Source organism: Triticum urartu, chromosome 7 (genome assembly GCF_003073215.2).
Source record: "Triticum urartu cultivar G1812 chromosome 7, Tu2.1, whole genome shotgun sequence".
Taxonomy (NCBI): Eukaryota; Viridiplantae; Streptophyta; class Magnoliopsida; order Poales; family Poaceae; genus Triticum; species Triticum urartu.
The window spans coordinates 121,920,429-121,992,517 of NC_053028.1; the positions used below are offsets into that span (position 1 = coordinate 121,920,429).

At 47.5% G+C, this 72,089-nt stretch overlaps 4 protein-coding genes and 2 non-coding genes across 6 annotated transcripts in view; 4 read left to right on the top strand and 2 right to left on the bottom strand.

Annotated features, from left to right (window-relative positions):
• Nucleotides 1-25,635: 25,635 nt before the first annotated feature.
• TRNAS-GCU lies at nt 25,636-25,717 on the bottom strand. Its single transcript has one exon. It is a non-coding gene; the product is annotated as a tRNA-Ser (tRNA).
• Nucleotides 25,718-26,611: 894 nt separating this feature from the next.
• On the top strand, nt 26,612-27,223 carry LOC125523006. Its single transcript, XM_048688039.1, has one exon. It carries the CDS (start codon nt 26,734-26,736, stop codon nt 27,028-27,030), a length of 297 nt encoding a protein of 98 aa, XP_048543996.1. The 5' UTR covers nt 26,612-26,733; the 3' UTR covers nt 27,031-27,223.
• A 213-nt stretch (nt 27,224-27,436) lies between these two features.
• Nucleotides 27,437-27,518, top strand: TRNAS-GCU. Its single transcript has one exon. It is a non-coding gene; the product is annotated as a tRNA-Ser (tRNA).
• A 27,860-nt stretch (nt 27,519-55,378) lies between these two features.
• On the bottom strand, nt 55,379-56,325 carry LOC125525692. Its single transcript, XM_048690692.1, has 2 exons — nt 55,963-56,325; nt 55,379-55,846 (listed from the first exon to the last, which is right to left on the bottom strand). The coding sequence occupies exons 1-2, from the start codon at nt 56,210-56,212 to the stop codon at nt 55,722-55,724; spliced, it is 375 nt and encodes a 124-aa protein (XP_048546649.1). The 5' UTR covers nt 56,213-56,325; the 3' UTR covers nt 55,379-55,721.
• Nucleotides 56,326-56,870: 545 nt separating this feature from the next.
• LOC125525955 lies at nt 56,871-58,097 on the top strand. The gene has a single exon (XM_048690954.1). The coding sequence runs from the start codon at nt 57,113-57,115 to the stop codon at nt 57,764-57,766; it is 654 nt and encodes a 217-aa protein (XP_048546911.1). The 5' UTR covers nt 56,871-57,112; the 3' UTR covers nt 57,767-58,097.
• Nucleotides 58,098-69,856: 11,759 nt separating this feature from the next.
• Nucleotides 69,857-72,089, top strand: part of LOC125520895 (protein trichome birefringence-like 1) — a 3,477-nt gene continuing 1,244 nt past the window's right edge. Inside the window, exons 1-3 of the mRNA XM_048685935.1 lie at nt 69,857-71,699; nt 71,796-71,988; nt 72,088-72,089. The exon at nt 72,088-72,089 is cut by the window's right edge and continues 192 nt beyond it. Of these exons, the coding sequence (XP_048541892.1) occupies nt 70,039-71,699; nt 71,796-71,988; nt 72,088-72,089 (1,856 nt within the window). The 5' untranslated portion in view covers nt 69,857-70,038. The remainder of the gene's footprint in view (nt 71,700-71,795; nt 71,989-72,087) is intronic.

Here is a 72,089-nt window from a genome sequence, read left to right on the forward strand (position 1 = left end):
GGCCGGCCCATTATGGCCCGCGAAATCTTGTGGGCCTTTAGCTGGGCCAGCCCATTATGGTCCGCAAAATCTCGTGGGCCTTTAGCTGGGCCAGCCCATTATGGTCCGCAAAATCTTGTGGGCCTTTAGTTGGGCCGGCCCATTTAAACTTGTTGGGTCGTGCCACATGTCGACGTATCATAGGCGCCTTCTGTCCAGTGAGTGGATGACACCTGTCCCGACGATGAGCCGACACGTGTTTCCTCTAGCCAATGATGATTTTACACGTGGAAAATCCCCATTGGTCGGGGCTGTTAACGGGTTATCGGATTCAAAACCCGACCCGATAGCTTAACGGCGTTTCGTTACGGTGGATGCCACGTGTCATTCACCCTTGACGTAAGCACTTCTGTGACGCGCGATTTATCGTCATGGAAGTGGACACTTCCGTGATGATAATTTTGGTAATGTCATGGAACACTTCTACGATAGCACAGGTATGACTATCTTGATTCTGTCATAAATTTGTCATGGATGTACATGCATGACAAAAAAGCGACCTACTATGACAAACACGTATCATCACGGAAGTGTATTTTTTTATAGTGACAATATGTGTCATTTCCCCTACTGTCACTGGGATCGAGCACCGTAAGATTGAACCCAAAGCTAAGCACTTCTCCCATTGCAAGAAAGATCAATTTAGTAGGCCAAACCAAACTGATAATTCGAAGAGACTTGCAAAGATAAACCAATCATACATAAAAGAATTCAGAGAAGAATCAAATGTTCATAGATAATCTAGATCATAAACACACAATTCATCGGATCTCGACAAACACACCGCAAAAGAAGATTACATCGAATAGATCTCCAAGAGAATCGAGGAGAACTTTGTATTGAGATCCAAAGAGAGAGAAGAAGCCATCTAGCTACTAGCTATGGACCCGAAGGTCTGAAGTAAACTACTCACACATCACCAGTGAGGCCATGGAGTTGATGTAGAGGCCCTCCGTGATCAATGCCCCCTCCGGCGGAGCTCCGGAAAAGGCCCCAAGATGGGATCTCTCGGGTACAGAAGGTTGCGGCGGTGGAATTAGGTTTTCGTGGTGCTCCTGGATGTTTGGGGGTACGTGGATATATATAGGAGGAAGAAGTAGGTCGGCGGAGCAATGAGGGGCCCACGAGGCTGGAGGGCGTGCCCAAGGGGGTAGGCGCGCCCCCTGCCTCGTGGCCTCCTTGATTATTTCTTGACGCCCACTCCAAGTCTCCTGGATCACATTCGTTGAGAAAATCACGTTCCCGAAGGTTTCATTCCGTTTGGACTCCATTTGATATTCCTTTTCGGTAAAACTCTAAAATAGGCAAAAAAACAACAATTTGGGCTGGGCCTCCGGTTAGTAGGTTAGTCCCAAAAATGATATAAAAGTGTAAAATAAATCCCATTAACATCCAAAATAGATAATATAATATCATGGAGCAATCAAAAATTATAGATACGTTGGAGACGTATCATACGGCTGGTCTCCTCAGTCAACTCACGGCTCATCCTCGCGCTGAGTTCGCCATCAAGGACTTGGGTCCGTTGCACTACTTCCTCGGTGTTGAGGTGGTGCGCCGTCCGGATGGCTTCTTCCTTCATCAGGAAAGTACGCTCACGAGCTCCTGGAGCGCGCCGGCATGCTTAACTGCAAGCCCGCCGCTACGCCTGTTGATACGAAGGCCAAGCTTTTTGCCACGGATGGTTCTCCTGCTTCGGATGCAGCTTTCTATCGATCTATCATTGGTGCTCTCCAGTACCTCACTCTGACTTGACCGGAGATCCAGTATGCCGTGCAGCAGGTGTGTCTTCATATGCATACTCCTCGAGACGTTCACTGGGCTGCCGTCAAGCGGATTCTTCGCTATATCTGTGGCACTATGGATCTTGGCGCCACGCTTCACGCCTCCGCCGACACCGCCCTCACCGCCTACTCCGATGCCGACTGGGCGGGCTGCCCTGACACTCGTCGCTCCACTTCAGGCTATTGTGTCTACCTTGGACCCTCACTTATCTCGTGGTCGTCCAAGCGGCATCCTACGGTCTCTCGTTCCAGTGTTGAGGCTGAGTATCGTGCGGTGGCCAACACCGTCGCCAAGTGTTCGTGGCTTCACCAACTGCTTTAGGAGCTCTCTTGTCCTGTTGACCGTGCCACGGTGGTCTACTGCGACAACGTCTCGGCGGTCTACCTCTCTGCTAACCCGGTGCATCATCGACAGACCAAGCATATTAAGTTGGATATTCATTTTGTTCGGGAACAGGTGGCCCGCTAGTAGAAAAAGGGTCTTCTGTCCCGGTTGGTAAGGGTCTTTTGTCCCGGTTTTTGAACCGGGACTAAAGGGTCATTACTAATGCCCTGGCCCTTTAGTCCCGGTTCAAACAGGAACCGGGATAGATGGGCCTCCACGTCGCCAGTGCGCCGAGCCCAGGCAGGAGGGCCTTTGGTCCCGGTTGGTGGCACCAACCGGGTGTTGGAAATATGCCCTAGAGGCAATAATAAATTAGTTATTATTATATTTCCTTGTTCATGATAATCGTCTATTATCCATGCTAGAATTGTATTGATAGGAAACTCAGATACATGTGTGGATACATAGACAACACCATGTCCCTAGTAAGCCTCTAGTTGACTGGCTCGTTGATCAATAGATGGTTACGGTTTCCTGACCATGGACATTGGATGTCGTTGATAACAGGATCACATCATTAGGAGAATGATGTGATGGACAAGACCCAATCCTAAGCCTAGCACAAGATCGTGTAGTTCGTATGCTAAAAGCTTTTCTAAATGTCAAGTATAATTTCCTTAGACCATGAGATTGTGCAACTCCCGGATACCGTAGGAATGCTTTGGGTGTACCAAATGTCACAACATAACTGGGTGGCTATAAAGGTGCACTGCAGGTATCTCCGAAAGTGTCTATTGGGTTGGCACGAATCGAGACTGGGATTTGTCACTCCGTGTAACAGAGAGGTATCTCTAGGCCCACTCGGTAGGACATCGTCATAATGTGCACAATGTGACCAAGGAGTTGATCACGGGATGATGTGTTACGGAACGAGTAAAGAGACTTGCCGGTAACGAGATTGATCGAGGTATCGGGATACCGACGATCGAATCTCGGGCAACTATCGTAACGATAGACAAAGGGAATTGAATACGGGATTGATTGAATCCTCGACATTGTGGTTCATCCGATGAGATCATCGTGGAGCATGTGGGAGCCAACATGGGTATCCAGATCCCGCTGTTGGTTATTGACCGGAGAGTTGTCTCGGTCATGTCTACATGTCTCCCGAACCGGTAGGGTCTACACACTTAAGGTTCGGTGACGCTAGAGTTGTAGAGATATTAGTATGCGGTTAACCAAAAGTTGTTCGGAGTCCCGGATGAGATCCCGGACGTCACGAGGAGTTCCGGAATGGTCTGGAGGTAAAGATTTATATATAGAAAGTCCAGTTTCGGCCACCGGGAGAGTTTCGGGAGTCATCGGTATTGTACCGGGACCACCGAAAGGGTCCCGGGGGTCCATCGGATGGGGCCACCTATCCCGGAGGGCCCCATGGGCTGAAGGGGCGTGGGAACCAGCCCCTGGTGGGCTGGTGCGCCCCCCTTGGGCCTCCCATGCGCCTAGGATTGAAAACCCTAAGGGGTGGGGGCGCCTCCACTTGGCTTGGAGGCCAAGCCACCCCTAGGGCTGCCGCCCCCTCCCTATATGGGATCTACAAGGGGCCGGCACCCCCCCTAGGACCCTATATATAGTGGAGGGGAGGGAGGGCAGCCGCACCTGAAGCCCTGGCGCCTCCCTCCCTCCCGTGACACCTCTTCCTCCCCGCTTGCGCTGGGCGAAGCCCTGTCGGGATCCCGCTACTTCCACCACCACGCCGTCGTGCTGCTGGATCTCCTTCAACTTCTCCTCCCCCTTGCTGGATCAAGAAGGAGGAGACATCTCTGCTCCATACGTGTGTTGAACGCGGAGGTGCCGTCCGTTCGGCGCTAGGATCATCGGTGATTTGGATCACGACGAGTACGACTCCATCAACCCCGTTCTCTTGAACGCTTCCGCTTAGCGATCTACAAGGGTAGGTAGATGCACTCCTCTCTCTCGTTGCTAGTCTCTCCATAGATTAATCTTGGTGACACATAGGAAAATTTTGAATTTCTGCTAAGTTCCCCAACAGTGGCATCATGAGCCAGGTCTATGCGTAGATTCTATGCATGAATAGAACACAAAGCAGTTGTGGGCGATGATTTGTTTAATTTGCTTACCGTTACTAGTCTTGTCTTGATCCGGCGGCATTGTGGGATGAAGCGGCCTGGACCGACCTTACACGTACGCTTACGTGAGACTGGTTCCACCGACTGACATGCACTTGATGCATAAGGTGGCTGGCGGGTGTCTGTCTCTCCCACTTTAGTCGGATCGGATTCGATGAAAAGGGTCCTTATGAAGGGTAAATAGCAATTGGCATATCACCGTTGTGGTTTTGCGTAGGTAAGAAACGTTCTTGCTAGAAACCCATAGCAGCCACGTAAAACATGCAACCACAATTAGAGGACGTCTAACTTGTTTTTGCAGGGTATGCTATGTGATGTGATATGGCCAAAAGGATGTGATGAATGATATATGTGATGTATGAGATTGATCATGTTCTTGTAATAGGAATCATGACTTGCATGTCGATGATTATGACAACCGGCAGGAGCCATAGGAGTTGTCTTAATTTATTTATGACCTACGTGTCAACTTATACGTCATGTAATTACTTTAATTTATCGCTAACCGTTAGCCATAGTACTAGAAGTAATAGTTGATGAGACAACTTCATGAAGACACGATGATGGAGATCATGGTGTCATGCCGGTGACGACGATGATCATGGCGCCCCAAAGATGGAGATCAAAAGGAGCAAAATGATATTGGCCATATCATGTCACTATTTGATTGGATGTGATGTTTGTCATGTTTTTACATCTTATGTGCTTAGAACGACGGTAGCATAAATAAGATGATCCCTCGCTGAAATTTCAAGAAAAGTGTTCCCCCTAACTGTGCACCGTTGCGAAGGTTCGTTGTTTCGAAGCACCACGTGATGATCGGGTGTGATAGATTATAACGTTCGCATACAACGGGTGTAAGCCAGATTTACACATGCGAAACACTTATGTTGACTTGACGAGCCTAGCATGTACAGACATGGCCTCGGAACACGGAAGACCGAAAGGTCGAACATGAGTCGTATAGTGGATACGATCAACATGGAGATGTTCACCGTTGATTACTAGTCCGTCTCACGTGATGATCGGACACGGCCTAGTTGACTCGGATCATGTATCACTTAGATGACTAGAGGCATGTCTATCTAAGTGGGAGTTCATTGAATAATTTGATTAGATGAACTTAATTATCATGAACATAGTCAAAAGGTCTTTGCAAATTATGTCGTAGTTCATGCTTTGGTTCTACTGTTTTAGATATGTTCCTAGAGAAAATTTAGTTGAAAGTTGATAATAGCAATTATGCGGACTGGGTCCGTAAACTGAGGATTGTCCTCATTGTTGCGCAGAAGGATTATGTCCTTAATGCACCGCTAAGTGAGCTGAACCTCGAGTGTCGGTTGTGGATGTTGCGAACATCTGACATACACGTTTTGATGACTACATGATAGTTCTGTGCGTAATGCTAAATGGTTTAAAATTGAGGCACCAAAGACGTTTTTTGAAAACATCGCAGAACATATGATATGTTCCAAGGACTGAAATTGGGATTTCAGGCTAGTGCCCACGTCAAGAGGTATGAGAACTCTGACAAGTTTCCTAAGCCTGCAAACTAAGGAGAAAAGCTCAATCGTTGAGCATGTGCTCAGATTGTATGAGTACTACAATCGCTTGAATCGAGTGGGAGTTGATCTTCTAGATGAGATAGTGATGGTTCTCCAAAGTCACTGCCACCAAGCTACTAGAGCTTCATGATGAACTATAACATATCAGGGATAGATATGATGATCCTTGAGCTATTCGCGACACCGCGAAAGTAGAAATCAAATAGGAGCATCAATTGTTGATGGTTAGTAAAACCACTAGTTTCAAGAAGGGCAAGGGCAAGAAAGGGATACTTCATGAAACGACAAATCAGTTGCTGCTCTAGTGAAGAAACCCAAAGTTGAACCCAAGCCCGAGACTAAGTGCTTCTGTAATAAGGGGAACGGTCACTGAAGCAGAACCACCCTAGATATTTGGTAGATGAGAAGGCTGGCAAGGTTGACAGAAGTATGTATTGGACATACATTATATTAAATGTGTACTTTACTAGTACTCCTAGTAGCACCAGCGTATTAAAATACCGGTTCAGTTGCTAAGTGTTAGTAACTCGAAATAAAAGGCTACGGAATAAACGGAGACTAGCTGAAGGTGAGATGACGATATGTGTTGGAAGTGTTTCCAAGGTTGATGTGATCAAGCATCGCATGCTCCCTCTACCATCGAGATTGGTGCTAAACCTAAATAATTGTTATTTGGTGTTAGCGTTGAGCATAGACATGATTGGATTATGTTTATCGCAATACGGTTATTCATTTAAGGAGAATAATGGTTACTCTGTTTATTTGAATAATACCTTCAACTTCAATGGTCTTGCACCTAAAATGAATGGTTTATTGAATCTCGATCGTAGTGATACACATGTTCATGCCAAAAGATATAAGATAGTAATGATAGTACCACATACTTGTGGCACTGCCATTTTGAGTCATGTTGGTATAAAACGCATGAAGAAGCTCCATGTTAATGGATCTTTGGACTCACTCGTTTTTTGAAAAGATTGAGACATGCAAACCATGTCTATTGGTAGATATGCATGAAGAAACTCCATGCAGATGGATCGTTTGGACTCACTTGATTTTGAATCACTTGAGACATGCAAATCATACCACATGGGCAAGATGACTGAAAGGCCACGTTTTCAGTAAGACGGAACAAGAAAGCGACTTGTTGGAAGTATTACATTTTGATGTGTGCAGTCCAATGAGTGCTGAGGCACGCAGTGGATATCGTTATGTTCTTACTTCACAGATGATTTGAGTAGATGCTGAGTATATTTACTTGATGAAACACAAGTCTGAATTATTGAAAGGTTCAAGTAATTGTAGAGTGAAGTTTAAGATCGACGTGACAAGATGATAAAATGTCTATGATATGATCATAGAGATGAATATCTGAGTTATGAGTTTGGCACACAATTAAGACATTGTGGAAATTGTTTCACAACTAATACCGCCTGGACCACCATAGTGTGATGGTGTGTCCGAACATTACAACTGCACCCTATTGGATATGGTGCATACCATGATGTCTCTTATCGAATTACCACTATCATTTATGGGTTAGGCATTAGAGACAACCGCACTCACTTTAAATAGGGCACCACACAATTCCGTTGAGACGACATCGTATGAACTATGGTTTAGAGAGACCTAAGCTGTCGTTTCTTAAAAGTTTGGGGCTGCGATGCTTATGTGAAAAAGTTTCAGGCTGATAAGCTCGAACCCAAAGCGGAAAAATGCATCTTCATAGAATACCCAAAAATAGTTGGGTATACCTCCTATTTCAGATCCGGAAGCAAAAGTGATTGTTTCTAGAAACGGGTCCTTTCTCGAGGAAAAGTTTCTCTCGAAAGAATTGAGTGGGAGGATGGTGGAGACTTGATGAGGTTATTGAACCGTCACTTCAACTAGTGTGTAGCAGGGCACAGGAAGTTGTTCCTGTGGCACCTACACCAGTTGAAGTGGAAGCTTATGATAGTGATCATGAAACTTCGGATCAAGTCACTACCAAACCTCATAGGTCGACAAGGATGTGTACTACTTCAGAGTGGTATGTAATCCTGTCTTGGAAGTCATGTTGCTAGACAACAATGAACCTACGAGCTATGGAGAAGCGATGGTGGGCCCGGATACCGATGAATGGCTCGAGGCCATAAAATCCGTGAGAGGATCCATGTATAAAACAAAGTATAGACTTTGAAAGAACTACTTGATGGTCATAAGGCTGTTAGGTGCAGATGGATTTTAAGGAAGACAGACAATGATGGTAAGTGTCACCATTAAGATAGCTCGACTTGTCGTTAAGATGCTTCCCGACAAATTCAAGGAGTTGACTACGATGAGACTTTCTCACTCGTAGCGATGCTAAGAGTCTGTTAGAATTATGTTAGCAGTTACTGCATTATTTATGAAATCTTGCAGATAGGATGTCAAAACATTGTTTCCTCGGCATTTTTCTTGAGGAAAGGTTGTATGTGATACAACCAGAAGGTTTTGTCAATCCTGAAAGATGCTGACAAGTATGCAAAGCTCCAGCAATCCTTCTAAGGACTAGAGTAAGCATCTCGGAGTTGGAATGTATGCTTTGATGAGATGATCAAAGATTTTGGGTTTATACAAAGTTTATGAGAAACTTGTATTTCCAAAGAAGTGAGTGGGAGCACTATAAAATTTTTGATGAGTATATGTTGTTAACATATTGTTGATCAAAAATGATGTAGAATTTTTGGAAAGCATGCAGGGTTATTTGAAAAGTGTTTTTCGATGGAAAACCTGGATTAAACTACTTGAATATTGAGCATCGGGATCTATAAGGATAGATCAAAAATGCTTAATAGTACTTTCAAATGAATACATACAGTGACAAGATTTTGAAGGAGTTCAAAATAGATCAGCAAAGAAGGAGTTCTTGGCTGTGTTACAAGGTGTGAGTATTGAGTAAGACTCAAGACCTGACCATGAAAGAAGAGAGAGAAAGGATGAAGGTCGTCCCCTATGCTTTAGACGTAGGCTCGACAGTATGTTGTGTTGTGTACCGCACCTGAAGTGTGCCAAGCCATGAGTCAGTCAAGGGGTACAAGTGTGATCTAGGAATGGATCACAGGACAACGGTCAAGGCTATCCTTAGTAACTAGTGGACTAAGGAATTTTCTCGATTATGGATGTGGTAAAAGAGTTCGTCGTAAAGGGTTACGCCGATGCAATTTTTGACACTAATCTGGATGATACTGAGTAGTAAACCGGATTCGTATAGTAGAAAAGTTATTTGGAATAGCTCCAAATATAGTGTGATAGCTGCATCCACAAAATGATCTAGAGATTTGTAAAGCACACACGGATCTGAAAGGTTTAGACCCGCTGACTATAACATCTCTCACAAGCATAACATGATCAAACCCAGAACTCATTGAGTGTTAATCACATGGTAATGTGAACTAGATTATTGACTCTAGTAAACTCTTTGGGTGTTAGTCACATGGGGATGTGACCCTGAGTGTTAATCACATAGTGATGTGAACTGGATTATTGACTCTAGTGCAAGTGGGAGACTGTTGGAAATATGCCCTAGAGGCAATAATAAATTAGTTATTATTATATTTCCTTGTTCATGATAATCGTTTATTATCCATGCTAGAATTGTATTGATAGGAAACTCAGATACATGTGTGGATACATAGACAACACCATGTCCCTAGTAAGCCTCTAGTTAACTAGCTCGTTGATCAATAGATGGTTACAGTTTCCTGACCATGGACATTGGATGTCGTTGATAACGGGATCACATCATTAGGAGAATGATGTGATGGACAAGACCCAATCCTAAGCCTAGCACAAGATCGTGTAGTTCGTATGCTAAAAGCTTTTCTAAATGTCAAGTAACATTTCCTTAGACCATGAGATTGTTCAACTCCCGGATACCGTAGGAATGCTTTGGGTGTACCAAACGTCACAATGTAACTGGGTGGCTATAAAGGTGCACTGCGGGTATCTCCGAAAGTGTCTGTTGGGTTGGCACGAATCGAGACTGGGATTTGTCACTCCGTGTAACAGAGAGGTATCTCTAGGCCCACTCGATAGGACATCGTCATAATGTGCACAATGTGACCATGGAGTTGATCACGGGATGATGTGTTACCGAACGAGTAAAGAGACTTGCCGGTAACGAGATTGAACGAGGTATCGGGATACCGACGATCGAATCTCGGGCAAGTATCGTACCGATAGACAAAGGGAATTGAATACGAGATTGATTGAATCCTCGACATCGTGGTTCATCCGATGAGATCATCGTGGAGCATGTGGGAGCCAACATGGGTATCCAGATCCCGCTGTTGGTTATTGACCGGAGAGTTGTGTCGGTCATGTCTACATGTCTCCCGAACCCGTAGGGTCTACACACTTAAGGTTCGGTGACGCTAGAGTTGTAGAGATATTAGTATGCGGTTAACCGAAAGTTGTTCGGAGTCCCAGATGAGATCCCGGACGTCACGAGGAGTTCTGGAATGGTCCGGAGGTAAAGATTTATATATAGGAAGTCCAGTTTCGGCCACCGGGAGAGTTTCGGGAGTCATCGGTATTGTACCGGGACCACCGGAAGGGTCCTGGGGGTCCACCGGATGGGGCCACCTATCCCGGAGGGCCCCATGGGCTGAAGGGGCGTGGGAACCAGCCCCTGGTGGGCTGGTGCGCCCCCCTTGGGCCTCCCATGCGCCTAGGGTTGAAAACCCTAAGGGGTGGGGGCGCCTCCACTTGGCTTGGAGGCCAAGCCACCCCTAGGGCTGCCGCCCCCTCCCTAAATGGGATCTACAAGGGGCCGGCGCCCCCCCCCCTAGGCCCCTATATATAGCTGAGGGGAAGGAGGGCAGCCGCACCTGAAGCCCTGGCGCCTCCCTCCCTCCCGTGACACCTCTTCCTCCCCGCTTGCGCTTGGCGAAGCCCTGTCGGGATCCCGCTACTTCCACCACCACGCCGTCGTGCTGTTGGATCTCCTTCAACTTCTCCCCCCCACTTGCTGGATCAAGAAGGAGGAGACATCTCCGCTCCGTACGTGTGTTGAACGCGGAGGTGCCGTCCGTTTGGTGCTAGGATCATCGGTGATTTGGATCACGACGAGTACGACTCCATCAACCCCGTTCTCTTGAACGCTTCCGCTTAGCGATCTACAAGGGTATGTAGATGCACTCCTCTCTCTCGTTGCTTGTCTCTCCATAGATTAATCTTGGTGACACGTAGGAAAATTTTGAATTTCTGCTACGTTCCCCAACACCGGGACCAATAGGCATCCACATGTTAGCATTTCAGGGGCTGAGGTTTTTGTTTTTTTAGGGGGGGGTTGGGGGTTTGGGGAGGTTAATTAAGTGTTTCATATATTGTGTTAGCTAGCTAATTAATAGAGAGAAGTGTCCTCTCTTATGTCCGTGCTTGGTCGATGCTACGTACTATATATGTATAGAGAGGACTAGACACCCTAGCTAGCTAGTAAGCAAACGAAGGAAACAGAAGATCGTCATGAACATATATGCATACAGAGATAACTGATATTAACCACCTCTCCTTCTCCGAGATATTGGTCGAACAACAAGTTCTAGTATATCTATCCGACACTACCGGCTACATATATACAATAATTATCTCTTACAATATAATCTCCTAATTATATATGAACACAGGATCCACATAGTATTCTCTGTCTTCAGCGATCACATGGTCAAGGAAGAATGCCGCCAATTCCTCTTGAATTGCTCGCATACGATCTGGTGCTAGGAGTTCATCCTGCATCCGAAATATCTAATTTGAAGAAGGGGGTCAATACATATATATATATATGAATAAATGAAACTCAACACAAATGATGGTAATAAAATAAAATTGTGAATATTGTTACTTACGCACTTCATATTGTTCGTCAGAGTACCCCCATTCACAGGTCGTGTGACGGATGGACTCGCAAACGTAGTATCCACAGAAATCATTCCCTTGTTCCTGCCACAACCACTTTAAAAGAAATAGAGGTCAATCAAACTGATAAGCAAGCATGCCAAATGGTATTGATGAAACTAGTGCTTGAATCACTAGGAGATGCGCAGAACATGTTACTATAGTACTTACTTTCGGGTGTCTAAATTGCAGCTTCTTCGGCAGTCCCGGAGCTTTTTTGGTGAATTTTCTCCAAACCCTGTCAGACAAAGAAAACAATTACTTGATATCAGGAAATGAACAAAGTTGCTGATATGGTGGATAATGATCGATTTAACTTACTTCTCGAGCATTTGAGTCATGTCCGCATAGTCCTGGGGATCTTTTCGTCTCGAGTCTAAGACGGTTACTAGTCCCTGCTCAAGCTTAATCTCTAGGAGAATATAGTGGAACATGTGCACGCATGCATAACTCATCAATTACATTACTATAACCTGGACTAATAAGGGAAACCGAATATGCACAAGACAGTAACACTCACTTGAAGTTGTAAGGAAAGAGTATTATATCTTTGTTTTCATTTATTACCAACGATCGTAGCTAGTTGGCCTCGGTATCTTTGGCACGATATTTAACCTCAGTTGCATCTATGAGATTTGTGTTAATGAACCCAATATCACCGATTTGTCTTCTCTTCAATTCGGCGATCTTCAATCTGCATAATATAGTGAGGATAATTATAAATACATGCAATGAAAGAGCTGACCTATATAGAGAGACTTAATGACAGAAGTAGTACTGCTTACAGACAGTAGCAAGTGACCGTTGCTTTATCGAGGGCCTTTTGAATGAAAAACTGGAAGAACTCCTCAAATGGAACATTCAACAATTCAATTCCAACGAGGTCATGCTCCTCTCTAACTCTCAACGTCAAAGTATTCCTCCCCCCAGACTCTCTGCAGGTTTTCATGTACCAATCATGGAATCTTCGCATCATCGTTGTTCGAGATCTTTCATCTTTGACGAGAGGCTTCCCGTACTTGTATTTGTGTTCCTCCACCTCCAAGAACTCATAATGTACATCGTCGGGCAGGTAATCTCCAAGATTTCTATAACCGGGCACCATCCTCGGATCATTAGTAAGCACCTTGAGCGGGGGGCACGATTGGTTTGCTTGTTCGCTGAGCTGGGCAATTTTTTTCCCAGCTCGTCGTTCTTTTAACCTTTGATCACTGATAGTACTTCCCGACCGCTCCACTTCAACAAATGACTTTTCAATAATGCACTCATAGTTTCCTTTCGGCGGAGACTTTGCTGGTTTTTTCAGGGCAGCCAGAGTGCGCTTCACTTTCACCGGATCTACCTTCTCCTCCGGAGGTGGATGTTTCTTTGCTTTCACCCCTTTAAAGAAGTTCCTCACTTTGGCTCGCGCGATCTCGGCGTTCTCCTCCGGGGTCCTCTCGTATGGTAACTTCTCTGGAGTCTTCAGAGAAGGACCGAATCTGTATTGCCTCCCGCCTCTGGCTGTACTGCTAGACGCCAGCAGAGCAGACGGAGCGACTGTGGCTGTCTTCTTTCCTTGCTTACGAGGCAAAGGAGAAGGACTACGACGCGCAGGAGTAGCCGAAGCGGCGGTGGGTCTCTTTCGCCCTTGCTGACGAGGCGGAGAAGGAGGAGGCTGGCTGCTCGGGCGCGCCGGCATGGGCGGAGGAGGCGGAGTGCCGCCACGCGCCGGAGAAGGAGGCCGAGTGCCCTGATCGTCACTCGTCGGAGGAGGAGGCGGAGTGCCCTGACTCGCCGGAGGAGGAGGAGGAGGCGTAGGCGTCCAGTTCGGAAGGTTGATGAGCTCCTTCCGCCATAGGCATGGAGTCTTCAGAGCAGAACCCAGCCGAGTCTCCCCTTCACCGGTAGGGTGGTCAAGCTAGAGGTCCTCAAATCCCTCCGTTATTTCATCCACCATCACCCTAGCATATCCTTCTGGAATCGGCCGGCAGTGAAAAGTTGCGCCGGGTTCAGTAGGAAAAACAGAGCCAACAGCCGCCTTGACCTTCAAATTCATCCATTGCATTATAAGGTGGCAATTTTGAGACTCCGTGATAGCATCCACGGGATAGCTGGCAGGAGCCGTCAAGACATGCTCCGGCTGAAGCAGCTCGGTGGAAGCCACGCTGCTTCTCCGCTGAGATGGCGGGGTAGCTTCGGGGGAAGCTTCGGCAGTTCGTTTGCTGCGATTTGCTTCTCGTTCCTCTATCGCTTGTACCCTTGCGTGCAGCGCCTGCAGTTGGGTCTGCTGCACTTTTTCCCTCCTCTCCTGGCATTTGTAACCGCCTGCGTCCGGAAAACCAGCCTTCCACGGAACGGAGCCTGTCGTGTCTCTTGTCCGTCCAGGGTGCTCAGGATTCCCGAGGGCCATTATGAGCTCGTCGTTCTCTCTGTCTGGAACGAACGTCCCTTGCTGCGCTGCATCGATATAGTGCTTTAGCTTCTTGACTGGTATGTTCATTTGCTCGTCCGTCCAAACGCATTTCCCTGATACAGGGTCCATGGTTCCGCCAGCCCCGAAGAACCAAGTCCGGCAACGGTCTGGCCAGTTCATTGTCTCTGGTTCGATCCCTTTATCAAGCAGATCATTCTCAGCCTTGGCCCACTTAGGCCGGGCTTTTGAGGTAGCCACCTGACCCCGTGCGATGGTGAAGCTTCTTCTTTGCAGCATTTTTATTGTTTGTCCCCGACATCTTCTTACTCTTTTCCGATGTCTTGTAGGCCACAAATGCGGGCCAGTGATCTCTGATCTTCTCATATCTGCCGATGAATTCTGGTGTCTCTTCGTTGTCGACAAACGTTTTCAGCTCTTTCTTCCACCTCCTGAATAGCTCTTCCATCTTCTTAAGAGCATGAGACTTGATTAATTGCTCTTTAATTGGCTTCTCCGGATCCTCCTCTGGCGGTAGGGTGAAATTTGCCTTCAGCTCAGTCCAAAGATCATCTTTCTGCATATCATTGACATAAGACACCTCAGGGTCTTCGTTCTTAGGCTTACACCATTGCTGGATGCTGATCGGGATCTTGTCCCTAACAAGAACCCCGCACTGAGCAGAAAATGCTTCCTTTGTCCGGATGGTTTCAATCAGCATGCCATCGTGCGCGATTTCTGTGATCTCAAACCTTTCATCCGAGCGCAACTTTTTCTTCGGGCCTCGTCTCTTTACCGAAGTTGTGCTCGATCCGGAGGGCTAGAAAAAAGAAGAATTAGACGAGAGTTAATTAATATGTGTGCATGCCAAAACAATGAATGCATCAATTATCTAGTCATCACAGGCTTAACTAATATATTTACCTGGCCGGACTCTGTTCGGTCACCGTAGCCGTCACTACGGGCTCCTTCTTGCACCAGCATTGGGTCACCGGAGCCATCATAATCATGTGTTTCCTCCTCCATTCTTCGATCACCGTAGCCTGCTTCTTCTTCACCCTGTTCTGCTTCCAGACCATCATTGTCGTTAAGATACGACATGACATCACCTCCGGCTAAGATTATCTCCCCCAACACCTGTTCTTGTTCCTCGTCTCGTCCGAACTCCATTGTTTCTGCAAATATTACAACATGGCAATTATTACACAAACATGACAGCATGTGGATATATTAGTGGAAAATGTAGACCTAGCTTATTCCGGGTTTGGGGTGGCCTCGGCAATGCTTCAAGGGTAGGGGCGCGGCGAGAGGGGGTAGGAGACCGACATCGTTTTTTTCTAGGGTTTGGGTGTCCTCGAGAGTTTTGGTCGAGCGAGAGGGCCGGGGGGTGCTCCCTGGTATAAGTTATCACGGTCGAAGTTATCTGGGAGGGGGTTATATCGACAACGACGACATACATACATGGGAAAATAATATTATCGGGGAGGGGGTAAGTCGACCCCCCCTCATGTTGAAGTTATCGGGACACGGGGTATATTGACCCCCCCCTCGTGTTGAAGTTATCGGGAGGGGGTATATCGACCCCCCCCCCCACGTGTTGAAGTTATCGGGAGTTTATATCGACACGACATACGTACATGGGAAAATAATATTAATGGGGAGGGGGTATATCGACCCCCCCCCCTCGTGTTGAAGTTATCGGGGGGGTTTATATCGACAACGACGACATACGTACATGGGAAAATAATATTATCGAGGAGGGGGTATATCGACCCCCCCCCACATGTTGAAGTTATCGGGAGGGGATATATCGACCCCCCCCCACGTGTTGAAGTTATCGAGAGGGGTTTATATCGACAACGACGACATACATACATGGGAAAATAATATTATCGGGGAGGGGGTATATCGACCCCCCCCACGTGTTGAAGTTATCGGGAGGGGGTATATCGACCCCCCCTCGTGTTGAAATTATCGGGAGGGGGTATATCGACCCCCCCCCACGTGTTGAAGTTATCGGGAGTTTATATCGACACGACATACGTACATGAGAAAATAATATTATCGAGGAGGGGGTATATCGACCCCCCCCCCACGTGTTGAAGTTATCGGGAGGGGTATATCGACGACGACAGACCCGATAAAACATAAGAAAATGAAGAAGAAATAAAAAGAGAAGAAGAAGAAAGGAATAGAGGAGAAGATTGAAGAAAAAAGAAGAAAAAAAAGAGGAGAAGAAGAAAGGAATAGAGGAGAAGAAGAAAAAATAGAAAAATTCTATTTTTTCTTATTCTCCTCTATTCCTTTCTTCTTATCCTCTATTTTTTCTTCTTTTTTCCTCTTCTTATTTATTTCTCCTCTTCTTCCTCTCCTCTTATTCTTTCTTCATCTTCTTATTTTCTTTTTTCCTATCCTTCTTTTTCTTCTTCTTCCTTCTTAATATCACTTAGCAACTTTTGCAACGATAGGGAGGGGTGCTCCCGTGGTCTAAAATCCGTCTATGCACGATAGAAAATTCTGAAAAAATACATCTATGATCCCTCGACGTCCCCGCCTCTCTCATGAACAAAAAAAATCTGTGAATAAAAAAACATCATGTTCTATGAACAAAAAACATCATATTTCATCCACATCCGTGCATACATCGTATATGTGATCATCTATGAAAAAAAACATCATATTCTATAAAAAAATCATTATATATATATGAACAAAAACAATTATGATAACAAGCATATATATCATCATATATATAAAAACAAGCATATATATGAAAAAACAAGCATATATATGAAAAAAATGCTAGGGAGGGCGCCGGCCGGACCAAGGTGAGGAGGATCGCGGGGTCGGCAGCGAGGATGGCGACGGGGCAGTGGGCGCGCGCTCGGGGTAGGGGGCGACGGCGACGAAGGGCGAGGCAGGGCGACGGCGACGAGGGGATCGGGGCAGGGCGCGGGCGACGGCGAGGGCGTGGGCAACGACAGGCGACGGGGCAAGGGCGCGGGCGACGGCGAGGGCATGGGCAACGGTGGGCGACGACGAGGGCGCGGGCGCGAGCACGCGTCGGGGCAGGGGCGAGGGCGCGGGCGCGCGTCGGGGCAGGGGCGCGGGCGACGGCGAGGGCATGGGCAACGGCGGGCGACGGCGAGGGTGACGGCGACGGCGACGACGGGCACGGGCGACGGCGAAGGCGGCGGCGGGGGCGGCGGGCGGCATCGGCGTCGTCGGGGAGGCAACTGCGAGATGAGAGTGAAAATTTCCTAAGTGTGAACTTATATAGCAAAGCCTTTAGTCCCGATTCATGGCACCAACCGGGACCAAAGGCCTTGCGCTGGCGCGGTGCGGTGGGAAGTTTAGTCCCGCCTCGCTAGCTGAGAGAGCTCAGCACCTGTTTATAAGATGCGTTGCGGCTCAGGTGCTGAGCTCCTCTCTAATATGCAGGCAGTACTTACCTACCCTTGTCACTGCCTTGTTGGGCCTATTGGGCCTGCATCCTGGCCCATGTAGAGATGGGTTTCTAGTCGTATGCAGGCCGTGTGGCCCAATAGGTGGCATTTTTATTTTTTTGAATTATTTATTTTCTTTTGATTCTTGCTTTTTTTATTCTCTTTACTTTTAGTTTTAGAAAAATTATAAACTTTCTCTTAGTGCCATTAGTTTTCATATTTGAATAGTTAAAATTTGAATTCTTTGAAATTTATGTGAATCACAAGTTTGTGATTAACTTTACTAGAAAAATAGTTTTTTCCAGTTTTTTTGTTTTGTTTTCTGCATTATTTATTTTATTTTGTTTTTGCTTTATTTTTTAATTCTTTTTGCTTTTAGGTCAGCAAAATTATAAACTTTCTGTTAGTGCCATTAGTTTTAGAAAAATTATAAACTTTTTGTTAGTGCCATTAGTTTTCAAATTTGAATAGTTAAAATTTGATTTCTTTGAAATTTGTGTGAATCACAAGTTTGTGATTAACTTTACTACAAAAATAGTTTTTTTCTAGTTTTTTTTTTGTTTTGTTTTTTGCATTATTTATTTTCTTTTGTTTTTTGCTTTATTCTTTAATTATTTTTGCTTTTAGGTCAGAAAAATTATAAACTTTCTGTTAGTGCCATTAGTTTTAGAAAAATTATAAACTTTCTGTTAGTGCCATTAGTTTTAGAAAAATTATAAACTATCTGTTAGTGCCATTAGTTTTCAAATTTAAGTAGTTAAAATTTGAATTCTTTGAAATTTGTGTGAATCACAAGTTTGTGATTAACTTTACTATAAAAATAGTTTTTTCTAGTTTTTTTGTTTTGTTTTTTGCATTATTTATTTTCTTTTGTTTTTTGCTTTATTTTTTAATTGTTTTTGCTTCTAGGTCAGAAAAATTATAAACTTTCTGTTAGTGCCATTAGTTTTAGAAAAAATTATAAACTTTATGTTAGTGCCATTAGTTTTCAAATTTGATTAGTTAAAATTTGAATAATGGTATTACGAGGGCCGAACCATAAGACATTAAAGCATTTCAAATGAACTCTGAAAAAGTTAAAAGTTGGCATGGTATCATAATTTCATCCACATAGCATGTGCATGTACAAAACGAACAATGGTATCATACTCGTCTGTTACAAAGTTGGCATGGTATCATCATAATAGTTGCGGGAGAAAGTCTTTACTTTTTCTTCGCTTGTGTCATTTACTTATTGCGCCGTAACCATGGATAATCTTCATCGTTTATCAGGATGCTTGGGTCAACCATGACTTTGAAGGGAGGAATTTCATGAAACTTTTCATAATCTTCAGACATGTCTGTCTTGCCCTCCACTCCCATGATGTCCCTTTTTCCTGAAAGAACTATGTGGCGCTTTGGCTCATCGTATGATGTATTCGCTTCCTTATCTTTTCTTTTTCTCGGTTTGGTAGACATGTCCTTCACATAGATAACCTGTGCCACATCATTGGCTAGGACGAACGGTTCGTCTGCATACGCAAGATTGTTGAGATCCACTGTTGTCATTCCGTACTGTGGGTCTACCTGTACCCCGCCTCCTGACAGATTGACCCATTTGCACTTAAACAAAGGGACCTTAAAATCATGTCTGTAGTCAAGTTCCCATATGTCCACTATGTAACCATAATATGTGTCCTTTCCCCTCTCGGTTGCTGCATCAAAGCGGACACCGCTATTTTGGTTGGTGCTCTTTTGATCTTGGGAGATCGTGTAAAATGTATTCCCATTTATCTCGTATCCTTTGTAAGTCAATACAGTCAAAGATGGTCCCCTGGACAATAAGTACAGCTCATTACAAACAGTGTTGTCACCTCTGAGACTTGTTTCCAACCAACTGCTGAAAGTCCTGATGTGTTCACATGTAATCCAGTCGTCGCACTGCTCCGGGTGTTTGGAGCGCAGACTGTTCTTGTGTTCATCGACATACGGGTTCACCAAGGTAGAGTTCTGTAGAACTGTGTAGTGTGCTTGAGACCAAGAATATCCGTCTCTGCATATTCTTGAGGCCCCTCCCAGCGTGCCTTTTCCAGTCAGTCTCCCCTTATACCGCGATTTAGGGAGACCTATCTTCTTAAGGCCAGGAATGAAGTCAACACAAAACCCAATGACATCCTCTGTTTGATGGCCCATGGAGATGCTTCCTTCTGGCCTAGCGCGGTTACGGACATATTTCTTTAGGACTCCCATGAACCTCTCAAAGGGGAACATATTGTGTAGAAATACGGGCCCCAGAATGACAATCTCGTCGACTAAATGAACTAGGACGTGCATCATGATATTGAAGAAGGATGGTGGGAACACCAGCTCGAAACTGACAAGACATTGCGCCACATCACTCATTAGCCTTGGTACGATTTCTGGATCGATCACCTTCTGAGAGATTGCATTGAGGAATGCACATAGCTTCACAATGGCTAATCGGACGTTTTCCGATAGAAGCCCCCTCAATGCAACCGGAAGCAATTGCGTCATAATCACGTGGTAGTCATGAGACTTTAGGTTCTGGAACTTTTTCTCTGGCATATTTATTATTCCCTTTATATTCGACGAGAAGCCAATCATGACCTTCATACTGAGCAGGCATTCAAAGAAGATTTCTTTCTCTTCTTTCGTAAGAGCGTAGCTGGCAGGACCTTCATACTGCTTCGGAGGCATGCCATCTTTTTCTTGCAAACGTTGCAGGTCCTCCCGTGCCTCAGGTGTATCTTTTGTCTTCCCATACACGCCCAAGAAGCCTAGCAGGTTCACGCAAAGGTTCTTCGTCACGTGCATCACGTTGATTGAAGAGCGGACCTCTAGGTCTTTCCAGTAGGGTAGGTCCCAAAATATAGATTTCTTCTTCCACATGGGTGCGTGTCCCTCAGCGTCATTCGGAACAGCTAGTCCGCCGGGACCCTTTCCAAAGATTATGTGTAAATCATTGACCATAGCAAGTACGTGATCACCGGTACACATGGCGGGCTTCTTCCGGTGATCTGCCTCGCCTTTGAAATGCTTGCCTTTCTTTCGACATTGATGGTTGGTCGGAAGAAATCGACGATGGCCCAGGTACACATTCTTCCTGCATTTGTCCAGGTATATACTTTCAGTTTCTTCTAAACAGTGTGTGCATGCGTGGTATCCCTTGTTTGTCTGTCCTGAAAGGTTACTGAGAGTGGGCCAATCGTTGATGGTTACAAACAGCAATGCGTGCAGGTTAAATTCCTCATGTTTTTGCTCATCCCACGTGCGTACACCGTTTCCATTCCATAGCTGTAAAAGTTCTTCAACTAATGGCCCTAGGAACACATCAATGTCGTTGTCGGGTTGCTTAGGGCCTTGGATGAGAATTGGCATCATAATGAACTTCCCCTTCATGCACATCCAAGGACGAAGGTAATACATACATAGAGTAACGGGCCAGGTGCTGTGATTGCTGCTCTGCTCCCCGAAAGGATTAATGACATCCGCGCTTAAACCAAACCATACGTTCCTTGGGTCACTTGCAAACTCAGGCCAGTACTTTCTCTCGATTTTTCTCCACTGCGACCCGTCAGCAGGTGCTCTCAACTTCCAGTCTTTCTTACGGTCCTCACTGTGCCATCGCATCAACTTGGCATGCTCTTCGTTTCTGAGCAGGCGTTTCAACCATGGTATTATAGGAGCATACCACATCACCTTCGCAGGAACCCTCTTCCTTGGGGGCTCGCCGTCAACATCACCAGGGTCATCTCGTCTGATCTTATACCTCAATGCACCGCATACCGGGCATGCGTTCAGATCCTTGTACGCACCGCGGTAGAGGATGCAGTCATTAGGGCATGCATGTATCTTCTGCACCTCCAATCCTAGAGGGCATACGACCTTCTTTGTTGCGTATGTACTGTCGGGCAATTCGTTATCCTTTGGAAGCTTCTTCTTCAATATTTTCAGTAGCTTCTCAAATCCTTTGTCAGGCACAACATTCTCTGCCTTCCACTGCAGCAATACCAGTACGGTACTGTGCTTTGTGTTGCCATCTTTGCAATTGGGGTACAGCCCTTTTTGTGATCCTCTAACATGCGATCGAACTTCAGCTTCTCCTTTTGACTTTCGCATTGCGTCCTTGCATCGACAATGACCCGGCGGAGATCATCATCATCGGGCACATCGTCTGGTTCCTCATGATTTTTAGCAGCTTCCCCCGTTGCAGCATCATTGGGCACATCGTCTGGTTCCTCTTGATCTTCAGCAGCTTCCCCCGTTGCAGCATCACCGTATTCAGGGGGCACATAGTTGTCATCGTCCTCTTCTTCTTCACCATCTTCCATCATAACCCCTATTTCTCCGTGCCTCGTCCAAACATTATAGTGTGACATGAAACCATTGTAAAGCAGGTGGGTGTGAAGGATTTTCCGGTCAGAGTAAGACTTTGTATTCCCACATTTAGGGCATGGACAACACATAAAACCATTCTGCTTGTTTGCCTTGGCCACTTCGAGAAAATCATGCACGCCCTTAATGTACTCGGAGGTGTGTCTTTCACCGTACATCCATTGTTGGTTCATCTATGTGCATTATATATAATTAAGTGTGTCAAAAACCATTACAGAACATCATGAATAGATAATTAAGTGACCAAATTAATAGAAGTTCATCATCACATTAAAACCAAAGTACATACATAGTTCTCATCTAACAACATATAGCTCTCCAGAGCATCTAATTAATTAAACCATACATTGAAACTATGTAAAACATTTCAATGCAAAAACAAATGCAATCATAATCGCAACCAAGGTAACAATCGATCCAACGGCATAATGATACCAAGCCTCGGTATGAATGGCATATTTTCTAATCTTTCTCATCTTCAACCGCATTGCATCCATCTTGATCTTGTGATCATCGACACATCCGCAACATGCAACTCCAATATCATCTTCTCCTCCTCAATTTTTTTTATTTTTTCCTTCAAGTAATTGTTTTCTTCTTCAACTAAATTTAACCTCTCGACAATAGGGTCGGTTGGAATTTCCGGTTCAACTACCTCCTAGATAAATAAAATATATGTCACGTTGGTCGGCATAATTGTCATAAACAATAAATGAACCAAATAGTTATAAAAAGATAATATATACCACATCCGAATCATAGCCAGGACGAGGGCCGACGGGGGCGGATACCAAAACCATCGTACTATATAATAACAAGCAATAATAAAAGTAAGAAAATTAGACAAGTATCTATCTAGCTAAAGTAAGATTTTTTTCTTTCGGAAAGAAGATAAGAACAAGAGGCTCACCACGGTGGTGCCGGCGACGAGATCGGTGCGGGCGATCGACGGCGGTGAAGACGGGAGTGGGATGTGATGGGCCGCTAAATCTAGACAAATCTCGAGGAAAATGGAGTTTTGAGGTCGATCTTCGAGAGGAGAAAGCTTAACTAGTGTGGCTCAGGAATTTCATTGAACACCTCATTTGCATAGGACGTGAGCTAGAGCACCACAAAGGCCTCCCCTCGCCGGCCAAAGAAAAACAGAGCACTGGGGTGCTCTGCTCGCGGGTGAGGGGTATATATAGGCACCTCATTGGTCCCGGTTCGTGGCATGAACCGGGACTAAAGGGAAGCATGTGGTCCCGGTTCAAGCCACCAACCGGGACCAATGATGGTGGGCCAGGAGCGAGGCTCATTGGTCCCGGTTCGTCCCACCAACCGGGACCAAAGGGGCATGACGAACCGGGACCAATGCCCCACGAAGCCCGGCCACCCCCCTGGCCTCATGAACCGAGACCAATGGCCCCATGGGTCCCGGTTCTGGACTGAACCGGGACTAATGGGCTGGCCCGACCTGGACCAAAGCCCTGTTTTCTACTAGTGGCCCTTGGCCATATTCGTGTTTTACACGTCCCTACTTCCCAACAATTTGCCGATATCATGACCAAGGGCTTGCCTACGGCGTCATTTGAAGAGTTTCGGTCCAGTCTTTGCGTCAGCCGCGGTGCCGCTTCGACTACGGGGGGTGTTGGGTATATGTGTTACGTGCATATTGTGTATTGAGACCGCCTCCTAGTTCTTTGTATAGTTGAGGTCCGTGGCCCACCTTTGTACACCATATATACGTGCATATGCACGAAGAGCAATACATCATGCAATTCACATATTCTACAGTAAGCAATACCCGCCACACTTGCATTGCTTGTATATATACCAGAGAAAAGAGACAGCTGCCAGCTATTAACTAAATCTGTTGTGCTATATGACGAATATAGTCAGCTAGAGTGCACTTAATTAGTTTCTTGGAGCAGAATTTGGAGGGAAATGTAACTGGTTTTGTGTGGAAGCATTGAGATATTCGTAGGTGATCGGGCCTAGCTTTTCCTGTGATGGTTGATGTGGCATCCTTTTTTCTTTCGAACCATGTGGCATCATTTCCTTCTCTTGTCAATTTGTCATCGGTGCTTTAAGTGAAACTTTTAGGTAGTTTATACGTGCAAACCTTGTTAAAACTAACAACAGATTTTGTTTTTGCGCCATGTGAGATCATGTGATAATCGGCTATGGCGTATGAGTAACTTCGCAAAGCATTGATTTTCAAAGTTATTCGCAAGTCAAGGTGTATGCATACAGATAGGATACAACTCTAGCCCATTTCGTTTGATGTTTGATTATTTCCCCCAAAACAGAGTTAGTGCCATCATCATGTCACTGTGCCCATTATATTGAACCTTGCCGTCTTGTACCCCATAAGATTTTTCTTCCGGATAGTTTGAAAAGTTTTTGTAATGAAAAATTCACAATGTGAACTATAAAGCTGCTAACTTATGTACTGATCACTCACATTGACAAAATTGATAGACATGCATGGTCCATGACACAAGATCCCACGAGGATTTATATATAACTACTCCCGCCATTCATAAATATAAGATATTTTTCAATATTCCAATATGGACTATATACAGATTGAAATGAGTAAACAAACACACTAAAACGTGTCTAGATACATTCAATTTAGAAAAAGTTAGAATATCTTATATTTCTGAACGGAGGGAGTAGTAAATATGCATATGCAACGCACATGCAACCATATTTTTTTTCTCTCACTCATCTTAGCTATCAGGCAACATTTAAACAAAAATCAATAAAAATAAGTCTAAGAGCAACTTTTGTAGAATGCCGAAAAAACCGAGCCTTTTTATATTTACTTCAAAGGGGCTCTTTAACAATATTTATCAACTCCAAAGCTAACGTGTAAAGCCTTCATATCCCCCTACCTTTTCATATTTCTCTTCAATTTGTGTATATATACGACTTCTTCTTCATATTTCTCTTTAATTTGTATATATATGACCCCCTCTTCATATTTCTCTTTAATTTGTTATGTAAGACTCCCACTTCATATTTATATGTAATTTGTGTGTGTATGACTCCATTACTACAATTTCACATGAATATGTGGCAAACTTATATATTTCGACGTCACAGAATGTAACAACATTTGAAAGGCATAATTTTCAGACTTCCAACTTCATATTCAAATATAGCATAGATAAGGTGTAGATGCGACACACTACATATGCCTAGACAATGATAGATTCCTAATGCGACACAAATATAGATAGGTTATGATAACTACACATATATAGGAATGCAATGGGACGACATATGATGGCTCGTGGTTGTCGCCATCGTGGGGGGAGGAGGAGGAAGATATCTCTGATGGCAGCGACGGTTGCCTTTGCAGCCTTTCTGCACCTCTCCCACTCGCTCAATGACGGAAGCGGCCATCACGGCCTTGAGCATGCACACTTGTTCGGTCGCGGTTGTAGTTGTGGCATGGGTCTCAACGATCTAGGATTTCGCAAGTGAGCATAATGCAACAAAACTAAGGAGTATGGTGTTTGGGTGACCGGGCTCCATGGAGCCTTTTATTTTTGGAAAATTCAAAATTTATACTTTCTGATTAAAAAAATCTGAGAAAAAACAATAATTTGGTAAAATAGAGAAAAAAGTATCGACGCCTGAGAGATTCGAACTCTCGCGGGCAGAGCCCATGTACTTAGCAGGCACACGCCTTAACCACTCGGCCAAAGCGTCGTCGTTAGAAGGATTCTCACATAATCCTACTCGACATGGTATCCAAAGCATGTCATTGTGTTCTTTGGCCGTCAATTGCTTTTTCTTACAATTCATTTTGCCTCCACATGCCTCACCCGTGTTACCGTGTACACGTCAGCCTGAGGAGGCAAAGCAATGGCTTTCCTTGTACGATTGACAAAAACTGACCACGAGCAGCATCGCCTGACTCCCGGTGACTCGCCACTCGCCAGAGCAAATCGCAGACGCTACAGCTAGCTGCCTTGTGGCAGCAAGCAATGGACTTGTGAGCCAAGCATGCGCGCATGGGGCTGGACGCCATAAACCACCGATCGATGAGCATGCAATTGCTTGGCTTGCAAGAACCGGCCACCGCCACCACCACGTCCCGGCGGAAAACATGGCCGCCACGTGAGCTCACGTTATCCTGTCGCTGCATGCCGCCCTGCTAATTCCAGCCATTAGCTAGGGCCCGGCAAGCAAGAAAGCGCCCGAAAATGGTCGATTGATTTGCCTTTTTCTCATTTCGAGTCGATCGAGGTTAGCCGCAAGCAAATGGAGAGTGCGCCTTCCGAGCCAATGGCCCTGCTATCCATGACTCATGCGTGCCACCTCGGAGAGGGTACTCCCTCGGAGACGATCGCTTCCCAAAGCGGAGTTGAGACCGTTCGTCCAGACACAGGTCCATGTGACAGAGACACAAAGTACACGATGACGAGCGAAGGCAAGGGCAGGCCATGAGGTTCAGATGTGGGAAGAAAACGTGGAGGCTTGCACCACCTCCTTCGCGCGCTTGCGTGCAAGGCTCACGCCGCCGGAAAGGCAACTTGACGCAAGCCGCGTGCCGGCCAGCCCTATATATAAACAACGACCAATCGTACACAGGGCACAGAAGCAGAGCACATTCTCTTCGACTGTAAGCCACTTTACACATTTCGAACGCGCCGGTTCGCAGTCTCGTCGACTGTCATCGTCGGCGGCCAGTTGAGCTGGTTTAGTTCTTAGCCTCTTAGGGAATGGGCAACGTGGTGGAGGCGGCGGCCGCGATCTCGCCGGAGCTCGGCGACGCGCTGGCCAAGGTGGCCGTGTTCGCGCTCGTGCAGGGGCTGGTCTACCTCATCCTGCGCAAGTCATCGGACGTCTTCTCCACGGCCAGCGCGGCGAGGTCGCTCAGCTTCCGGCCGATGCGGAGCATGAGCGTCCGCCGCGTCCTGGCGGCCTTCTCCGACGTCCCTGTCGGCGTTCCGGATGACGCCGGCTCCTCCGTGACCCCGCAGGCCGGTGATGCTGACCGTGACCGGAGGGCAGACTAGTTGAAGTGCTTTGTGTTGAACTAATGTACGAGTCAGCGGTGCGTGCTTTCTTAGTTTCTTAGCTATCGTTTGTAGTGATTGTTCTTAAGAAAGGTTATATGATGAGCATAAAAAAATTGTGTGTGTACAGTCGATTTAACTGCAATGGATCATTCGATTTTATTTTAAACGAAATATGCTCCTGTTTCTGGCTGCTTATCGGGTCGATATATAGCTGTTGCTTTGTGTTCAGCATGGTTTCAATCTTTAGAAAGGCAGACTCCCCTTTTGCAAGATAGCTCCATATATATGGTCCAAAATACAGCCTCCCTTTGTTTTTTGTATTTTTTTGGGTAGAGAGACAGCCAATATTAGGTGAATTTTGGTAGAGAGACATGTAGAGTTATGTGAGAAATTTTCTAAAAACGACGCTTTGGCCGAGTGGTTAAGGCGTGTACCTGCTAAGTACATGGGCTCTGCCCGCGAGAGTTCGAATCTCTCAGGCCTCGAATTTTTTTCTCTATTTTGCTAAATCTGTCGCATGATTTATCAGAACGAAGATAGTAATAATAATGATTAAAAAGTTGCAACATGAACCGGTATATATGTGCATGATTTTTTTGGGAAATATCCAACTTGTTTTCGCTAATTACACCAGACATATTCTATATTGTCGCACGGCTAAATTTGTAGCATGATTTATCAGGAGGAAAATAGTAATAATAATGATTAAAAAGTTGCAGCATGAACCGGTATATATGTGCATGACTTTTTGGGGATTTTCGCAACTTAAAGATCCAACTTTTTTCGCTGATTACACCTGACCTATTCTATATTGTCGCACAATATGCATAGAGATGGATCTATTATCCCGCAAAGAAAAGAAATCTGTTGGCATATGGGCATGGCCGCTATGACATTTTATATAAAAAGATTCTCACATAATATTGGCTGCCCCCTACCAAAATTGCTTCACTTTGGCCCAAAATGCTGCCTCCCTTTTTTACTGGTAGAGAGACAGCCAATATAATAGGCCCCGCCTCAGTCCTTAGGAGGTTGAGCAATGGTACACTTACAAGCAATTTTTTTACAGACTTAGTCTTACGGAGAGTAATGGCATTAACGGATTGGAGGGAATGGGCCCCATTCCGGGAATTTGGGGTGAGATAAATTAGTTGCTGTCAGCCCTAAATTCTCAAGGTGGCAGCAACTAAGAGACTGTTCGGAAGCTCTCCGATCTTGTAACTCCGCTCCGCGAGGAGCTCGGTTCGAGCAGCTCCCTGCAATTGCACTGGTGCTCCCTCCGCTCCGGGAGCTGCAGTTGGGGAGCGGAGAGGAGCCGAACAGGGCTTAAGTCTGTAAAAAAAATTGCCTGTATGTGTAGCATTGCTCTTAGGAGGCCTATCAAACCAAGTGAAGCCTTTTGCCAGTTAGCTCCATATATATGGACCACATCGCATAGAACCTGTTGAGCCCTTGCAGGTAGCTATCCCATATTTCCCTCAGTTTATCTTTGAAAACCCAGATTTATTTATTTTGTGAAAAGGTCCCCGGATCAATTATAAAGTATCAACAAATGGTACAAAGGACCCAAAGAAACCAGAAATTACATTCCAGTCCACAGAGCACCACACAACTCCAGTTGCCGGAACGTGACGCAGTCATGCCGCCGCCGCCGCATCCTTGCACCCGAAACCGGCCTGACCTTGTAAAGGGCGGACCATCTGGCAGACGGGAAGACTTCGATCTACGGTCTCGAAGGACCAGCGCACCGGTAGAACCGCTGTCGTTGTCGTCGTCGTTGAAGAAAACTGCACCTATCGAGAGGAACCACGAACCACTCCTACACATAGATCCACCGATCCGAAGACAGGCAACCAGACCAAGCCCTGCGCTCCTCAATGTCGACGACGAAACCGCCTCCGGCGAGGTGGAGAAGGAGCCAAGGAAACTTATATATTCTTCTCAACAGTGTCATCACCACCACAGCGCCACCGCAAGAAAACTAACCTAACCCTACGACCTACAACACCGACATAGATCCTGAGTCCCCTTGTCGATGTCAAAACCGGCGGATCTCAGGTAGGGGGTCCCGAACTGTGCGTCTAAGGCGGATGGTAACAGGAGGCAGGGGACACGATGTTTTACCCAGGTTCGGGCCCTCTTGATGGAGGTAAAAAACCCTACGTCCTGCTTGATTATTCTTGATAATATGAATAGTACAAGAGTTGATCTACCACGAGATCGGAGAGGCTAAACCCTAGAAGCTAGCCTATGGTCTGATTGTATGTTGTCCTACGGACTAAAACCCTCCGGTTTATATAGACACCGGAGGGGGCTAGGGTTACACAAGGTCGGTTACAAAGGAGGAGATATACATATCCGTATTGCCTAGCTTGCCTTCCACGCCAAGTAGAGCCCCATCCGGACACGGGACGAAGTCTTCAATCTTGTATCTTCATAGTCCAACAGTCCGGCCAAAGGATATAGTCCGGCTGTCCGAAGACCCCCTAATCCAAGACTCCCTCAGTAGCCCCTGAACCAGGCTTCAATGACGATGAGTCCGATGCGCAGTGTTGTCTTCGGCATTGCAAGGCGGGTTCCTCCTCCGAATACACCACGGAAGAATTTGAATACAAGGATAGTGTCCGACCCTGTAAAATAGGTTCCACAAACCACCGTAGAGAGAATAATATTACCACAAATCTAATCTGCTGACACGTTTTGGCAACATGACATCACGCCACGGCCCCGTAATTATTTGAACCGTTTTTATTTAACCAACCCCGCACATAACACCAGGCGGTTTCTTGACACGTCTTGTCAAAGCAGGGATCGTGTTTCCCTTATTACAGGATTCTCATCAATACGGACGTGGGTAACCCAACCGTGCCTAGGACTCCTAGATTTTAGGCAAGTCCCAAACGGCCACGAGGAGGACGCTTGATATTCACCCGCTTTATAAAGGGACAAGTTGTTACTTTTTTCCCTCCCGTGCTCAATCGAATCCCTCCCCCGCCTCGAGTTCTAACACCCAAAGCCAAGGTCAGATGCTTCGGACCTTCAATCATGTCCGGATCCAGCCTTCAAGGTCGGTGGATGTCTTCCTCCGCCATGGAGGAGGACATCAAGAAGTTGAGGGAGGCCAGATATCTGACCGCCGAAATTTCGCATAGGCTGCCCGCCCGAGGGCAGGTCGTCCCTACTCCCGAACCCAACGAGAGCGTTGTGTTCGTCTCCCACTTCCTCCGAGAACTAGGCCTCGCTCTGGATCCCTTTGTCAGGGGTCTTATGTTCTATTACGGACTGGATTTTCACGATCTGGCCCCAGGCTCCCTTCTTCACATCTCGTTATTTATTGTCGTCTGTGAGGCCTTCCTCCGCATTACCCCTTACTTCGGCTTGTGGCTCAAGACCTTCGATGTGAAGCCGAAGATGGTCGAGGGACAGTACGCAGCGTGCGGAGGTGCTTTAATAAGCAAAATTGCTGATGCTCCATGGCCAACGGGTTCCTTTCCAGAGGTGTCCGGATTGTGGCAACGGGAGTGGTTTTACGTCACAGCTCCCCAAAGTGCCAAGTGGGTAGCTTCCCCCACCTTTCGCTCGGGCCCTCCACCACAACTGATGTCATGGATCAGCAGGGGACTGAGCTGGGGTCCAGCCAAGGACGTGCCAATACTGCAGAGCCGTATTCGAGATCTCTTCGAGGGAGATTTCAGTCTGGTTATGGTAATGCAAGTCATGCTGGTTCGTCGAATCCAGCCTTGCAAACGCCGGCCCCTCCATATGTGGGAATTCAACCCAGAAGGACCGCGTACTATTCAGAATTTCCTCGGCATGACGCACGAGGAGATGTACAAATCGTTCTTCGGACCCCAAATAGAGTGTCCGGACACTACCGAGGATGTGGGCCTGAGCAGCAGCCGCACCGCTGCCCAAGTAAGTAATCCCATGGCCGAACACACCGTCCTTTCATTTATCATGACATCATCCTGAAGAATCGCTCTTTGACCAGGACTGGATAACAAAGGCGAAGATGATCCAGTGTTCGGCCCCCCTTCTTGAAGGCTTGGACAATCCGGTGCTGGAAAAGATGCTCGAGCCAGCACCTTGTCCAGTGCCCTCAAAGGAAGATGAAGGGGGAATAAAGAGGGCGAAAGCGGGCCTCCATCGCTACCTATTCCAACCGAGGGAATGAGCGCCTCCGCGAGGGAGGATAACCGAGGGGAAGAATCTGACATTCTCTCTCCCCGGGGAAGGAAGAGGACTACCTCCGAAGATCCGGAAATCAAGGTTTCAAATGGGAGAAGAAATCTCCGCCAGAGGGTCCTGCCTCAGAGGGTGTTCTTGCCGCACAATATCCGCGCGGAGATCAGCCCTCTAACGAGCTGTAAGTAATCAAAAGGTATTTAATAGTGAAGATATCCTACCTTACTTCTGAGGAAAATAACCTAAGTATTTATCTTGCAGTTCGGATCTTAGCCCTTCTCAGCTAAGCTCGTCTTCGGGGGATCTTCTTCCGGAGATGATGGAGAGCGAAACGCCTCCCCCTGCCATACTGCCTTACGAAGCGGGCGACCCTGAGGTGTCGTCGCGGAGGGCTTCTCCTGATCCGGCAAGGCCAGAAGGTAATCCTATGTCCACCCGAAGTCCTCAGTATCCAGCTCTCGAAGAGAGCAATCAAAAGAGTCCAGCACCGTCTGGTGCGCGGTCGGATGTATGGAGGGATCTGCTGGAGAAGGCGGTTATCTCAGAAGAGCACCGCACTTGATGGGTATGGTGATTGAAAGGATTTCGTCCGCTGAAAGCGGGCTGCATGAAGCCTTTATGAGTCTACTGATGGGTTTTGAGGTACGTGAAATGATGTATTTTTTTGAAAGTACCACACATTTTTAGATGTGCCCTGTGTAGATAGTAGCCCCTGAGACTCTGGTTGTCGTCGAGAACGGCGGAAAACAGAGGATCATAGTCCCAGGCAATAACCAGACTGCCTTTATGTGCAGGTGGTGGAGGCTCCGGTGGCTAGCCGGACTGATGGGTATGCCGAACTAAAGTGGCAGCTGGATGCGGCAGATGCCGACATCGTGCTTGTCAACGAGCGGCTTGACGAGGCACAGGGTGAGTGGCCTTTCTGGTGATCGTCACATGATAAGAGCAGTATGATGCCAGTATCTTTAATATGTTGTGACTGCAGATGGAGCGTCCACCGTGGAGACCCTTCGGGCGGAGCTTGCCCGAGCCAAGGAGCAAGCAAGGAGTAGCAATGCGGCTGCTTTATGATAACCCACAAGTATAGGGGATCGCAACAGCTTTCGAGGGTAGAGTATTCAACCCAAATTTATTGATTCGACACAAGGGGAGCCAAAGAATATTCTCAAGTATTAGCAGCTGAGTTGTCAATTCAACCACACCTGGAAACTTAGTATCTGCAGCAAAGTGTTTAGTAGCAAAATAATATGATAGTGGTGGTAGCGGCAACAAAAGTAAAGACAGCAAAAGTAATGTTTTTGGTATTTTGTAGTGATTGTAACAGTAGCAGCGGTAAAGTAAATAAGCGAGAACCAGTATATGGAAAACTCGTAGGCACCGGATCAGTGATGGATAATTATGTCGGATGTGGTTCATCATGTAACAGTCATAACATAGGGTGTCACAAAACTAGCTCCAATTCATCAATGTAATGTAGGCATGTATTCCGTATATAGTCATACGTGCTTATGGAAAAGAACTTGCATGACATCTTTTGTCCTACCCTCCCGTGGCAGCGGGGTCCTATTGGAAACTAAGGGATATTAAGGCCTCCTTTTAATAGAGAACCGGAACAAAGCATTAGCACATAGTGAATACATGAACTCCTCAAACTATGGTCATCACCGGGAGTGGTCCCGATTATTGTCACTTCGGGGTTGCCGGATCATAACACATAGTAGGTGACTATAGACTTGCAAGATAGGATCAAGAACTCACATATATTCATGAAAACATAATAGGTTCAGATTTGAAATCATGGCACTCGGGCCCTAGTGACAAGCATTAAGCATAGCAAAGTCATAGCAATATCAATCTCAGAACATAGTGGATACTAGGGATCAAACCCTAACAAAACTAACTCGATTACATGATAAATCTCATCCAACCCATCACCGTCCAGCAAGCCTACGATGGAATTACTCACGCACGGCGGTGAGCATCATGAAATTGGTGATGGAGGATGGTTGATGATGACGACGGCGACGAATCCCCCTCTCCGGAGCCCCGAACGGACTCCAGATCAGCCCTCCCGAGAGGTTTTAGGGCTTGGCGGCGGCTCCGTATCGTAAAACGTGATTATTTCTTCTCTCTGATTTTTTTCTCTCCGAAAGCAAATATATAGAGTTGGAGTTGGCGTCGGAGGGCATCCAGGGGGCCCACGAGGTAGGGGGCGCGCCATAGGGGGGGCGCCCCCCACCCTCGTGAGAAGGGTGTGGGCCCCCTCGTCTTCATCTTTGGCGAGGATTTTTTATTATTTTTTCTAAGATGTTCCGTGGAGTTTCAAGTCATTCCGAGAATATTTGTTTTCTGCACATAAAAGAACACCATGGCAATTCTTCTGAAAACAGCGTCAGTCCGGGTTAGTTCCATTCAAATCATACAAGTTAGAGTCCAAAATAAGAGCAAAAGTGTTTGGAAAAGTAGATACGACGGAGACGTATCACTTTGCAAGCGGCCGAAGAGTTAAGGGCCGAACAGGCCGCACATTGCGAGAGCAAAGAGAAAATGGCCAGGATGGCTGTAAAGTTAAAAGATACTGCCGACCGTTGCCAGCTTCTTGAAGAAGAAAATCGTGCGAAGGCAACGGACTTGGAAAAGGCCACGATGGCGACCAAAGATACCCGCTCTGCGATGAGAGCGAAAAAGGAGGAGCTGCGTCAAGCCAGGGATATCGCGGCTGGGAAACCCTTTATGCTGTGGAGGAAGTTTGGAGATCCTCGGTATGCCCCTCTGGACCGGCTGTGGAGTTCGGCGGACACATATCTAGACTTGGCGGCGAGTGCTGTCGATGCGGCCGAATACTTCCGAGATCAAACAGATCGTGAAGTGGACAAGCTATTCTGGTCACAATTTAACGTTCCAGAGTGTCTGCTTCCATTGACTGGTCAGCTTGCCGAATGGGCCGGGCTGAATAGATTGTTCGGACTCGCCATGAGGTCTGTTGTGGATCATCTGTGGCCGGAAAGGCCAAAGCCGAACAACTATTTTAGTTTGGTGCAGCAGTTCCTTGGTGCGGTGCCGCGCATTAATGCGATGAAGAGGTCGGCGTGCATAGAAGGCCCGCGGATGGCCCTTGCCCGTGTCAAAACATACTGGGCGGAGATGGATGCCACCACTGTTGCGGCGCAGGGTTCGGCCATAGGCCGAGTGGCTGCCAAGCACTATTTTGAAGAAGTTCTTGAAGGCGCCCGTTCAATAGAGGCCCAGTGCTCGAAGAATATTATGTTTGAGTGACATGTATTCTCATTGTAAAAAAAATGTTTTATTAAGTTTATCAAGGTTGTATTTATACTTTTTCCCGAAAGTATTATGATGCCTCCTGTGCGGCCGTTTATGTATATATGTATATAACCTGAAAGATTGCAGTCGTCGGCTTCAGCCCCCACGCATATAATGCGGGGGTGTTCGCAGAAGACGCATGTTCACACTTGACCCAACGTCTTGGTCCATTAAGGAGGTGATAGCACAGCGAACTAGGCAACCGGACTATAATGCTTTAACACTTTCACTTAGCCAGATGAGTTTGACAGTGGGGCTACTATATAGCCCCTGGTGGCTCCGCATGTTGGGTAACGTAGTATAAATTCAAAATTTTCCTACGTGTCACCAAGATCTATCTATGGAGAGACTAGCAACGAGGGGAAGTAGAGTGCATCTACATACCCTTGTAGATCGCTAAGCGGAAGCGTTCAAGTGAACGGGGTTGATGGAGTCGTACTCGTCGTGATTCAAATCACCGATGACCAAGTGACGAACGGACGGCACCTCCGCGTTCAACACACGTACAGCCCGGTGACGACTCCCAAGCCTTGATCCAGCAAGGAGAGAGGGAGAGGTTGAGGAAGACTCCATCCAGCAGCAGCACAACGGCGTGGTGGTGATGGAGGAGCGTGGCAATCCTGCAGGACTACGCCAAGCACCACAGAAGAGGAGGGAGAGAGAGAGATGCAAGGCTGCACCAACGAGAGATCAAATCACATGTGTTTTTGGGGCAGCCCTAGGCCTCATATATATAAGGGAAGGGGAGGAGCTGCGCCCCCTCTAGGGTTCCCACCCCTAGGGGGGGCGGCAGCCCTAGATGGCCAAGAGGTGGCGGCCAAGAGGGGGGAGGAGAGGGAGGCGCAGGGTGTATGGGCCTTAGGGCCCATCTGCCCTTAGGGTTTGCCCCCTCTCCTCTTCTAGGCGCATGGGCCTTAGTGGGGCTGGTGCCCTTGGCCCATGTAGGCCAAGGAACACTCCCTACAGCCCATGTGGCCCCCCCGAGCTGGTGGCCCCACTTGGTGGACCCCCGGGACCCTCCCGGTGGTCCCGATACGTTACCGATAAACCCCGAAACTCTTCCGGTGACCAAAATAGGACTTCCCATATATAAATCTTTACCTCCGGACCATTCCGGAACTCCTCGTGACGTCCGGGATCTCATCTGGGACTCCGAACAACATTAGGTTACCACATACAAACTTCCTTTATAACCCTAGCGTCATCGAACCTTAAGTGTGTAGACCCTACGGGTTCGGGAGACATGCAGACATGACCGAGACGTTCTCCGGTCAATAACCAACAGCGGGATCTGGATACCCATGTTGGCTCCCATATGTTCCACGACGATCTCATCGGATGAACCACGATGTCAAGGACTTAATCAATCCCGTATACAATTCCCTTTGTCTATCGGTACGATACTTGCCCGAGATTCGATCGTCGGTATCCCGATACCTTGTTCAATCTCGTTGCCGGCAAGTCTCTTTACTCGTTCCGTAACACATCATCCCGTGATCAACTCCTTGATCACATTGTGCACATTATGACGATGTCCTACCGAGTGGGCCCAGAGATACCTCTCCACTTACACGGAGTGACAAATCCCAGTCTCGATTCGTGCCAACCCAACAGACACTTTCGGAGATACCCGTAGTGTACCTTTATAGCCACCCAGTTACGTTGTGACGTTTGGCACACCCAAAGCACTCCTACGGTATCCGGGAGTTGCACAATCTCATGGTCTAAGGAAATGATACTTGACATTAGAAAAGCTTTAGCATACGAACTACATGATCTTGTGCTAGGCTTAGGATTGGGTCTTGTCCATCACATCATTCTCCTAATGATGTGATCCCGTTATCAACAACATCCAATGTCCATGGTCAGGAAACCGTAACCATCTATTGATCAACAAGCTAGTCAACTAGAGGCTTACTAGGGACATGGTGTTGTCTATGTATCCACACATGTATCTGAGTTTCCTATCAATACAATTATAGCATGGATAATAAACGATTATCATGAACAAGGAAATATAATAATAACTAATTTATTATTGCCTCTAGGGCATATTTCCAACAATCTCCCACTTGCACTAGAGTCAATAATCTAGTTCACATCGCCATGTGACTAACACCCAAAGAGTTCTGGGTTTGATCATGTTGCTTGTGAGAGAGGTTTTAGTCAACGGGTCTGAACCTTTCAGATCCGTGTGTGCTTTACAAATCTCTATGTCATCTCCTAGATGCAGCTACCACGTTCTTCTTGGAGCTATTCCAAATAACTGTTCTACTATACGAATCCAGTTTACTACTCAGAATAATCTGGATTAGTGTCAAAGTTTGCATCGGCGTAACCCTTTACGACGAACTCTTTTACCACCTCCATAATCGAGAAAATTCCTTAGTCCACTAGCTACTAAGGATAACTTTGACCACTGTCCTGTGATCCGTTCTTGGATCACTCTTGTACCCCTTCACTGACTCATGGCAAGGCACACTTCAGGTGCGGCACACAGCATAGCATACTGTAGAGCCTATGTCTTAAGCATAGGGGACGACCTTCGTCCTTTCTCTCTATTCTGCCGTGGTCGAGCTTTAAGTCTTAACTTCATACCTTACAACTCAGGCAAGAACTCCTTCTTTGACTGATCCATCTTGAACAACTTCAAGATCATGTCAAGGTATGTGCTCATTTGAAAGTACCATTAAGCGTTTTGATCTATCCTTATAGATCTTGATGCTCAATGCTCAAGTAGCTTAATCCAGGTTTTCCATTGAAAACACTTTCCAAATAACCCTATATGCTTTCCAGAAATTCTACGTCATTTCCGATCAACAATATGTTAAAACATATACTCATCAGAAATTCTATAGTGCTCCCACTCACTTCTTTGGAAACACAAGTTTCTCATAAACTTTGTATAAACCCAAAATCTTTGATCATCTCATCAAAGTGTACATTCCAACTCCGAGATGCTCACTCCAGTCCTCAGAAGGATTGCTGGAGCTTTGCATCCTTATTAGCATCTTTTCAGGATTGACAAAACCTTTCGGTTGTATCACATACAACCTTTCCTCAAGAAAGTCGTCGAGGAAACAATGTTTTGACATCCTATCTGCAAGATTTCATAAATAATGCAGTGACTGCTAATATAATTCCAACAGACTCTTAGCATCGCTACGAGTGAGAAAATCTCACCGTAGTCAACTCCTTGAACTTGTCGGAAACTTCTTAACGACAAGTCGAGCTTTCTTAATGGTGACATTTACCATCATTGTCCGTCTTCCTTTTAAAATCCATCTGCACTCAACAGCCTTACGACCATCGAGCTGTTCTGCCAAAGTCTACACTTTGTTTTCATATATGGATCCTCTCTCGGATTATATGGCCTCGAGCCATTTTGGAATCCAGGCCCACCATCGCTTCTCCATAGCTCGTAGGTTCATTGTTGTCTAGCAACATGACTTCCAAGACAGGATTACGTACCACTCTGAAGTAGTACGCATCCTTGTCATCCCACGAGGTTTGGGAGTGACTTGATCCAAAGTCTCATGATCAATATCATAAGCTTCCACTTCAATTGGTGTAGGTGCCACAGGAACAACTCTTTGTGCCCTGCTATACACTAGTTGAAGCGACGGTTCAATAACCTCATCAAGTCTCCACCATCCTCCCACTCAATTCTTTCGAGAGAAACTTTTCCTCGAGAAAGGACCCGATTCTAGAAACAATCCTTTATTGCTTTCGGATCTGAGACAGGAGGTATACCCAACTGTTTTTGGGTTGCCCTATGAAGATGCATTTATCCGCTTTGGGTTCGAGCTTATCGGCCTGAAACTTTTCCACATAAGCGTCGCAGCCCCAAACTTTTAAGAAATGACAGCTTAGGTTTCTCTAAACCATAGTTCATACGGTGTCATCTCATCGGAATTACGTGGTGCCCTATTTAAAGTGAATGTGGTTGTCTCTAATGCTTAACCCATAAACTATTATGGTAATTCGACAAGAGACATCATGGTATGCATCATATCCAATAGGGTGCAGTTATGATGTTCGGACACACCATCACACTATGGTGTTCCAGGCTGTATTAGTTGTGAAACGATTTCCACAATGTCTTAATTTTGTGCCAAACTCGTAATTCAGATATTCATCTCTATGATCATATCATAGATCTTTTATCCTCTCGTCATGACGATCTTTCAACTTCACACTGAAATTACTTGAACCTTTCAATAATTCAGACTCGTGATTCATCAAGTAAACGTACTCAACATCTACTCAAATCATCTGTGAAGAAAGAACATAACGATATCCACTACATGCCTCAGCACTCATTGGACTGCACACATCAAAATGTATTACTTCCAACAATTTGCTTTCTAGTTCCATTTTACTGAAACCGAGGCTTTCAGTCATCTTGCCCATGTGGTATGATTTGCATGCCTCAAGTGATTCAAAATCAAGTGAGTCCAAACGATCCATCTGCATGGAGTTTCTTCATGCATACACACCAATAGACATGGTTCGCATGTCTCAAACTTTTCAAAAATGAGTGAGTCCAAAGATCCATCAACATGGAGCTTCTTCATGCGTTTTATACCGATATGACTTACGTGGCTGTGCCACAAGTAGGTGGTACTATCATTACTATCTTTTGGCATGAACATGTGTATCACTACGATCGAGATTCAATAAACCATTCATTTTAGGTGTAAGACCATTGAAGGTATTATTCAAATAAACAGAGTAACCATTATTCTCCTTAAATGAATAACCGTATTGCGATAGACATAATCCAATCATGTCTATGCTCAACACAAAAACCAATCTCGATGGTAGAAGGAGCGTACGATATTTGATTATATCAACATTGGAAACACTTCCAACACATACCATCAGCTCACCTTTAGCTAGTCTCCGTTTATTCCGTAGCTTTTATTTCGAGTTACTTAACACTTAGCAACCGAACTGGTATCTAATACCCTGGTGCTACTAGGAGTACTAGTAAAGTACACATCAACACAATGTATATCCAATATACTTCTATCGACCTTGCCAGCCTTCTCATCTACCAAGTATCTAGGGTAATACTGCTCCAGTGGCTGTTCCCCTTATTACAGAAGCACTTAGTCTCGGGTTTGGGTTCAACCTTGGGTTTCTTCACTAGAGCAGCAGCTGATTTGCCGTTTCATGAAGTATCCCTTCTTGCCCTTGCCCTTCTTGAAACTAGTGGTTTCACCAACCATCAACAATTGATGCTCCTTCTTGATTTCTACTTTTGCGGTGTCAAACATCGCGAATATCTCAAGGATTATCATATATGTCCTCGATATATTATAGTTCATCACGAAGCTCTAGCAGCTTGGTGGTAATGACTTCGGAGAAACATCACTATCTTATCTGGAAGATCAACTCCCACTTGATTCAAGCAATTTTGTACTCAGACAATCTGAGCACAAGTTCAACAATTGAGCTTTTCTCCCTTAGTTTGCAGGCTAAAAAAATCGTCGGAGGTCTTATACCTCTTGACGTGGGCACGAGCCTGAAATCCCAATTTCAGCCCTCGAAACATCTCATATGTTTCGCGACGTTTCAAAAACGTTTTCGGTGCTTTAATTCTAAACCGTTTAACTGAACTATCACGCAGTTATCAAAATGTGTATGTCAGATGTTCGCAACATCCACAGACGACGTTCGAGGTTCAGCACGCTGAGCGGTGCATTAAGGACATAAGCCTTCTAAGAAGCAATGAGGACAATCCTCAGTTTACGGACCTAGTCCACATAATTGCTACTATCAACTTTCAACTAATTTTTCTCTAGGAACATATCTAAACAGTAGAACTATAGCGTGAGCTACGACATAATTTGCAAAATCCTTTTGACTATGTTCAGGATAATTAAGTTCATCTTATGAACTCCCACTTAGATAGACATCCCTCTAGTCATCTAAGTGATTACATGATCCGAGTCAACTAGGCCGTGTCCGATCATCACGTGAGACGGACTAGCCAACGTCGGTGAACATCTTCATGTTGATCGTATCTTCTATACGACTCATGCTCGACCTTTCAGTCTTCTGTGTTCCGAGGCCATGTCTGTACATGCTAGGCTCGTCAAGTTAACCCTAAGTGTTTTGCTGTGTTCCGAGGCCATGTCTGTACATGCTAGGCTCGTCAACACCCGTTGTATGTGAACGTAAGGATCCATCACACCCGATCATCACGGCGTGCTTAGAAATGACGGACTGTAGCAACGATGCACAGTTAGGGGAGAACACTTCTTGAAATTTTAATGAGGGATCATCTTATTTACTACCGTCGTTCTAAGCAAATAAGATGTATAAACATGATAAACATCACATGCAATCAAATAGTGACATGATATGGCCAATATCATATAGCTCCTTTGATCTCCATCTTGGGGCTCCATGATCATCTTGTCACCGGCATGACACCATGATCTCCATCATCATGATCTCCATCATCGTGTCTTCTTGAAGTTGTCACGTCATCTATTACTTCTACTACTACAGCTAACGGTTAGCAATAAAGTAAAGTAATTACATGACGTTTATGTTGACTCGCAGGTCATAAATAAATTAAGACAACTCCTATGGCTCCTGCCGGTTGTCATACTCATCGACATGCAAGTCGTGATTCCTATTACAAGAACATGATCAATCTCATACATCACATATATCATTCATCACATCCTTTGGCCATATCACATCACATAGCATACCCTGCAAAAACAAGTTAGACGTCCTCTAATTGTTGTTTGCATGTTTTACGTGGCTGCTATGGGTTTCTAGCAAGAACGTTTCTTACCTACGCAAAGACCACAACGTGATATGCCAATTGCTATTTACCCTTCATAAGGACCCTTTTCATCGAATCCGATCCGACTAAAGTAGGAGAGACAGACACCCGCTAGCCACCTTATGCAACTAGTGCATGTCAGTCGGTGGAACCTGTCTCACGTAAGAGTACGTGTAAGGTCGGTCCGGGCCGCTTCATCCCACGATGCCGCCGAATCAAGATAAGACTAGTAACGGCAAGCATATTGAACAAAATCAACGCCCACAACTACTTTGTGTTCTACTCGTGCATAGAATCTACGCAATAGACCTAGCTCATGATGCCACTGTTGGGTAACGTAGCATAAATTCAAAATTTTCCTACATGTCACCAAGATCTATCTATGGAGAGACTAGCAACGAGGGGAAGGAGAGTGCATCTACATACCCTTGTAGATCGCTAAGCGGAAGCGTTCAAGTGAACGGGGTTGATGGAGTCGTACTCGTCGTGATTCAAATCACCGATGACCAAGTGCCGAACGGACGGCACCTCCGCGTTCAACACACGTACAGCCCGGTGACGTCTCCCAAGCCTTGATCCAGCAAGGAGAGAGGGAGAGGTTGAGGAAGACTCCATCCAGCAGCAGCACAACAGCGTGGTGGTGATGGAGGAGCGTGGCAATCCTGCAGGGCTTCGCCAAGCACCACAGAAGAGGAGGGAGAGAGAGATGCAGGGCTGCACCAACGAGAGATCAAATCACATGTGTTTTTGGGGCAGCCCTAGGCCTCATATATATAAGGGAAGGGGAGGAGCTGCGCCCCCTCTAGGGTTCCCACCCCTAGGGGGGGCGGCAGCCCTAGATGGCCAAGAGGTGGCGGCCAAGAGGGGGGAGGAGAGGGAGGCGCAGGGTGTATGGGCCTTAGGGCCCATCTGCCCTTAGGGTTTGCCCCCTCTCCTCTTCTAGGCGCATGCGCCTTAGTGGGGCTGGTGCCCTTGGCCCATGTAGGCCAAGGGACACTCCCTACAGCCCATGTGGCCCCCCCGGGCTGGTGGCCCCACTTGGTGGACCCCCGGGACCCTCCCGGTGGTCCCGATACGTTACCGATAAACCCCGAAACTCTTCCGGTGACCAAAATAGGACTTCCCATATATAAATCTTTACCTCCGGACTATTCTGGAACTCCTCGTGACGTCCGGGATCTCATCCGGGACTCCGAAAAACATTCGGTTACCACATACAAACTTCCTTTATAACCCTAGCGTCATCGAACCTTAAGTGTGTAGACCCTACGGGTTCGGGAGACATGCAGACATGACCGAGACGTTCTCCGGTCAATAACCAACAGCGGGATCTGGATACCCATGTTGGCTCCCATATGTTCCACGACGATCTCATCGGATGAACCACGATGTCAAGGACTTAATCAATCCCGTATACAATTCCCTTTGTCTATCGGTACGATACTTGCCCGAGATTCGATCGTCGGTATCCCGATACCTTGTTCAATCTCGTTACCGGCAAGTCTCTTTACTCGTTCCGTAACACATCATCCCATGATCAACTCCTTGATCACATTGTGCACATTATGACGATGTCCTACCGAGTGGGCCCAGAGATACCTCTCCGCTTACACGGAGTGACAAATCCCAGTCTCGATTCGTGCCAACCCAACAGACACTTTCGGAGATACCCGTAGTGTACCTTTATAGCCACCCAGTTACGTTGTGACGTTTGGCACACCCAAAGCACTCCTACGGTATCCGGGAGTTGCACAATCTCATGGTCTAAGGAAATGATACTTGACATTAGAAAAGCTTTAGCATACGAACTACATGATCTTGTGCTAGGCTTAGGATTGGGTCTTGTCCATCACATCATTCTCCTAATGATGTGATCCCGTTATCAACGACATCCAATGTCCATGGTCAGGAAACCATAACCATCTATTGATCAACGAGCTAGTCAACTAGAGGCTTACTAGGGACATGGTGTTGTCTATGTATCCACACATGTATCTGAGTTTCCTATCAATACAATTATAGCATGGATAATAAACGATTATCATGAACAAGGAAATATAATAATAACTAATTTATTATTGCCTCTAGGGCATATTTCCAACACCGCACTCATCTGAATTCAGGGTGCGTACATGCCTGGCCGGGAAACGGCCCTTCGTTAAGGCGGAGGGATCCCGAAGATTCCGATAGGTCATCGAGTGGTTGACCACTCTCACGCTATATCATGACAGTCAGTTTTCGGCTTTCTCTACTGAGGTGCTCGTCCGGATGAACCAGGGCACAATCGCAGTAGTTCTCCTGGTGCCGCCTTAGCCGATAGAGCGGAACATAAGGCATCAAAACACAGGAGCCAGGCAAACCCAACATTTGACCAAAGACATGATTCGGAGCTGATGCATATATGGCCAAACTCGCGACGCCGAACACTCCCTAAGGTATTCAGTCTTTATGGTGTAAACCAGGCCTAAACAGTGCCCTTTGTAATAAGCCCCTGGTGTCCAAGTACGTGCAATATTCTGACGTGGCCACATGCCAATACGTCAGCATCCTTCTCAATTGTACTGAGAATCTGAGGGATGTGTATCCACAAGAGACAGTAAAAAAAGGTTTACGTAGGGTCTTAATCTAAAAAGAATCCTTCGAACGGGTCCCTGCTGCACGTCTACGCATGTGTCTCCGTTGTGCCATATTCTGGATGGGTGTAGCACGATGGTCATCTGAAAAAGAGAGGAACTTAATTGAAAAGTTGTCGTGCAAAAGGTAAGCTATACTAAATAAACAATATAAGTAAAGTTGAGCCTGATTGTCACTTGTGCGCGCACGTTGACCCCCTTGTATTGTAATAGGGGTATAGTCATCAAACATGTATCAATTACATATAGCAGTACCAGACTCGTCCAACCGTGTCTGTGGTCTTAATGACCTGTTAGATGCTTTAGTTGGTGAGGCCGTTTAGTGTGCGGCTGCCAAGGCAGCCGCACGGTCTTCCGCGCGCAAGGAGCGCTCAATATTTCCATTTACTGTAATGATGCCATGTGGACCGGGCATCTTAAGCATGAGGGAAGCGTAATGCGGTATTGCGTTAAAGAGAGCGAAAGCTTCGCGTCCGAGTAGTGCTTGATAGCCACTTTGGAACGGAGCGATGTGGAACGTTAAATCTTCGCTACGGAAGTTATCGGGAAAGCCGAATATAACCTCTAGTAGCAGGGAGCCCGTGCAATGGGCCTCTAGGCCCGGCGTTACTCCTTTAAAGGTAGTATTGTTGCGGCTAATTTTTGTTGGGTCTATCCCCATTTTGCGGACTGTGTCCTGATATATCAGGTTTAGACTGCTGCCACCATCCATCAGGACTCGTGTGAAGTGGTATCCGTCAATTATTGGGTCTAATACTAAGACAGCCCATCCTACACGCCGGATACTTGCCGAGTAATCTCGATGGTCGAAGGTGACCGGTTGGAACGACCAGTGGCAGGACTCCGCGGTGATAGGCCCTGGGGCATGTGTCTCTAGGAGTGCTGCTTTGTTTCTCCCCTTTGTCACGTGTAATACGTTTACTGTTTTGACTTCTGGTAGGAACTTCTTCTGTTTCCCAGTGCTTTGCTTGCGAGGCTCGTCCTCGTCTTCGCTTGGTGTATCCTGCCCCTTGTGTTCGGCGTTAAGCTTGCCGGACTGCTTGTAGACCCAACATTCTCTATGGGTATGATTTGCAGGTTTATCAGGGGTGCTATGGATCTGACATATTTGGTCCAGAATCTTGTTTAGGCTGGACAGTTCGTCTCTGTTGCCTTTGGGGGCAGCTTTTGCTGACCTGGCCGGGAGCTTTTGAATCCGGCGTTTACCGCTGTGCTCTTCGGGCTGTCTTCTTTATTCCAGCGCTTGTTTTTGCTGTGTCATGATTTCCCGTTTCCATCCCTGACTTCGGATGTACTTGGGTCGCTGGTGCTGCATCGGGCTAACCAGCTGTCCTCGCCCGCGCAAAAGCGGGTCATGAGGCCTGTTAATGCTGCCATTGTTCTCGGCTTTTCTTGGCCGAGGTGTCTGGCAAGCCATTCGTCTCGAACGTTGTGTTTGAAAGCTGCTAAGGCTTCGGCGTCCGGACAGTCGACTATTTGGTTCTTTTTAGTGAGGAACATGTTCCAAAGCTTTCGGGCTGACTCTCCGGGCTGTTGAGTTATATGACTTAAATCGTCTGCATCCGGTGGTCGGACATAGGTCCCTTGAAAATTTGCTCGAAAGGCGTCTTCGAGCTTTTCCCAGCTTCCAATGGAGTTTTCGGGGAGGCTTTTAAGCCAGTGCCGAGCTGGCCCTTTGAGCTTGAGGGGTAAGTACTTGATGGCGTGGAGATTGTCTCCTCGAGCCATATGGATATGGGGGATGTAGTCCTCAATCCAGACCTTAGGGTCTGTCATTCCATCATACGCCTCTATGTTTACGGGTTTGAATCCCTCTAGAAATTCATGGTCTAGCACCTCATCGGTGAAACATAGGGGGTGTGCGGCACCCCTGTATTTGGGTGTACCGTGGTATTGGGATGTTTGTTGTGTTGCATTGCGTGCTGGAGCGCGCTTGCGTGGCCCATAGATGGATCTGGTTGCGCCGTACTTTTGATGTGAGTCCTCACGTGGATCGCGTACCGGCTTATGTGCGGCGTCGTTTGCCGTTCTATGTTGACCACGAGGTCGTCTATCCGACTGGATGGCCGTTTTGTTTTTTGATTGCGGGGGATCTAAGGCCTCCTCATCGAATTCAGGTAGCAACTTTCGCTTCGGGTAGCTCTTGGTGTGGTGATTACCGCCGTACTTCGCTGTAGTATTGAGTACTTCGCTCCATCTGATTCTGAGTGTGTCTTGTGCAGCCCTGAGCCTTTGCTTCTGCTTTTTCAGACTCCTCGCTGTGGCAACTAGCCTTTGATGGGCTTTCTGTTGCTCCGGGTGCCTGTCTGGTGTGATATCGCCCGGACTGTTATCTTCGACGGGGTCGGGTTGCTCGGTTTGATTCTCCGTGTTGCCCTGGTCGGGCGATGGTTCACCCTGCTCTATCGATGGGTCTATATGACCGTTGTCTCTGCCGAGGCGGGATTTGGAGAGGCGCTTACGCCGCCGCTTTGACTGCTTCTCGAGGGAACAACCCTTCGCTGCGTCCTTCCGTTCCTCGTCGTCGTTTTCTTTGGGTGTGTCCACCATGTATACATCATATGATGAAGTGGGCATCCAGTGCCCTGTGGGCAGTGGTTCCTGTTCGTCTCCTGCATCGTCGTCCATACCGTCGATGTCTTCGGAGTCGAGCATGTCGGTCAAATCATCGACAGTGGCTACTAAGTGGGTGGTGGGTGGGCGGCGAATTTCTTCGTCATCCGCATCCCAATCCTGCCGAACATAGTTCGGCCCGGATTCTCCTGACAGGAAGAGAGACCTTAATGAGTTCAGTATGCCGCCGAAGGGCGAGTGCTGAAAAATATCCGCGGAGGTAAACTCCATGATCGGCGCCCAGTCGGATTCGATAGGTACGGGCGCAGGCGGTTCGGAGTCCGTGGCCGGGGAAGAATCCGGTAGTTCGGCGTCACGGCTCCCGTGAAGGGTAAGGTCGATACTCAGCTCGATCGCCACTGAGAATACGGCCTCCGTGTCGGGGTCTATCCACCCGTCCATGGATGGCGCAACTGGTTCCGAATTGAGGGTCCGAGCGGTTGCTGGCGCGATCTCCTAAACACTGTCCGGTGGTAGACCTAAATCATGCTCATCGTGACCGTGTGGCGCACAAGGCAGGGACTCGAATCCGTCAAAGATCAAGTCCCCGCGGATATCGGCCGTGTAGTTTAAGCTTCCAAACCTGACCTGGTGGCCAGGGGTGTAATTCTCGATCTGCTCCAGATGGCCAAGCGAATTGGCCCGCAGTGCGAAGCCGCCGAATACAAAGATCTGTCCGGGGAGAAAAGTCTCACCCTGGACTGCATCGCTATCGATGATTGAAGGAGCCATCAAGCCTAATGATGACGACACAGAGGAACTCTCAATGAAAGCACCAATGTCGGTGTCAAAACCGACGGATCTCGGGTAGGGGGTCCCGAACTGTGCGTCTAAGGCGGATGGTAACAGGAGGCAGGGGACACGATGTTTTACCCAGGTTCGGGCCCTCTTGATGGAGGTAAAACCCTACGTCCTGCTTGATTATTGTTGATAATATGAGTAGTACAAGAGTTGATCTACCACGAGATCGAAGAGGCTAAACCCTAGAAGCTAGCCTATGGTTTGATTGTATGTTGTCCTACGGACTAAAACTCTCCAGTTTATATAGACACCGGAGGGGGTTAGGGTTACACAAGGTCGGTTAAAAAAGAGGAGATATACATATCCGTATTGCGTAGCTTGCCTTCCACGCCAAATAGAGCCCCATCCGGACACGGAACGAAGTCTTCAATCTTGTATCTTCATAGTCCAACAGTCCGGCCAAAGGATATAGTCCGACTGTCCGGAGACCCCATAATCCAGTACTCCCTCACCCCTCCTACTCCTCCCTTCACCGGCACAGCCGACGGAGAAGGAGGGGACACACGAACTCGTCGACGGGGAGCGGTGGGTTGGAGGAACTGCCCAGTTGCCTTTCGTTTCGCGAATTGTGTGAAACACAAAGCCCTGAAAACCCGGAAATTAATGTGGCCATTCAGCAAACCAGCAATAGAGTTGCTGCTTCCTGCTCTCTTTCACTTATCACAAAGAGTCTTCTTAGCACAGAAAATTCCAATTAAGTTTCTGAACACTATCGCGTCCCTGCAAAATGCAAAAATGCATTTTTCTTCCGTTCTGATTTCTGTGAAATTTGAACTGCCACTCTTTGACGATCGAGCTGCTTGAAACAGACTCACTTGCATCCAGTCAAACACCTACAGAGAAGCAGAGAGTAGTTGCACTTGCACACAGTCTGCTTGCACATGATCCGGTCCCCAGACTAGACATACCGGAAAGAGAGTATATAGAGAGCACCAGCCAGTGGCCATACAATGATACAAAAGGTCAGCATCGCAATAACCAGCGCCGGCCCATGCATGGACTCCCATCAACCGGCCACATGGACGTGCCGGCCGTAGCATATGCATATGCTACTCCCCGTTGCCCAACACCGGCCGGAACATAGACCTCAGAACGCCGCTGGCCCGTTCCTACTCCGTCATGCACAGAGTACACACCCAAACCTGCAATTCCTATTCCTGACACGACGATTCCTCGCGCCGACACCGTCCGAGCGATCGATGCAACCCCAGAACCGCGGGGAGTCGCCGATCGTGACCCGAGAAAATTGTGGGCGAACGAACGTGCCTCTTTCTCAGCCGTTGCGTTCGCCGTCACGGGACCGAGCCGCCGGCCGGTGTATACGTCCACCGACGGCGGGCGAACAGCGATCAAGCGAAGTCGACGCATAGCACAGGCATGACAGCGAGGGGTAGAATAGAGAGTAGTACGTCCGTGGCAGCTATCGGATCGGCCATGGCTGTGCATGGCCCGCCGGCAGATCCGGCCACTCGGCCAGGCCGGACCAAATCCGGCAAAGTGCCCTTAAAATGCCGCGTCCGTGCCTTTTATCTTCGGGGACGCTTCCGGCTGCTCGGCCTTAAGAGTATCTTCAATAGGTGTCGAACGCGCCGCGCGTAAAAAACAGCTTTGCTGCGCGCCCATCGTCTGGTTTGGCGCGGCGCGCAGCGCTGGCTCCAGCAGCTGCGCTAAGATGCAGCGCGCGCGCTGTTCCAGCAGCGCGTAAAAAATGCAGCACGCGTGCTTATTTTACAACATTTTCGAAAACATAAATAATAAGATAAAAAACGATAAATTGCATAGATTAAAAACGATACAAAGGTATTTTACATCGGTGCAACTAGATAGATATTTCGAAAGCATAGATAAATAGAACTACGGTGCAACTAGATAAAAACTACTCCAAGTCGCTATCATCATCATCATCATCCTCGTCGGTGTTGTCCGACGTATCGAGCCACATGTCGTCCCAACGTTCATCGTCTGACGTGAAGATCGACCTCCCACCTGCTGCAACGATATCGCACTGCGCATTCGCCAATGCCTTCCGCCGACGCCGGTCAGCCCGCTCCACGCGGCGCCTTGCCGTCCTCTCCGCCCAGTAGGCACGCTCATCGGCGACGTCCTTCGGGTGGCGACGGCGCCACTCTGCCATGGCTCGCTCGTCCTCCTCGGCGATGAGGAGGCGGCGGCAGCGCCAAGCGTGGTCGGCACGGTCCATGTCGGTGATGAGACGCGGCGGAGGGGCGACGCGCTGCGCCTGCTCGCGCGTGAAGACGTCCCGGAAGTTCATCTGCGACCGGGGCCTATCCAAGCGCCACGCCGCCTCGTCGTACATGCAGGCCGCCTCGTACGCGCTCCGGAACGGCCGAGGCCGAGCCGGACGTCGCCGGACCAGATCTCGGCGGAGTACCAGCCGTTGGGGCGCTCGCGGACGCCGCGGTAGCCCGAAGAACCCCGGCGGCAGGGCCAGTCCTGAGATTTTGGGGGCCCGGGGCGAAACCAGAACTCGGGGCCCTTAGTATAAACAGTATAACAACAATAATGAATATATGTATAAATGAAATATTAGTAATAATCACTTAAATACGTCCAAAGCAATATACATATGAAATCATTCTACATGTTATCTTTCAAAAATTAAATTCCTTGATGCAAAGTCACTTATGATGAGGTCGATGTCAATCACATCCAATAATTACTTCTCGATGCATAATGTTGTCAAACGATTTAAAATCTCTTGAATCATCCTTGATCTCAAATAGTTACTTGATACTTTTAAGTCTGAAAACTTATTTCAACTGATGTGATAAATAGATAATTCCAGGAGTAATAAATATCAAATAAATAAATTAAAGAAAGTATTGATATAATTGGAATTGCGGAAGCGAATACCAATTTACTAAAAAAAGATTATAACCAATAGAGGCATTGACTTCTCTGGCATACTTGAAAATCACTATAGTAGACATTACACCATCTAGCAAAGTGGATTTCATAATTTTTAATTAGGAAAAAAATGCAAAACTAGATGTTCATCAACACTAGAAGATTCTGCTTGTGAACCTATTGAAATAACTACACTATTAGGACCACTTACATTTTCATCACCAATATTGATGTCAACATTTCCATCTTGTTCAGATTCAGAATTCCTATCAATTTATTTATTTTCCTCCAAAACAACAACCGCCAATCCATTATTTCTCTTGATTTCTTTTATCAAGAGAGCCTCTCTGGTTGCATCATCCACACATTGTATCATTTTTAAACGTGCTAAAAATAAATAAATAAACAATGACATAATGGTTAATTGATGAGATCTATGCACCATGCATGTTAAGGATAAATTACTTAATCAGTACTAAACGTATAGTGCGTAAGTATTAAGGATTATGGAGTACCTTGGATGATCTGATCAGCTTTGGTGGTAGGGCGTTCAACAATGACGCGATGACGTGATGTGGAGTTGTGGACTCGTCTTGCTCCAGGAATTAGAAAAGAAATTAGATCGGCGAATCGGCAATGAGTGTGTGCATGTCCAGCGCCTGAAGGCCAGAGATCAAAGCGGCGCCGCGTACTGAGTATTCTGATTAGCCTCTCACGATCGGGGGCCTCGGGAATAGGGAGAAGGCGAACTGGCAACCGGAGGAGGAAGGAGCAGGGCGGTGTGTTTGTTATCACAGAATGGATGGCGTAGAATATGGCGTGATGATTTTGTTCGAGCTATAATTGCTATGTGATGGAATTGAAAAGAATTGTTACGTTGTTTTGGAAAGGAGAAGAGGGATAATCGCTAGTTCGATACGTTTCCTTTTTCTGAGACAAAGTTCGATGCTTTTGCTTGTGTCCACACACTACCTCCTTGGGCCCAAACTTGTAGGCTAGTTGTATACATACCCGGTGAGGGCTCCCTGAATTTGGGGGGCCCGGAGCGGCCGCCCCCCCTGCCCCCCCTCAGAGCCGGCCCTGCCCGGCGGCACGACGGCATGGTGGCGCAGAAAGCGGCGAAGCGGTGAGGTTGCGAGGGGAGGGCGCGTGGCTGTGTCTGTGCGCGTGACGGGCGCGGCATTTTATAGGCGCGTGAAGCGGCGCACCAAATCTACCGCGCCGCGTGCCGCTTTCTCCTCCGCGCGCGCAAACGCTTCTCGCGTGATAAGTTCCCGTCACCGCTGGAGCACGCGGAACCAACCGACACGCGCTAAAATTAAATTTTACCGCGCGGGCGCGTCTTTTGCCGCACCTGTTAGAGATGCTCTAAAAGCTGTACGTTGGCTTTGAGGTTCCTTTGAGAAAGGGCCGGCCGAGTGCGTATGCTGCGTAGTCCAAACTATGAAGCATCACCTGCAAGTTTTCCTGACCGGGAAATCAGTGAGTGCAAGGTTCAGATTTTTGGAACTGTGACCCGACGAATTTGAAGCATCATTTTATTTTATTTGTTTCATACTAGCAAAGCTGTGATGTGTACCGCAACACCATTTGAATTGAGTATTTGATAAAAAACTACCACATTAGGGGTTGCCGTCCCACAGAACTACCACATTCAAAAAAATGACTGATAACTATCAAAATTTTCTAATTTTGTCACTAAAACTACCATTTTTGAAAAATGACCAGTTTAGACGATTTAAACACGTTTATGACATGCGGGACCCACCTGTCAGGGCTGACGTGACGGCAAAGTCAACTTCGTTTATCTTGACCTTTAAATTGACCTTTATGATAGGTGGGGCCCACACATCGGTCCCTTCAAAAAAATAAAAACAACCAGGACCCTATAACTTTTAAAAAAGCATCCTTGCAGGTTTTATAAAAAAGCAATCAGGTCCTTTTCAGTTTTGTAGAGAAAGCAATCGAGTCCCTGCCGACGAGCTCGTCGCCGGAGCCGGCTGGCATTGGCCTGGCGAGCTCGAGGGCGTGCCAGCTCCTGCGTACAGAGCGGCCGAGCTCCAAGTGCCGCATAGCCCCGTTCTGGAGGTGCGGCACGTGACGCGGCAGGGCTGGAGGGTCGCTGCAACCATGGCAGGCGACGCCATGCCCATCCAGCTCCTTCCCACTGTTGTTTGCCACTGTTGCTCCTTCCCGCTGCTTGTCACCGCCGCTGCTGCTCCTTTCCCGATGCTGCTGTTGCTCCTTGCCGGGGCTGCTGCTCTTTGCCATTGTTGCTTGCCACTACTCTTGCGACGGCTGCTCTACTCCGACAGCCACGGTACCGAGGTCGAGGCAGCAGCAGTACGATGAAATTCTCGCCGGCGTCGCCCATATTGCCATGGTCGACCAACTGCGCATCAGAGCTGACCTGGGCGAGCGCAGGAGTGGGGGAAGGGGACGACTGAGTCTGGGCGTGGCGGTGACAGGCATGGCCATGGTGGCTCGATGTAGGCTTGGTGGCGGCGACGCTGGTGAGAGTGGCATGGCCATGGTGGCTCGGGATAGAGAATTCAGGGAAGAGAGCTAAAGAGAGGAAGAAGAAGAATGGCGTGTGGGTCCCACCTGTCATAACGATCAGCTCAACGGTCAAAATAAACGAAGTTGACTTTGCCGCCACGTCAGCCCTGACAGGTGGGTCCTGCATGTCATAAACATGTTTAAATCATCTAAACTGACCATTTTTCAAAAGTGGTAATTTTTGGTAGTTATCAGTCATTTTTTGAATGTGGTAGTTCTGTGGGACGGCAACCCCTAATGTGATAGTTTTTTGTCAAATACTCATTTGAATTAGTTCTGGAACATCACTGATTAAATTTGGTACAGACTTTTCTTTGAACCTAAAATTTGCTGCAAACTTTGTTACATCAAGAACATGCTTACAAACTTGGTTGGAGAGGTGATTAAATCAGTCTAGAAACACTCGTGTTCGTGGCCCTAGCCCCTAGGCTATTGGGTTACTCATCAACTTCTTGTTTTTTTAGGTGAAAAAACACGTTTTTTATTGATCCGTTTTGAAACAGTCCACGAAAGACAAAGGCTGGCACCGACCATCACCAAAATTTACCAGACCACACCATAAAAACACACACACTGTCTGGTGTTGGAATTTTCTTAGGACCGGTCTAGCTGGCGGCCGGGCGCTCGCCGCCGCTCGCGAGCGGCCGGCCCCTGGTCTCGAACGTCTAGTCACCGTCACATATTAAAAAGAGCAAAATTACTAGGACGCGTCTAATCGGTGGCCGGCTGCCCACTAGCTCTCCGTGGTGGCCGGCCTATAAAAGTAAGTTTTTGTCTTCCTCACTCATATTAGGAAAAGTAAATATGTGTGGATATATGTGAAAAGGATAAATAATTGCAAATCATATATGTGAATGAATGTGAATGTATTTAACTCGTGTTTTCAGTTTTTTAAAAAACCATAACTTTCAAACCGTGCATCGAAATTAAGATTCGTTTTCACTCTTGGAACTCTTGCGACGTGCTCTTCAAAAGTAGATCCCGCATGGGATGTTTCAACGAACTAGTATTCTTGCTAAGTAAACATCAATGTCTGTGCAACTAGACTACATACCACGCCAACTGAGCATATGTGTGTGCCAATAGTCGTGCCAACTAAACAACAATATGTGTGCAACTAAACTACATTGCCGCGCCACTGAGCATGTGTGTGCCAATAGTCCTGTCAATTAAATATCAATGTGTGTGCAACTAGACTAAATATCAATGTGTGCGCATACGTGTGTGCAACTAGTGCTCTGCCTACTAAACATCCATGTGTGTGCAACTAGACTATATTACAAGCCAACTAAATATATATGTGTGCAACTAGTCTTCATGCCAACTAAAAATCAATGTGTGTGCAACTGGACTACGTTACAAGCCAATTAAACATCAATGTGTGTGCAACTAGACTACATTACAAACTATGACAATTTATATGCGACTATGCGGACCAGTTGTGCAAGTCTGTGGCCATACATGTGCCAACTAGGACTATTATGTGTGCAACTACAACTACTGTGAATGCAGGTTCAAAAAACTGGTTTAAAAAAAATTACACCATATAGTACTAAAGTTGCACAAAATAGTAATGAAGTTGCACAATATAGCGCCAAAGTTGGCATAAAAAAATTTCGTCGAAACATACCCATGCGGGATCTAGTTTCAAAGATCTCGTTGCAAAGAATTCAACAGCGAAGACGGATCTGAATTCCGACGCGCGGTTTAAAAGATATGGCTTTTTAAAAATTTGGAAAACCAAAATAATTGTACATGAATCTGTTTCTTTCAAATCGAACTAATCAGTGTGAACACATTAAATACTGATAATGACATGTACTAGCAGACAAAAAAACAACTCATGCGTAGCTAGGAAGCCCGGCCGCTCGTTGTCTCCAAATAGTGCGTATGCACTTTTTAGATTTTAGGAAATTACTATAATCCAAAAGTGCTAAAAGAACACTGCTAATTAATTACCCTATGTGGTCTTTTCTCACGTGATGGATGTCTGTTCTCATATTCGTTCCTAGTGCATTAATTTTTTGTTTTCAAAATTATAAATGACATATCTTCTAAACCACGTGTCGAAATTCAGATCCATTTTCATCGTTGAAACCCTCGCGACGTGCTCTTCAAAAGTAGATCCCACATGGGGATGTTTCGACGAATTAATCTTCCTGCCAACTAAACATCAATATGTGTGTAATTAGACTACATTGCAACGCTAACTGAGCATATTTGTGTACCAATAGTCCTGCCAACTAAACATCAATGTGTGTGCAAACTAGACTACATTGTCGTGCCAATTAAGCATATGTGTGTGCCAATAGTCCTGCCAACTAAACATCAATGTGTATGCAATTAGACTAAATTACAATCCAACTGAGCATATGTGTGTGCAACTAGTCTTCTTTGCCAACTAAACATCGATATGTGTGCAACTAGACTACATTACAAACCAACTAAACATCAACGTGTGTGCAACTAGATTAAATTACAAGCCAACTGAGCATATGTATGTGCAAACTAGTCTTCTCTGCCAACTAAACATCAATGTGTGTGCAATTAGACAACATTACAAGCCAATTAAACATCAATATGTGTGCAACTAGACTACATTACAAGCCAACTGAGCATATGTGTGTGCAACTAATCTTCACTGCCAGCTAAATATCAATGTGTGTATAAATAGACTACATTACAAGCCAACTGAGCATGTGTGTGCAGCTAGTATTCTCTGTCAACTAAACATCAATGTGTGTGTAACTAGCTTATATTACAAGCCAACTAAATATTAATGTGTCTGTAACTAGACTAAGTTACAAGCCAACTAAGCATATATGTGTGCAACTAGTCTTCTCCACCAACTAAACATCAACGTATGTGCAAACTAGACTACATTACAAACCAACTAAACATCACTGCATCAATTCGGTTAGCTGCACTGTCGTCTTCAGATCACCAGCATGTCCCCCAAAATTGATGTTGAGATCTGCTAGCTTGTCTTTCACGTGACATAACTCCAGCTCCAAAATGTTTGAATCTAGGCGAGCATGTATCAAAGAAACTGAATAAGGCGAGGCCAAATCGGTGTAGCTAACAGCAACGAGCAGGATCCAAAGAGAAGTACAACTAGGAGCGGGATTCAAAGAGTAGTACAGTGTAGACGCTCGATCCCCGCTGATGCTCGATCGCCATGGCAGTTGTCGCCGCTGCTGCTTACAGGCGACCCCCAACATGAGGTAGCAGGTACCTTGACGACCACCATGAAACCGCCATCCACAACGCCGATGCTGACGACATCTTTCTCTGGCTCTGAGAAAAAGGAGAAAGGGCGGCGGCGTTGCTGCTGCTCTGGCCCCACGGCCGACCTGCTCGCCGCACTCCGTCGCTCCGCCGAACAGAGCATCGACGAGGATCTCCGTGCCCTCAGGATTCGATGTCGGCATGGACCTCCATGCCCAGCACCGAACAGAGACGAGGAAAGGGGATCGAGAAGAGGAACGAGAGAGATGGCAGAGTGGATAAGGCGAAGAGAGAAAGAGATATGGAGTGGTCGTTACTAACAGCGACATGTCGTCTAGCGCGGCCGCTCGGTTTGACTAAATCGTGCGCGTGCACTTTTTAGGATTTGAGATTTTCTTTAGGTAAGACCCCTTCCAATATTTCACCTTGTACAGGTGCTAAGCCTTCCACGTAGGCAAAAAATCTGATGTGGCATGCTATTTAAGAGGAGAGAGATGAGTGTGATGACCCCTGAAAAAAACAACGCTAAGCGCGTGAACCTAAGCAAAATATTTAAAGAAAGAAAGCCCACCAATACATGAAGAATTTTAGTTGCTAATCATTAAATGAAGCAAGCTTAATAACCATAAGCTAAGCACCTATGCATTAGGGAATATAGTTGCTAAGCTATTTAATGTATTTAGCATCTCATCTAAGCACCTATTCATTGACAGCAGCCTAAGAGTGTTGGGAGTTGGAATCGGATATGGTTTCATGGTTTGTCTATATATAGGCGTCCGGGCCGTACTCGTGCTGAGCCGATCGTCGGTTCATGCACGGAAGATAAAATTGACGCCTCCCCCGGCCCCCAAACCCTGATTGTGCCCTCCCGTCGCCGCCGGACAGATGCCGAAGCTACCGTCGTCCTCGACGCAAGCCAAACCGATCTCCCACCGGCGGGCGAAGAAACCTCCGGCTCCGGACTGCCCAACACTCTCCGGCTCCTCTCGGCCGGATCTCGACAAGAGCCTCCCAACTCCGTGCACCCTCTCGGTTCCTCCAGGACACGGACGATCACTACTCCATGATCCAGACACGTACCATGAGACGGAAGCTTCCAGAGAGCAAGGATGGTCCGAACTCCTCACCCCAGATCCCCATCTGGGGAGCGAAGCGGGCACGCGGTTCCTCCGCCGGAATCCAACCCGATTCCTCCTCGGCTTTTACGAGGGACTGGACCGATCTCGGGGACGAGCCCGCGGGGCTGATCGCGGAGCGGCTGCTCGCCGACGACGTCGCCGACTACATCTGCTTCCGCGCAGTCTGCCGTCCATGGCGGCTCTGCTGCACGGACCCGCGCGCGCACGGCATCTTGGACCGCCGCTTCCACCCGCGCCAGTGGATCATGCTCAGGGAAACGGGAGACTCGCCGCGCCGCCGGTGCTTGAACGTCCACACCGGCTGCTCAAGGTGGGCGTACCTGCCGGAGCTCGACGGCCACGACGTGTTCGGCCCCACCACGGAGGGCCTCCTCGTCCTCCTCGACAGGGCCACCTGTGTGGTTGGCCTGTTGAACCCGGTCACCCGCCAGACGGCCGATCTCCCGCCGGCCACCACTGTCATGACCGAGACGGAACGTCTGGCGGGAGCCTCTGTCAGAAGTGATTGGTTGCAGGTGTCGGGCGCTGGGCTAGCCGACGACTGCACCATCGCCGTCCATTTTAGAATAGAATGTTAAGGACGCTTGCTGTCATCAAGCCAGGCGATCCGCACTGGACCGTGGTCGACCGTGGCAACTTGCTCTTGCCGGCCATGTCTTTCGCCGGCCGCTTCTACTGCGCCACCTTTGAGGCCGTGATGGTGGTCGAGACTGGTGGAGATCAGCCGCCACGGCTGGTCATCGCTGCCAACCTGAAGAGCAGGCTGCATTCCAGCATGATAACGGACACTCTCCATCTGGTGGACAATGGCGGGGAACTGATACTTGTGGACCGGCAATATACCCACAGGAGAACATACAGGGTGTACCGAGTGGACATGGATTCGAGGAAGATGGTGCCCATCCGTGGGCTCGGTGGACGCGCGGTGTTCATGGGCACTGAGCTTGCTCTTTCCGTCTCACCGTCGGTGTTCCCATCCATCGACGCCGATGCAATCTACTTGGGGTTTGAGAAGCGGATGATAGGCATGCGGTGCAAGAGCCTGATTCATCTTGTGGATAAAACCGCCGATGCTGAGCCTCGTCAACTTAGAGGCAGCATCGATGGCATGCCGCTTTATGAACCCCTGGGTCTTGATATTTATCTATCTTGGTGTGTCGCTAGTTTACGTGACACCTCAATGGACATGGTTTGTAGCACCTCTCCTAACCGTGCGTTGGAATCCCATGCTCAACCCAAGGGCCAGACAAAAGCGGCCCGACGCATCAGCAATCGCACGCACAAGCCAAGCAAGCACTTCTCTCGCGGAGTGGGTGACGTCGTTGGAGTATAAAAAAGAACGAGATCAAAAAAAGTGACCATCGAAGATTGACCCTTCTAATCTACAATTTTCTTCATCGGCAATGGTTGCTACTCTGGTGCGCTCGTCCTATCGGCCTTAGCACGATGGCTTTCTGACTGTCTACTATAACAAGGTTTGTCCGGCTTCGGTGAAGGAGGAGCGATGACGGCGGCACGCCTTCGTTCGCTCTAATGCTTGTAGTCGTCGCTAGGTGGTCCACGGACATGGTTATAACTTTTATTATCTCTATATTGTTCTTTTGTACTACCATGATTAAAGATGTAGATTGAAAGTTTCTCAACAAAAAAGAAAGAGATCGTCACGGAATGGCAATGCAGAGCAGATGACAGGTAATTAAACTGGACACGGAACTTACTCCTTTTGTGGGCTCGGTGGACGCGCGATGTTTTATAGGGACTGGATTTGCTCATCTTCGGTGTTCCCCTATATCAATGCCGATGCAATAATCTACTCCTCCTCCTCCGTAAAAAAAAATAAGAGCGTTCAGATCATTACTTGAGGGAGTACTTGAAAAATGAGGGGTAGATGATAGGTAAGATGGACAATAGCGCAATCCATCTGGTGGATGACACCGTTGGGCCTCGTCAACACGAATACATTATCGATGACAAGACATTTTATGAACCCCTGGGTCTTGATAACTATCTATCTTAGTGTGTTACAGGTTATCGTGACATGACACCTTAATGGACACAGCGTGATCCATGATAGATGGCGACCAAGAAAACTATAGGCAGGCCTCTCTTGACGCGCTCGGTGTTCACCATCACGGAACCCGCCTGGCCGGCATATACGTCTATTGGCGGCAGACGAGAGACCGGCGAAGTCCAGCCATGGTGCCCCAGTTCCCCTGCCTTAAAAGTTGTAGACTCCTTTGAGGAAGGTCCGAGTGTGTAGATTGTAGCGAGGAACTTTGCTCATTGTACAATAGTATTACCAAATCGTAGAGTGCACCTAGGATCATGATAGCTCATGGTCATTTTCTTTTTTTATCTTAGATCATTATTCGATTGTCTGTGTTGGAGAACATGGAAGCGAATGGAGCGGGCTTTATAAAGCCATCGGCGATCGATCCATGCATCCATTCCATCCCCAGCTTGATGCAAAGCGGCTCCATGGAGCACGATCGCATGACGTACTACATGAGCCCGTAGACCACGTACATAGGCCGGCCGGCTGCCTGCTTTCCTTTTCGTCTCGTCGCTCACAGCGTGCACGCATGGCGTTCATCTGCTTTAATTTAGCACCCTTTATACAATACAACCTCACTTGCAAAGCCACCCAAGATTAAAGCGCATGCACCTAGCCTTGCTTCAATCGCACTCCATCAATCTTGTTTCATGAGAGCTGTATACTCGACGGCTTCTGCTTGGAATGCTTGAGCATTTCGGACCATACGTTGTCGGAAGGGTTAAATTTCGAAGTGGTTTCAACGGTGAATGAAGTAGCTAGGGAGATATAAGACACAGTGAATTATTGAGCATCTATCTAGACAAATAAGAGGGACACGTACTTGGAAGCTGGATCGGATCTTGGCGAAGGAACCCCACACCCAGCCGCGCACGTACTACACATCAACAGTCTTTGTGATACGTAGCATGCATGGGCCCTTTCGTTTAGGAGGGGAGGCAGGACGCGACATGCATGGGCCCTCGACCACTAGGAAGACGATGGCCGTCCATGAGAGTTTTGGGGTGCATGTGCTCTGGAAAGAATGTTCTAGGTCTGTTGCGCTTAATTATATGGCATGAGGAAGAGTGATGATATTGCTTGGTAATCATGTTCCACTAGATCCACGTCCCGAGGCACATACATTATTTATTCTTCAGTAGTACATCTGAAATTCTTTATGTGTGTGTATACCCTTCTTTGCTTAGTCTATGCATGATCCATATTTCCGTTTGGCATGGAGATAGGCAAGCAGTGAGTGAGAATCCGCCTAATTTCTCCACCAAATTCACAAGTCTGGAGCCGCGGCGACCGGTACGGGAGTCAGACACTCTGAATCGAAAGTGAGCTCGTACCTAAATGCCACGCCGTTTTGTTCTTGGTCAGACCCGGCCCGTTCACTCGATGGGTGCGCGTTCTTTTCATCACATCACGTAGCGTTACTATCTCCTCTTCATCGCTTGGATGATGTGGACGTAAAAAACGGGTTCCCGAATATAGAGGGGGGAAATCGAACCCTTGTGAAAACGAAGCTCTAACGACTCGAAAAGTGCTGCTGTTTAACATGTCCATGTGCGAGCAAAGTAGCGGGAACACATCTAATGCAAAAGGAAAAGCGCCGCGCCGGTACTAATAGCTTTTTGGGGGTGAAATGATGCTCCCTTTTGCAAACATTAGGTACGAGCGTTTTAGGACTAGTAGAGGAGGGATCCCTGTCTGGGTAGCCGAGGCAGTATTTCACCTGCTAACTCTGTACTGCGAAGAAAACTGCACCGGTGTCTGGCAAAAACGGATGCCATGCCACGGTATCCGCGTGCGCTGAGTTAAGCCGGCAGATGCGGCCGGGGATGTGAACGATGAGCAAGGAACAAGGGCGGCGTGGCGTGCTGATGATCGATGTTTCACGGAGCACTGCTCGAGCTAGCTAATTCTGTTAGGTTATCCATCGTCGTCGGGCGTCGCCGTTGTGGCAGGCCACGGGGAGGTCGATCGGCGAGCACGCGCACGCACGTCGTTGCCCGGATGATTTGTTGTGCCGGTGGACGGGCTGCGCGCGACGTGCACGCGCTTTCCGCGGTCCCGTTCTATTCTAGGTCCCGCGTGTCAGGCTGTCAGCGGCTCCTCGTGGAGTTTTTTATTTTATGCGGCGAAAGAACGGGGGGCACGACGCGAGCCAACGGCAAAGATCTCGCGTGACGCCCAGTAGACCGTTTGTTTGTTGAGGGCCAGGGTTTTAATATTTGTCGGCGACAGCCAGCGGTCTCTCATTTTTCTCCTAATAGCAACTTCAATGGAGCGATCCATTTTATCCATACACATCTGTTTGTATCCGCATGAACAAAAACGACGGCCCAATGCAAAGACCCATTTTTTTTTGCGTCCGCTTTGTGTCCGTGCGGACCCATTTTCATCCCAAATTTGAGACTGAAATGGGTCCGAAGCGAACACAAAACAGACGCTTTTGGTGGCTTCTTCGTCCAGCTGCGTTCGCTGCACATGCATGTTGGCCCATCTATCATCCAATGAAAGAGTCCACTCATTCATCCCATCCCTTTCTCTCTCCTCCTTTCCTCTTTGTCGCCACCCACGACGGCGCGGGCACAGAGCACGACGTGGTTTCGATGCAGCGGCACACCGCCAGTGCAGCAGCTCTCCCTCCGGTCTCGCGCTCGCACTCGCGACCTTGCCTGGGGCTGCTACACGGCGCTCGCCCTCGCGCCCATGCCCGGCCTCGCCCTCGTGCTCGCGCCAGCGCTCGTCCGGCTACGCGCCCGTGCCCAAGGATGTTGCACGGCCCTCGTCCTTCCGCGATGTTGGCGTGTTCCACCGCTTCCCCGGCCGATGGTGCTGCAGCCGGTGGCCTCACCAGCGCCCGCGCCCGGCCTCGCCTCGCTGCTGCACGGCGCTCGGCCTTCCGCGGTGTCGGCGTGCTCCACCGAGCGCCCGGCCGGTGCCGGCCGGTGCTGCTACAGTCCACTGGCCTCGCCTCTCGCCCGCGCACGGCCGGTGCTGCTACAGTCCACTGGCCTCGCCTCTCGCCCGCGCACGGCCGGTGCTGCTGCAGTCCACTGGCCTCGCCTCTCGCCCGCGCCCGGCCGGTGCTGCTGCAGTTCGCCATGCTCGTCGTGCCGTGCCGCGCTCGCCCTGCCTCGCTGCGAGTTGCCCGCCTGCTACGTATTCGATGAAATGCTGGAACGGACATGCACAAAATGGGTTTGCCTCCCATTCGGCGCACCGGCTGACCCAAACGAAAAAGCGGACATGCATGTCCGCTTGGCCGACCTAAACGGACAAAAAGCAGACAAAATCCGCGTCCGTTTGGGTCACCCCGTTGGAGTTGCTCTAAAACCCACGTGCATGATTAAAGGTTGACCACCCTAGGCACTTATGGCCGATGCACTATCTTTACGGTTTGATCTTAGTTTGACAACCACAGTCGGGTCTAATCATATAGAGGTGAACTCGAACAACATCGAAGGTGATAGAGACAATGAAGAATGAATGTCACTTATTCGGTCTATCCGCGGTAGTTTTTTAATGATTTATATCACCTTGCGTGTGGTTTTCCGCTTATTATTATTATTGCACGCTCATAGAGAGGCTAATTATGTTGTTAATAATTTAGCCAAACTAGCTAGAAGTAAGGTGTGTGCGGTGTGGATGAAAGATGCTCCCGTAGAAATTGTTGATACTTTTGTTAAAAAAATACTATGATGAACACTTTGCAATAACGAGTAATTTTGATGTAAAAAAAGGTTGACCACCCTAGGTCTTTGATGTAAAAAAAAGGTTTTGCGGCTCTGATTTTAGTTTTGGCGGAGTGGCGGTGGTTCTTTTAGCGGAAGCACGAGTTTTTTTGATAAATTCCGCAAAGCCTAGAGCACAGATAATCACCTTTTTTAAAAAAGGGGGGCTTCCCCGGCCTCTGCATCAGACAGATGCATACGGCCACATTTATAAATAAATAAAGTAGTTTAATAATGTCTTGCAAAGTGCTGCAACAAAGGATAATGGCTCACACAGAGCAAGTAAAATAAAACAAGGCCCAAAAGCCACAACCGGCTGGCATAGTAAAGAGAGATAGGTAAACTACGCGCCTATCCTATTACATGACCGCCATCCAAACCGGTTGAATAAATCCCGCGCTACCATCTTCCACCGGACAGATCCAGTAACCAAACACGCCCTGACCTCCGTCGGAGTGAGTAATGACCACGTACGGATTAGCGTAGTAGCCCGGAAGAGAACCTGCAAAAAATGAATAGTTGTTGTTCTGTTAAAAGCCAAGTCATTTCTGCAGTTCTAAATTGCCCATAACAACGCACATGCTCCCACACGAATTTGTCTAACTGTTTCGGCCTCTATACCAACCAGCCACGTTCCAAACAACGACCTGACCGAATTCGGAGGAGTAATGTTAAAGGCAATCTGCACCGAGCCCCACAACACCCTCGCCATCGGGCACTCAAAGAAAAGATGCTTGATAGTTTCATTCCGATCACAGAAACTACACCTAGTAGATCCTGTCCAGTTGCGCTTAATCAAATTATCTTTCGTTAGAATGACTTGTTTATGCATAAACCACATAAACACTTTAATTTTGAGAGGAACCTTAACTTTTCAAACGTGTTTGGAACTAGGAATTACACTAGAATTGATGACATCAATGTACATCGACTTGACTGTGAATTCACCAGATTTAGTAAGCTTCCAATACAACTGATCGGGCTGATGAGTAAGCTGAACCTCCATGACTCTACTCACCAGATGAATCCAAGCCTCCCACCGGTCACCCACAAGCACCCTCCTAAATTGGATGTTAAGAGGAGCAGATTGCAGACTCGTTGCAACCAGAACATCCCGTTGCTGCATAATGCGATAAAGCGCCGGATACTGGAGTGCCAGTGGTGCATCACCTAGCCAGGTATCTTCCCAGAATCGAGTGTTATTGCCATCACCGACAACAAACTTTGTTCTGTTAAAGAAAGTAGCTTTGACCCTCATTAACCCCTTCCAGAAGGGCGAATCAGAGGGTCGAGCCGTCACATGCGACAAGGTTTTAGAGTACAGATACTTGTTACGAAGAATCTGCGCCCAAGTTGCCTCAGTCTCGGCAGATAACTTATAAAGCCACTTACTTAGAAGGCATCTATTCTTAACTTCAAGGTTCTCAACCCCAAGACCCCCTTGGTCTTTTGGTCGGCAGATGACATCCCATTTGGCTAGGCGATACTTTCTCTTAGTTTCATCGCTCTGCCAGAAGAAACGAGACCGATAGAAGTCCAGTCTTTTCCTAACTCCAGCTGGAACCTCAAAAAAGGATAAGAGAAACATAGGCAAACTCGTGAGCACCGAACTAATAAGAATCAATCGGCCTCCATACGACATAAGTTTGCCCTTCCAACAGCTCAGTTTCTTCTCAAACTGATCCTCGATACACTTCCATTCACTGTTAGTTAACTTACGATGGTGAATGGGGATACCAAGGTAAGTGAACGGAAGAGTCCCCAAATCGCAACCAAACAGTTGCTTGTAAGCATCTTGTTCCTCTTTGGCTCTACCAAAACAGAACAACTCACTTTTATTGAAGTTGATCTTCAGACCGGACAATTGCTCAAATAGGCACAATACCAGCTTCATATTTCTCTCCTTAACCAAGTCGTGCTCCATAAAAATGATTGTATCATCGGCGTACTGCAGAATGGACACACCACCATCTACAAGATGAGGCACCAAGCCACCTACTTGTCCTGCCTCCTTTGCCCTTCCTATCAAGATTGCCAACATATCAACAACAATATTGAAGAGGATAGGAGACATTGGATCACCTTGCCTCAGGCCCTTGTGTGTCTGGAAATAATGACCTATATCGTCATTCACTTTAATTCCAACACTCCCTTTTTGCATGAAAGATTCAACTTGGCGCCTCCAAGCTTCGTCAAAACCCTTCATACGTAAAGCTTGTTGTAGAAAGGGCCATTTGACTTTATCGTACGCCTTCTCGAAATCCACCTTAAAAACTACTCCATCCAGTTTTTTCGAGTGAATTTCATGGAGCGTTTCATGCAGGACCACCACCCCTTCAAGAATGTTCCTATCCGGCATGAAAGCAGATTGAGTAGGCTGCACCATAGTATGCGCAATCTGTGTGAGCCTATTCGTTCCGACCTTGGTAAAATTTTTGAAACTCACATTAAGAAGACATATTGGCCGAAATTGCTCAATCCGCACTGCCTCTGTCTTCTTGGGAAGAAGTGTTATCGTCCCAAAATTTAGCTTAAAAAGGTGAGGCTGACCAGCGAAAAGATCATTGAACAAAGGCAATAGATCTCCTTTAATAATGTGCCAACATTTCTTGTAAAACTCGGCCGGGAAACCATCTGGGCCAGGAGCCTTATTATTCTTCATCTGGAAAATGGCCCCAAATACCTCTTTCTCAGAGAAAGGAGCAATTAAGATATCATTCTCAACAGCTGTCAGTTGAGGCACATCCTCAATCCTAGACTCATCCAGCGACACCCAGTTCTCCTCTGGAGGTCCAAACAACTGCTTGTAATACTCAGTGATATACAGCTTTAAGTTTTCCTGACCCAGAATCGTTCCCTCATCTTGCTCAAGCTGAAAGATTCTTTTTTTTCTATGCTTGCCATTAGCAATCATGTGAAAAATTGTGTGTTCGCGTCCCCCTGGACGACCCGTCGTACCTTGGCCCGAAGCGCCCACTTTAATTCTTCCTCACGAAGTAGCTCTTTCAGCCTCATTTCCGCATCGAGCTTCGCCTGGAGCTCCGAAGCTGGTAGGATCATGTTCTCAGCTTTTACATTCAGGGACTGAATAAATGAAAGGAGTTGTTCCTTCTCAATCTTATAAACCCCACTAAGATGTTTAGCCCACCTTCGTAGGAAGCTTCTCAAGTGCCTAATTTTATTCTGCCAGCGCTCAAGTGCAGTTGTACCTCCTGCATCCTTAGCCCATACTCTGGCAACTGTATCTAAGAACCCTTGTCTCTCGAACCACGCAAGCTCGAACGAGAAGACATTCTTATTACCCACATGAGTGGCCTCCCCAGAATCAATGAATAACGGCGTATGGTCTGAAATGCCCCGTGTAAGTGCCTGCACCGTTACACAAGGGAATTTCTACTCCCATTCGACGCTAGCCAGAACCCGATACAGCTTCTCAAACGTCGGCTTAGGTAGTGCATTAGCCCAAGTAAACTTCCTGCCCGAAAGCTCAATCTCACGCAGATCCAGACTTTCAATGATGGTGTTAAACATGAACGACCATCTACCGTCGAAATTATCATTATTCTTCTCATCCCACCTTCTGATAATATTAAAATCACCCCCTACTAGGATAGACAGTTGCTCAAAACCACAAATCCTAACCAAATCAGCCAAAAAATCTGGTTTAAGCTCGGGCTGTGCGGCTCCATAAACCGCCACCAAAGCCCAGTTAAACCCATCGGCCTTTGATCTCACCCTAAACTTAACTGCGAAATCCCCCATGACCACGCTTCGGACTTCTAACGAGTCGCATCTAACTCCGAGTAAAATCCCCCCTGATCTTCCTCGCGGCGGTAGACAATGCCAATCAAACTCAATACCTCCCGACAACGTATTGAGAAATTGAGGCGAAAAGTCGGCTCTACCAGTTTCCGATAAAGCGATAAAGTCCAACTTATGCTCAATAGAAGCCTCAGCAAGAAACCTTCTTTTAGCCAAGTCTTTCAGACCTCTGCTATTCCAAAAGATTCCTTTCATAACTCGTCATGGGATTTTTTAGCTGTTCTAATCCGCGCGCTCCTACGCACTGCGGAAGTCGGATAAATCTTCCGCTTCCATTTGCGTTTAGGAATATTAAAACTCTCCAGCTGGTCCTCACAACCAGTCTCAGAGGCTCGCACTTCATCAAAGTCCACTCGCTCATCTTCCTCCTCAGGAGCGAGATCCGCACACAAATTATCGAGGGCCCTAACCCCCAAAGCATCAATCTCGGAGTTATTCATGGGTTTAACCGCAGCTAAGTTACGAATCATCTCAAGCGCCCGCTCAGCCTCTAAATCCAATAAATCATTAACCGAATTTGAAATTTCACTATCATTGCTACCTAGTGAAATTCCTAGCTTATTTGCATTATTAATAATCTCATCATCGAAAAAATGCAGAATAGAATTAGAAGTATTGACAGACATACCCGTAGTGACCTCCACGTCACGAAGCTTGGCCGACCTCATAGCGCACCGCTGCTGAATGTCGTCCACCTCCGGATGGTCCTGGAGACGGCTGCTCAACCGTCGCCCCTCAGCAACCGGATCCGGGATACCACCGAAAGCAATCACCTCCTCCCGAGAGGCTCTGCTGGGGTGCACCATGCCGGGGGACGGAGGAGCCATGGCCTCCTGCCCGAGCTCCCCCACTACCCCGGCCAAAGGGCGAACTGTCGGCACCGGCGCCGCCGGCACACAAGGCCCTCGAGGCGCCACAGGAGAAGATGCCCCCGAGGCCACCGAGGCCACCTGCCCCGAGCCCCGTCCGGGCCGCGACTCCATCGCCAGCACCGCCGGTCCGGAAGAAGGAAGTAAAGGTGTCTGGTAGAGCAACCTCGGCCTCCCAACCGAAGGCTCAAGCTGCACCATCGGAGGCTCCCCCACCGCCGGCCCTGATGAGGGAAGCGCGGCCACCTGCCCCACGCCCCCATCAGCAGCAGGCAACCTCGGCTGTACCTGCACAGTCGCGGCCGCAGATGAAAAATCCAAAGCCCCCATCTTCAGACTCTCTCCCGCGCCAACGACCTCCTCCGCCCCAATCCTAACCGGGATCGGCGACTCTCCCAAAGGAGGAAGCACTGGCTCCTCAAACTCTAGTGCCGGAAGTGAGCGCTCAAACACCTCATCCGACTCCACCCGATCACTCCACAGTCTCGGGGGTGCAGATGCCGGCTCGAAAGAGCCGAACCTGAGGGTAGTCGTCGGCACCGAAGAAGGAGTAACCGTCCCATCCGCAGACGTCTGAGCATCCGCAGATAATCACCTATGAGACAAGTTCTTTTTCATCTAATGATCACCTGTCAGACCAGTTGGGAAAGCTAGAAACATGGCTTAATTTGGTGGAAAAAAATCCGATGGCCATGTTGATGTGATCAATTTCATCAAGCATAGAGCACATATATCCACCTGTCAGAAAAGTTTGGCAAGATTATTGTAGCCAAAGAACAAATGCTCCTAAGAAGGTTGTCCTTGGTCAGGATACTATTCTTAAGCACCAGTCACATGAAGATCTTGATTCGTGGAACTAAAGTTGATGCCTCGTTCGATATTATGGTAGATCACAATTGACATGATCTAACATTCAAGATAATCATGGATTTTTGTACCGCAACTAGCTCGTGGGCTTTGGAGCATGTGGTGGAGGTCAGCATTGCAGAAGCAATGACCCTTAGATTTGGGTTCATGCTTGCAAATCAAATCGGCTAAAGTCGAGTAGTGTCGACTCAGGCTTCTCAATAGTGATTGAGTCAATGATGAACCGTGAGCAGTGCCTCGAGAATGCGGCGAACATTTTGTAAGAACTTTGGAGCCAGAGTTGACCAAGGTAACCTTTCAATTTTGTCCGAGAGAAGCAACTTTCATACCTCATAGCTCCCAAAAAGGGCCACCTTAAGCCACCATGCCTCTTTTTTTTGCGGGTGTAAGCCATCATGTCTCTGGTTAAGGGGTACTCCTAGTCAAGTGACTCTGTCCATCTCTCAATTAACAAATTAAAACATGGATTCCTAAATCAACACAATTAAGGATTTAGGCTGTGTTTGTTATTTCTATCGATTCTCATAACTCATAACCCATAATCTCATTTGTATCAAATCATTTTTCTTCTTCTATCATATAGTTTAGTTTACCCGTTTTTGCTTGCTTTTCTTCTAAATTTTTCAATGGTGTGCCTAGCTCAGTCGAACCAAGTCATAGTCAAGTGATACACCATATAAAAAAAGAAAAAAGAAAAATAATCTTTTGCATGAATCTTCATATGAAAGCTCATGAATATAACATCGACTGAGACTTCGATAAGTCTTAGTCGACTGAGGCCTAGCAATCCTGTTTTTACAACATATTACTACAAAATACACATGCATCACACTTGAAACCGAGGCTTAGAATTTTCAAATGGGAGAATAGCATACGGAAACCAATATTCTATGAAAACTTCATGGAAAACCATATCTTAAAGTTTTTAAAAAAATTGAAAAAATGCGGGATGTTAAGGAGGGTGATGTTTTATTGCCATGCAAAATTTTAAGTTAAAATACATTACGAGATGTGAGCTATGAAAACTGTTCGGCATTATTCAACGCTCTTTTTCATAGTTCACATCTCGTAATGTGTTTCAACTTAAAATTTTGTGTGACGATAAAACATCATCATCTGGTTTTTATTGGTTTTCACCACTGAATATTGGTTTCTGTATGATATTCTCCTTTTTCAAACACTCCTTTTGACTTGCTTTGACCCTCCCAAGAAAGGGCAACCTAATAAGAGAAATCTAAACAGACCAGCAGCGATCCCGTTAATTTCGCCACCCCAAATTCCCTTTCCTAAAGCCACCCGACCCGCGTACACGCAGCCCCCGCCCCCAACTTTCCACTGCTCCCGAAAGCTTCCTCCCCAAAAATCATTCGCCATCTCCTCCTCCTCCTCCTCCTCCTCCACTGTCACTGTCGCTTCCTCACCGCCTCCACCCGGACCGCTTCCCGGAGCCCACAGCCGCCGAACTCCGGCCCGGCGCCGCGGCCTCTGCCGCCGACGCCTCGCCGTCGCGCGGGATGAAGGGCCTGTGGAAGCAGAGCGGGCTGGCGGCCATGGCGTGCGCCGACGCGGGCCAGCTCGGCCCGGCCGGCGCCGGGGCGGGGCGCTCCCGCAGGCGCGCGAGGCTCGTGGTGTACGCCCTCGCGGTGGCCTTCGCAGCATTGACGGCCTACATCGCCCTCTGCTCGCCCGCGGCCCCCGCCGGCGCGGGCGTCGGCGGGGCCGGGGACGGAGCCTCGTGGTTCGACGGCGTGTACGCCTCCACGGCGCCGTACCGCTCGCAGGTTTCGACCTTCTTCTCCTCCGTCTTCCCTGCCAACTCGTCCGCCCCCTCGCCCGAGCCGTCTCGCCGCGACGGCGGTGGCGCGGCCAGCGGATCGAGCGAGGGAGGCGGCGACGTGAGTCGCGATATGGATACTAAGCAAGTCGGAAGCGGGGCAGGGAGCGGTAATTCCGCCACGGCTGGGTCTGACAAGCAGTTGGGGAGCGGAGGTAGTGCGCCAAGCAGCAATGCCGCCGGTGCCGGTGCACCGCCGGCCGGGAACCCAGCGGGAAGTGGCACGGCCGCCGCCAAGAGCGATTCTCCGACGAATAATCCTGCCACAAGTGGCGGTGCGCCGGCTAGTTCGGCAGATCGGAATAAAGGTAACTCTACTGGAGGCGGTTCTAGTAGCCAGGCAGGGCGTCGTGGTGAATCCCCAACTAGTGATTCTGCCGGAGAAAGAGCCGTGCCGAAGGCCGACGAGGGGAGTGATGGATCCAGTAAGCAGTCGGGAAGCGGAGCTCCGACCAATAATGGCGCCGCTGGAAATGTCAGCGCGGTGAAGGCAGACACCAAGGATTCAGTTGGAGTCTCCGGCGGTAGTCCTGCCGGAGATGGCAGCGCGGTGAAGTCCGATTCCAAAATTGAGCCTGATAACCAGGCAGTGACTGCAAGCGGTGCTCCGAGCAGTGGTTCTGCTGCTGGAAATATCACCACAGCCAAGGCTGATGGAAAGGATTCAGTTGGTGCGGTTAACAGTGGCTCGGCCGGAAGTGAGACAGTTGTGAAATCTGATCTGAATAATGAGTCTGATGGTGCATCAGGGAGTGGAAATGTAGATGAAACCCATGAATCAGCACCAAGTGCTACTCCAGTGAAGAGCAATGCCGAAGAGGGAGGAATTCAGCACGATAAATCGAGTGGGAATGTGGCTTCAACTAGTAATCAGACTGCAGTGGCCGAGGAGAAAGAAGATGAATCTTCAACCAAGAACCAGACCCTTGTAGCATCTCCAATTGTGACCAAACAGAACCAGACGAGTGGACCTTCTTCTGTTGGAAGTGATAGTGCGGTGAATAAGAAGGAAGCAACTCCCCAGGTTAGTGCAAGTTCACTGAAGGATCATTCATCCCAAACAATCGCCGCAAAAGCCGGGAACCACAGCGAAGTTCTGGCCAAAGGGTCATCAACTAAGCAGGCTGGTGGTGCCGGTGGAAATAAGAAGGTTGACTGGATAAAGGAGATGGCCGGCTGTGACATGTTCCATGGGAACTGGGTTCGGGACGACTCGTACCCTCTCTACCCCGGGGGATCGTGTCCTCACATCGACGAGCCCTTCGACTGCCATCTCAATGGTCGGCCGGACCGAGCTTACGAGAAGCTCCGGTGGCAACCCAGTGGATGCAACATCCCAAGGTGAGGACAGCTCATTAGACTAGCTCAATCAAATGTCAGTGAATTTATTTCATGCTTGGTGTGTAACATGACCATTTCTGTTATTTGTTACACTAGATTGAATCCAACTGATATGTTGGAGAGGCTGAGGGGGAAACGACTAGTTTTTGTTGGCGATTCACTCAACAGGAACATGTGGGAATCCCTGGTTTGTATATTGAGGCATTCTGTCAAGGATACGAGGAAGGTTTTTGAGGCTTCTGGTAGGCGCGAGTTTAAGACCGAGGGCTCGTACTCTTTCCTATTCACGGTATGCATGATTCCAGTTTGGACTGGTTCTACACTACTGTGATACTTTGCATCTTTTTCCATAATTAGAACATTTCTTTGTTGATTTTCTGTTGTTTAGGA

What these genes read in the sequence shown, in the direction of transcription:
- LOC125523006 (XM_048688039.1), top strand. Translation starts at nt 26,734, where the DNA reads ATGGGCAACGTGGTGGAGGCGGCGGCCGCGATCTCGCCGGAGCTCGGC.
- LOC125525692 (XM_048690692.1), bottom strand. Translation starts at nt 56,212, where the DNA reads ATGCTCTGTTCGGCGGAGCGACGGAGTGCGGCGAGCAGGTCGGCCGTG. An exon ending in GGGGATCGAGCGTCTACACT is followed by an intron (nt 55,847 to 55,962) that starts GTACTACTCTTT and finishes ATGCTCGCCTAG; the next exon opens with ATTCAAACATTTTGGAGCTG.
- LOC125525955 (XM_048690954.1), top strand. Translation starts at nt 57,113, where the DNA reads ATGATCCAGACACGTACCATGAGACGGAAGCTTCCAGAGAGCAAGGAT.